The sequence below is a fragment of the Apodemus sylvaticus genome, chromosome 12 (genome assembly GCF_947179515.1).
Source record: "Apodemus sylvaticus chromosome 12, mApoSyl1.1, whole genome shotgun sequence".
Lineage (NCBI taxonomy): Eukaryota > Metazoa > Chordata > Mammalia > Rodentia > Muridae > Apodemus > Apodemus sylvaticus.
In genome coordinates this window covers 18,584,010-18,656,098 of record NC_067483.1, presented here as the reverse complement: position 1 = coordinate 18,656,098, position 72,089 = coordinate 18,584,010, and the positions used below count along the sequence as shown (strand labels likewise).

Sequence of the window (72,089 nt, the reverse complement as noted above, 5' to 3'; positions counted from 1 at the left end):
AATGAGAATAAAATAGAGTCATGTGTGTAAAGCCAAGGAGAGCACTGAGGCCAATTGAAGGAATTTTAACAATAATCTGATCAAACCTTACCATTTGTATTTTGGAAGTGAAAGACTCCCGAATCCTGGGAAATATTCACTCAAGTCTTGGGATAGGACGACGCCCAAAACAATTCACGAGAGACCATTCTTGATGCAAATACATGAGGTTTAATTCGCCAGTGCACTGGGCCGCTCCTGTGTCCTGAGCATGGACAGAGGAGTTCGATCCTGAGCAGCTGCCGCTGGGGGTTTTTAAAGGAACAAGCCAGAAAGAAAAAGGGGAAGCGATGCTCAGGCTGTGATCTATGTCATAAGGAATGGGGAGATCAGCAGCTATTCATGGCTCAGCGCGGAAGGTTACAGGTTATCTTGGACAAACACAGTTACTTTGAGCAGGATGGGTCTTTGAAGCAAGGGGGGTGCTCACCCTTGCAGCTGGAGGAAGTGTGAAGAGGAAGATGGGAGTGCTATCTTAAGGTTGACAGTTTTCTAAGTTGCACTGTGTCTAGGCTAATTGTTAGTGGTCTCTCAGAAGCTGCCACCAGATCTGAGAGTACAGGTCTGATAGACAGCTTCAGAGCAAGTTAGCCTTTGGGTACCTACTCTGCAGGTCTGCACTGTACAGCAATCAGCACAGAATTCCCACGTCTGGACTTTCTCACAATGGTTTGAATAGAAACTAGCAGCGAAGCCAACTGCTTGTGCACAACCACTCTCTAAGCCCGTGTGAGTGTGAAATAGAGGAGCTCAAGAACTTTCTCTCTGCTTGTCCATCCTCTGGTGTCCCTTCACATATAATTGCTAAGAGCAGTCACATGAAACATAAATCTTCATTTCTCTATAGCCCATCTGCTCCCACCACTCACCTGCACATAAAAGATGCTTGTTCTGATTGAATCTCAGTTTTGAATGAGCAGGCAAGAACTGCTCCCATCAAGGCGCCTTCACAGGGGCTACAAGCCTCCACGACAGGACTCCTCCCGAGGCAATAATACATCCCCTTCCATTAGTGAGAAACAGAAGAAAAACCTGTCAGAGCTGCTTCCCAGGGACAGGGGCCCCTCAGGCAGGCAGATGTGCTGTGTATAAAGAGAAGTTTTCAAAAGCTTTCCTCATTCTGTGCCTGGGGCAGAGCAAACAGGGCTGGGACCATCAAAGCCAGCTGCTGGCCTCCGGGGCTGGCTACTGGATTGACTTCATTTTCTTGTTCCTACCCCAGCCCCCCTACGCTTGGCTCAGTTTTGTTTTGTTTTGTTTTTTCATTTTAGCATGTTTGTAAAGTTAATCTTCAAATCTTGTTCCCATAATGTGTAAAAGCGAAGCAGAAAAAAATAATTGTCTAATCAGAATTGACTGAAAAATGAATGAAACCCCCAAGGAAGGGCTAGCCGTGCTGAATCCTTTGTCTTAAATGTTCCCTCTTGATTTTAAGCCAACCCTCAATTCTGTAGGTACTAGATGAAAATAAATATTCAGTTCTCCTTTCTTCCTTTACACAGAAGTGGTGGTCATTAAGTTGATGTAGAAAAGAAGACGTAAGTTTAGACCAACACTGTTTCCCACAATTTTCACATTCAGTATTACACAGATTGCACATATGAAAAATTAGTAAGTGGATTTCTCTTAGGTATTTTGGAAAGGATTTATATCAACACAATATTGACACTACTGAATTGTTTTATTATTTTGAATGTGTTTTTAAGTCCATCATTTGTGTATTTTAAGAACATCAATTAGACATAATTCTTAGTGAATATTTAAGAAAGGAATAACCCATGTTTGGAGGATAATAGAGGGATAATAACTCAACTTAGAAGAAAACCTCGGATGCCTCTATTAAGTCTATCAGAAAGCAACAGAGGATCCAGTGCAGGTGAGCCTTCTTTTCATCTGCTTTTCATAGATTTACCTCATAGTTGATCTAGAGAGAGAGAAATAGTGTAGAATAAATCTTTGCACTAGCCACAAGCTCACTAACGAAGCCCAACTTCTAAGGAAAGATAAATGCTTCTTACCCTACCACTTAGACCTAGAGGTGATCCCAATAAAAGATGAGGTCTTCTAGAGTGTTGCTATGCCTGAGATCATGGTAAGTACCTAAATGTCCATCAATATTTTGATCTCAGGGGCTGGAAAGATGGCTCAGCAGTTAAGAGCACTGGCTGCTCTTCCAGAGGTTCTGAGTTCAATTCCAAGCAACCATGGTAGCTCACAACTATCTGTAATAGAATATGCTTCCCTCTTCCGATGTACATGAAAACAGAGTACTTGTGTACATTAAATAAATAAATAAATCTTTTAAAAAATTCTGATCTCATATTTTCTCTATATCAGTTATGATTAGTTAATCAGTTATGATTTTCTATAATGGTTTGCATCTATTGCAAAGAAATGCTTTCTGATAAAAGCTGAAAAATACATTATCTGTAGTTGTAAATTTAAATATTTAGAAGACAATTAGGAATTAGGCTGGTTTAGTAAAGTGATGGTAAAAGTTCTCATTTAAGATCCATAACCTCACTAACCCAGAGAAGTTTGTTAGGTTTTCAGTATCAGGGGTGATTTCCCCACTATTGAGTCAAATTAGACAACTATAAGTTACTGTCAACTCATTAGTGCCACTGTTCTACCTGTAGGGATAGCTAGATGCTAGGTATTTTTGCAGTTCATAGGTGTCACAGTTGGATAGGGCCATTTGATGTGGTCCTTTCTTTGAAATACATATATTACCTTCTGGCACCATGAAAGCTAGTTTTTAGGAAGGATGCTTTCACAAAGGGTCATGGGCTTTTCAGAGACAAAGGATTCATCTACAGCACAACTCCTATAGTTAAGATACAGGAAACATGATGAAAGATTATAGGTGACAGAAGACCAAGAAGTCTACTCTATGATCATTTCTCCTAGAAAGGACAGGAAGAGCTCATGATTCTTCAACAGTATGAATGCTTAAATAGTACCTTAACAGGAACAGTAACATTAATCGATAGGCTAATGTGGAAGGGAAAAATCTCATGGGACTCTGCCCCTCAACAAAAATCTATAAGCAAGTTGCATCTACTTAAAGAAAGCATCTATCTACCCTGGAGATGAGTCCCTTAATTTAGTATCCAAGTTCTAATATGTAATATAGATGTAAATTCTATATGTGATATATAAATATAAAACCAAGTAAAAGAGGTAATAAATTAGAAAGAGATCAAGAAGAGGGAAAACGATGTAATTATATTTTAACAGGAAAAAATTAAAGATTCTGAACTTATCCCTAGCTCTATTTGGGTATGTCATAAGACACTATTCTCTTTGCCTTTCTAAGCCTCCATTTTCTCTTCTGACCAGACTGTTATTCATGCTCTCTGACACTAATGTTAAGTGGTTCAATGACAAGTCATAAAATCTGATCAAAGGATTGGCTTTTGGAGACTTTAATGGTCCATGTGAACCATAAAAGGGAACTTTTCATGTTGCTTTTCACTGGTCACATTTTCATTGTCAGTGGAGACATTTAATACTCGTTTAGGTATTTGTGTATAAAAACAGAAAATGCCTCAGATAGACACAAGTATATAAGGGAGACTACCACCATCATTTATCAGGAGCATGTCAATGGGGTGGGCTACATGTCATTTGAAGAATGATGAACCTCCTCAAGCTGGTCAGCTTCTAGCCAGCTGTTATCCCAATCATAGGGAAAAAGAAGAATGGGGCACAATCTAGTAATTAAAGTGCACACACACACACACACACACACACACACCAGAAGTAGAAAAGGAAGAAATAATGAGAAGCAAAAGAATGAAGCAACATCCCAAACTTAAACTCAAGTCACTTGCTATCTATGACTATCAATAGATCTTGGACATAGGTATGGTGAATTCTTCTTTATACATAGGGACCGGAAATTCAGAAGGCCTCTTTCCATAATTAAGTGGGTAAAGTATAACTTGGAACCCCATTATCTGGCTAAATCCAATTATGCTGTGCTCTTGCACAGTCAGATTTGTAAAGTAATATTGTGTTAGATAGCACATATGCTAACAGTTAAGCTTCATTTTACACTGTGATTCACTAAAATGTTACACAATTAAACTAACCCAAAATGCTCAAGGTTTTATAATCTACTTAATGATAGTATTTTATGTCTTTTATTATATAATAGACTTTTTCATAATTGCAGGTGGTAAAAGTTGTTTCATGCCAAAGTGGAAACAATGATCCCCACTTTATTAGTACTGAGGACTCAGAGTAGCAAAACTGAAGCAGTTTATTTTTCAACTCTGCAAAGCTGGGCATTACTGTAGAGAAGAAACAAAAGTGCATAATGCATGGGTTTGCTACAAACCAGTGGTTGTTGTATTGCCTTTCCCTGCTCTGTTTAGTTCTCATTGATGAGTTTCTTCAGAAAGTTCAACCTTCCCTGTGTGTAGAATTACCCCAGATTGGCCATCATATAGGCTTGGTGTGTGATGCCTTATTTAGTATATATCTTGTAATTTGAGATTAGTCTCAGTGGGCTCAGACCCTAGACTACCTGTAACTTTGTAGCTCTATGATATACTGAGGAGTCCTAGATAGCCCAGTACTGACTGCTAGTTATGAAAGACAGAGACCTACTTCTCCTATTTATCTGTGATTCTCTGATGAGCTATAAACACATCTGATACTAAAAAATAATGACAATTATTTATTTATATATTAACATGTTTCATAGTTGGAAGGAAATCTTACTAATTTATACTATATTATTTTAAGCATTCCTTTTCTTTGTTTTGAGGATTGAAGGGCAGTTCTCTATATCCATTTCTTCTATTTTTCCCTACAATATCATAAGTATTCTAGGAGAAACTAAACTTACACTCATTTCTAGTTATCAATGTTAATATGGATATCTAGACCAACTTGTCAGAGTAGAGATGTGTGAAGGGAGGGGTGTGTGTGTGTGTGTGTGTGTGTGTGTATGTATGTATGAGTTGGGGATCATATAATTGACTGCTTTTTCTGAGCATATGGGAACAAAATCAGAATCTCAAACCTACAGAGTTCTCTCTGGAAACATATGAACCTAGAACTGTTGGGAGCTACCAGGTAAGATCTCTAAAGACTACCTAAGAAGTCAGAGACAAGAGACACGGACACACCGAGCTCTGTAGAATCAGTTTCAACTTACTGTGGTGAGTGACGAAGATGAAAGTGGCCCACAGTCATGACAATCCAATTGAGCAAAGACTTTGATAGCGGCACTCATTGAGAAGTTATACTCACAGGGAGAATGTGGCTCTGCCACCACAAAATACTGCAGTGAAAATCTCATGAGGGAATGAAAAAGATGGCTTCACAGTTAAGAATGCATGCTGAAATATCCTTCTCAGCACCCATGTAGGGCATCTCACAGACAACCTGTTACTCCAATTACAGAGGACTGTATGCTCTCCTATGGCCATTTAAAGACTCTGTACTCATACTCATATTTCACATATATACATATACACATACAGAGAGACAGACAGACAGAGACAGAAAAACAAGACAGACAAGGAGGGGCTGAGTGGTAAGAGCATTAATCACACTGGTTATTTAATAAGATAATTTAATTTTTTAAATAAACACCACCCAGGAAGAAAATGTCAAGAAGAACCTTATTCTGGTGATTTTTTCCACTGATATATTTTGAACAGTACAAAAAAAATGTATCAACTTTTTCACCACAAAAATTAATTGTTCAGAACCTCAGTTCCTTCTTCATGAGTATCTTGCGTTTCTCATCAGAAAATAAGCACTTTCTTTGAGCTGTTTCACATCCAAGTGGCCAATTGCACATCAGCTCTGTGTAAGGGAAGGAAAGGGAAGGCCTGTGCAATGTTAGGGGATCCTAATGTGTTTTGATTATAAGCTTACTGCTCAGTATGTGTTGCTGGTAATTTCAGGTATTACTGTAATTAAATAAAGCCTTCACTGGGCATGGGGTTCATTTCTCCAGCTGAATAATGGAAAAATAGCATTTACTCCTCAGGGACATGCTCAAACATTGTCACCATACTCCAACATAGATCTGGGCTTCCAGTTCCAGGAAGTTCCAAAATATTAATACATTTTGTTGTATTAACAACACACAACTATCACTTGAGCCTTCCAAGCTGTCATAACCAGACAGGAATACATTTGACTGTAAGCCAATGATTATGCCCAGAGCTAAGTTTCCCTAAGTTGAAAGCAGTCTTACCAGACTGAAGGAATGAGCTGTCATGCTGTCATTGACAGCTGACAACAGTACTTGCTAGAAGTACAGTCCTATGCGCATTGATGGAGGAAGGATCAGCAGCTTCCAAACTCACAACTCATCTTTGGAACTGCATATGTATTACAAGGGAATACATGCAATGTGTGTGTGTGTGTGTGTGTGTGTATGCGTAGTATATATGTGTGCACATGCATGTGTGTGTGTGTAATGTCTGTGCGGTGTGCATGTAGTATGTATCATGTATGTCTTAGATATTCCTGTTTTACGTTTGTATGTAGTGGATTGCATGGGAGAGCCGACACTTATGTCTGGAAGCCATAATAGAATTTTAGGTGTCCTGCTGTGTCATTCTCTGCCTTATTCCCTTGAGATAGGATCTTTGGAATGATCCTGAAGCTAGGCAATACAGCAAGTCCCAGAAATTCTCCTGTCTCTACACAGGTTTTTAAACATGAGTTCTAAGGACTCAAATTCAGACCACAATGCTTGTGAAGCAAACACATGTCCCCATCTCCTCATAGTCCATGATCACTCTGTCCAAGACTCCACACTGAGCAGCCCTAACTCTTGCATCTGCTACTGCTTTATCCTTCGCCACCAATAGCAGTTCTCTCTTTCAGGACATCAATGACATCTAGCATGTGCATAAAAGAGTACTTAACCCATTTTCTGCCCTGTGGTATTTGTGGAAGTAACAGATATCCTTATCTCTCTAAGATATTAATAACATTAGGAAATTATCTCTGTCTGCCATTCCAGACTTGCTCTTTACTGTAAAGTAGACATTTAGGATTCCACAGCCCTCCCTAGCTTTTGATGAAAGACTGGCCCTACTGTGAACTACTCTGAGGCTGAATAAGCAATGTGGACAAATAATCTTGGTCAGAAGAATGGTTAAGGCCCTGGATCCTAAAATAGCAGTAGGAGGCCCACCTCCACAGGTGTGGGGGACCTTTGTGCTCCCAAGAGTAAACTCTTGGATATGATACAGTGTTATAAAGCATTACCAACAATTCCTGGTGCCACGTTTAGGGAGTGAATTGGGAATGAGACAGGAAAACAGGCAATAACCACTGGCAGGAGCTATCAGATCAGCAGAGATCAGGGAGCTGCATTGTACTGGAAAGAAAACAATGTTAACAGAAGATACTGCAGGGCTGGGCATAAACAGAGGAATTAAGGAAGAAACAGTTTCAGCATTAAACCAGCACAAAGGGGGGCTGCCAGCTCTCTCACATCTGAAGTGGGGCCCCCAGGGCTTCTGATGCCTGGGTTGGCACTTAAAGGAGACCTTGTGCGGCCTTCAAGGGCCACGTGGAGCCGCAGTGCATGAGGAAGAAAGCCCTCACTGCTATGTGGACAGGAAAACATGAATTGCTTTGTTTGTTTTGTGTGCAGTTCGGAACTTTTTAGGTTGTTTTTAGGGAAACTGTCAATTTTAAGAGAAGCTGTGAGGGAAGCAGAATCTGCTTGCCAGATGGAAGAACTGGGTGGACTCTTGGCCTGCCAGCCGGTTGTTGGCGGAGGAAGGGAGGGAGGCAGAAAAGAAGAAGGTAAGTGTGGGACAGTTCTGATGGAGGACCACGTGAGCCAGTACACAAGCAAACAAAGAGAGAGAGAAAGTGAGAGAGAGAGAGAGAGAGAGAGAGAGAGACAGAGAGACAGAGAGACAGAGACAGTCAGAGACAGAGAGACAGAGACAGAGATAGAGACACAAAGGCAGAGAGAGAGAGAGGAGACAGAAAGAGACAGATAGACAGACAGACACACACATACACACACAAAATGAGACCTGAAATTTTACTTCAGCCAAAAGCTGGAGAAACTGAGATTCCCAGATTTTGATCTTGTAATTTACAGCAGTCAGTCAGTCTTAAGACTGCAGATTTAAGGAGACCACAAAGTTCTTATGTAAGAAATAGGAGTGAAACCAATAAGCAGCAAGAACCATCATTGCTTAATCACTATGTGTTCTACCTTTTGATCTTTAATGTTTAGAGTCCGTTTTGCCCCACCTACACCCTGCATTGAGGAGTGAACCCAGTTTTCTCTATGTGGAAGGCAGACTATGTACCACTGAGATTCATCTCCAACTATAGTTTTACTTCTCCCCCCTTCTCCCTCTTGCTCCAGATCCCCTCACTCCAGCCCCTGCTCACTCTGGCCCATAGGTTTTTTTATTTGTATCTCATGGATGGTTGCAATCCACCATATGGTTGCTGGGATTTGAACTCATGACCTCTGGAAAAGCAGTCAGCTCTCTCAACCACTGAGCCATCTCACCAGCCCCCATATTTTTGCTTCTTATTTCTGGACAAGGTCCCACTAATTTAACAGGGTGACCTTGAGCTTCTATCCTACCGCCATAGCTGCCTTTCCAGGACCTCTATGATATTGTTACAAAGATACTCTAGAGCCTCATCAGGGCTCTAGAACTCAAGGGTTTCTCTGGAGGTATAATCTCTTATGTGAAAATCAAGAGTGTTCTGCCTCTGCTTTCTACAATACAAAGGCAATGCAAGCAGACAACATATATACAGTTTTACAAGGATGATGTTAGAATTTTCCACGATACAGATATTAAAATGAATAAATACAAGCAGAAGTCACCTATACTATTTTGCACAGCACAACTGCCATATATAGTAAATGTATACTTCAAAGGAACTAGTAGAATGAATTTTTCTAAATGGTTTTGGCACAAAGAAGTGATAAATGCTCAAGAAGATAGATACATTTCACCTGTGTTGATGATATCCAGAATTTGTATGATTGATGTGGCAAAAAGCAAAAGAGACAGGCAGAAATTACAGAAGAAAAAAAGTATAAAATGCAAAAACATTAAAAGCTTTCTTTCAAGATCATCAGTGCCAACTGACTTGAAAGATTTGAAATCCTGTCAGATAGGACTGGCTTTTCCCTGAGTAGGGCACTGAGGGTTTTCACGTATGTGTTTGTTGTGGTGAGGCATGCTTACCAGAAAAGCTTGTTGGCTCACAGGCTTCAGCAAACATGTTTGGTTATCTTGGTCAGTGCAGTGCCTGTATAAGAGCCTGTGCTGAATTCTTAGCGAACAGCATTTCTACACAGGAGGAAAAAAACTCTCATCCTCAAAATGTCCAATATGTATGGAATATGCAAAGCAAATACAATGGATATTTTAGCTGTTCCCCAAACTAAAAGCAAAATATGCTAGAATAATCTAAATCTTGTAATAAACAATTAGATAAGATACAATAACAGCTCCAAACCAAAGAAAATGAACTCATTTTAAAATTGGTCCTTAGCAGGTATAATGAAGAAGATAAATTTGAACAATTAGAAACTAATGAAGATTTTGTAAAAATTGCTATTTAAAATGAATAAATGAGAAGATATTTGGGAAGTGTGATCATATATTTAAAATAGGTCTAAATGACAAATGCCATAGGCAATTAAGGAAATTAGTCTAGAAACTCAATTATCTTGGCATTGTTTTTTAAACTGTTATACCAGACTGTGTATCTGCAACATGGCACACATATTCAGAAGAGGATTAGAAAGAATGAGTTCAGATATCACCAGCTGGTAATTTTTCCACTAATCATACTAATCATTAAAATTATAAGGTTAGACATTCAGTGCATGACCAAACGTGACAATAAAACCACAAAAATTATGAATGCATTTTTTAAAATATTGTTGCTTCAAAATCAGATGTAAAAACTTATGACAGTTGATTTTTTTTCAGTGACTATAGAATTGTGTGTGTGTGTGTGTGTGTGTGTGTGTGTGTGTGTGTAAGTGTGTGTGTATTTATATTAAAAATGTGGATGCTCAAACAAGTTTTACACCGATCACTTTTAACCTACTTCTTTAGAAGCTAAACTGTATAAACTGAATTTAATTTTTGGCAAAGAAAGACTGGTAATTATCTTCATATAAAATGAGTTTCTGATGAAAGATCACAGTAATGGACCAGAAGAGTAATTTCCATTTGTCCATGCCCTCTTATTGGTATCAAGACCAAGCTTGCAACCCTTTATTATGTCTCTCAACAGTGAGAGTAATTTTAGGATTTAAGCTTTCATTGCACTGGGAATTGCTAGTATTAGGGTTGGTACAAAAAAAGCCAATCTAAAACCCCAAAGCCAAACAAAAACATAGTTTTAAATGGGAAAATTGGAGACAAGTGTTTGGAAGGAAACAAAACCATTAATGAAGATAAATGAGTGGATAAAAGGCAGTGATCAGTAGAAGGATTTCCCAAGCCAAAGCAATCCTAATAAATTATTCACTAGAGAGATACCCAGGGTCCGTGGAGAGGTGCCCTGTCTTTACCCTGGTGCTAGACTGGTCTGCATACACACAGGATTGGCCATAGGAAAGTCAGATTGGACTAAAACTACCCTTACGTTGTTTTAGCTAGATAGTGGCCTATGTCACGTTCTTGGGAAGAAAAACTAAACGTGGGTCATGAAGAGATCATGACAGTTCTGCTCTGTGTAACATTAAACAACATTTTTCAGAGTGCACTCTCATAGTCAAGATAGCTGTTAGCTTTCATCTCAATGAAAAAACTGCTTCCTCTACCAAAACAAGCAAAATCAAAAGGTATGGATGCTGGCTTGTGCCTATCTTAGACATTTTGTATCATTGCATGTACAAACTTCATTGTAAAACCGATGTGATTGTAAATATTATATTTTTTGAGCAATGCCAGATTAACAAATTCTGGCATGTTATATACATTAATAATTCGCATCATGGTGGTTATGTTATGTTTATATACAGACATACAAACACACACAACACACACACACACAAAGAGAGAGAGAGAGAGAGAGAGAGAGAGAGAGAGAGAGAGAGAGAGAGAGAAAGAGAGATCATGTGAGAAATATTTATTGCCCTGTACTACTACAGTAGATAATAAAACATTTCTCTGCACAAAAAATATTTTTAATTTTGGAAGGGTCAGTTGTTATGGAAGAAGATAGAATAGCTCTAATAAAAAATAAAACAAAATCAGAAGACATACTTATCTTAGTCTACATCAGGGAAGCTTCCTGGGGGTAGCAGAATCAGAATCTAAGATAAGAACAGAATCATGGATAGAACTTAGAAAGGTGAGAGCAGAAGCCCATGGGGAGAACAACCTGAACAGAACAGTTATGAAACTCCAGAAGAGACATTTGGTGTGGTTTTCTGCAGTGCTGTATATTTTGGATCGGGTAATGTGAACTGTGTGATTCACGTGTATATTGTGTGATAGTGAAGGGGGTTGGGGTAACCAGAGATAATGGCATCATTTTTTTTTTTTTTGAGTTTTGATTTGTTCTGAGAAATGGTCTCATTGTATAGCCTTGGCTGTCCTGGAGCTCATAGTCCTCACATTTATAGAGATCTGGCTGCCTGTGCCTACTACTGAAACTGGCATTAAAGGTGTGTGCCCCACTCCCAGCATGTGAAAGACTGACTGGCCAGTAAGTTCCCTGGATTCTCCTCTGTCTGCTTCAAAGCCATGGGGTTAAAAGTATACCTTTCCACACTCAATCAGCATTTTTCAAATGTAGGTACTAAGGATCTGAATTAAAGTTTCATTGCTCGTGCAGCAAGTGCTTTAACCACTGAGCTCTTTCCTCAACCCATAGAAACCAAAGCTCAAATGCTCTTATAATAAACAACAGTATCTGGCCTTTCTCCAAGGAGAAAAAACAGCTATTAATGTGAATGTCTGACCAGGGTCAAACATGGCTAAGTGTCTTTAGTCACAAAAATCACTGCTCATTTGTCTCTACTATCTACAGGTTCAAACAGCAGAGATTCTAGATCCTTAGAACTTCCAACCATCGCAACAAAGTAAGGAAGAAAGAAGCAATACTATCAAGATATTCCAAATAAGATGTCAAAAGGTAGAGCTACTTGTTATGGAAAGGTGACTGTGCTTAAAAGAGAAATTCTAGATTGTATGCTTGCAGACTATGGGGGGCGGGCGGGACAAGGGCAGGGAGGCGTATATGCTGTTGGTCCCAAACTAACTCAATAATAATCAGTAATCATAAGTATATTTTGAGAAGGTAAAGAAAAAAATTAGCAGGTATATGACACAGACCTGTGATCTCAGCTACTGAAGAAGGAGGAGACAGAATCCTCACAAATGTAAGGGCTGTCTGGGCTGCAGAGTGAATTCAAGCATGGCCTGAGCGATTTGGCATGGTCCTGTCAGCAAAATTTAAAATAATTTACCCAGTGTGATCAAGACCCTAAATTTAGTTCCAAGTGTAGTTTCACTGGTTATTTTTGCTTAAACCACTGATTTGTTTTTCTTTCCCATGAATAGAATCAACCAGTGCTTGGCCTCACAACGCTATAGCAACTCACCAAAGGAGGTGGATAAACCGAAATAAATAAGTATCTTAGTCAGCTGTTTTGCTGGTGTTCTACGGCTCAGTTCCGGAAACTGCAGATCAGGACCCCTATGAAGTCACATAACTAAGTGTGGAGGTCAAAAAAGTAAATCTGACAACATTAAAATATTTCTGAACACCCGATGGCCAAAAGTTAACTCTTTTAAAATCAAAACAAGTTGAAGGCACTTCTGGCAGGGCTTGCTCAATTGGATTGTACAACGTGATTACAGCCTTGGCTCTGAACAGGAAGCATGCACACTGTGCCCTGTGGGTGTTGTTACACCAGAAAACACCCACAAACACTGCATTTAACACCTTGGATCTGAAGTAAGGCTGTTGTGAAATGTGATGTTTACTGCTACTTACAGTGTCTTCTGTTCATGTAGAAGAATAATCTTCTAACTGTAGAAAACAAAAACAATATTGTCCACCACCATTTTTCAGCATCTCAATATGAGATTAGTATGTATTTGAATTGGGTTGTGTTTAGAAAGTTTGATTTTACAACCTGCTTGTTTGAGAAGAGGTGAGTTAACGTGATTGCATAGAGGTGAGGACCGCAGTCCTCCACCTCCCAGGCCTAAATGTGAACTAAGAGAAGATAACAATGCCCTCACTACATACGTGCAGCTTTTGCCTTCCCACCCATTTCTGCTCAGTGATTAATGTTATGTTAACAGTCAACAAAATATATTATACAACATTTATTTCTCCCTCTTTCTCCAGTATATAAAGAGGAAAGATAGGATAGAGAGAATTTTATAAGAATTATCTCTAAAGTGTGGTTTCTGAAACTTTTTCTACTTGTCACCGTAGAAATCTTAGTGTGACTCCAGATATATAGGTCTATAAAAATAATGATATAAATAGACCATTTCACTGATAATAAAGAAAGAGTATTTTAAAAGCAATTCTTGATACATATATGATTTTACCACTTGCTCGTGATGAAAGTTAACTACATAATAAATAAATGGGTGTACTTTTCAATTTTTCATAGTTAAATTTTAACTGAATGTTTAATACTAGAAGATATAGAACACCATCAATGCTTTTCAGAATTTATCAGTATTTTTACTTTAAAATTGGTCACACTGAAATTTTGTGTATTTTGTGTGCTAGTTAATTTCATATCAACTTAACACAAACTAAAGTCATCAGAGAAGAGGGGGCCTCAGCCTAGAAAATGCCTCCACAACAAGACTCTAGAGAGTTTCCTTAATTATTGATTGATGTAGGAGGACCCAGCCTATTGTGGGTGGTACCACCAAGAGTGGGCTGGCGCTCCTGGCTTCTACATAAAGCAGGCTGATCAAGCAAGCCATGGAGAGCAAGCCAGGAGGCAGCACCCATCCATTGCCTCCGCTTCAGTTCTTGCCTCCAGGTTCCTGCCCTGTTTGAGCTCCTAGCCTGACTTTCATCAATGGTGGACATTGATGTGGAAGCATAAGCCAAATAAACCTATTCCTCCCCAAGTTATTTTTAGACATGACGTTTCATTGCAGCAATGGTGACTCTAAGATATTTTACATAATACGTAGTACAGAGTGGAAGGAGTATATGCATTGTATTTCAGAAATGGCTGGGAAATCTCTTCTAACATTAAGCCAAAAGGTATTTGATTCTCTTTAAAAATTAAATTCTTGCCAAAAATCTTGAGCAGTAACATTTAAAATTGTTATGCTGTGTGTGTAATTCATGTGTACATATGAGTAGGCTAGAGATGCATGTTGGGTGTCTGTCCTCTGTTGATATCAACTTTGTTTTTGGGGACAGGCTCTCTGACTTAACTAAGAGCTCACTTATGAGCTAGTCAGGTCTGAGTCTGTTACCAATCCACTGGAGGCGGGGGGCGGCGCAGAGCTGAGGTACACTGGCAGGCCAGGCTCCTAGGAAGGGGAATGATAAATTGAGTCCTTAAGTATTGGTAAAAGACCTGACTTAGAGATAAGAAATAAAAAATTCAGTTTGCAATAGAATCTCTAATGATTCAATGGGATTGAAATCAGGAGGGTTTCTGTGACCCTGATTACTTTTTTATTATTATTTTCTTGGCAGCTTTATTTGGTATATCAGCATATTTTGCAATTATCACCCTGCAGTCCCTTCAGTCACATCTTTTGCTTGAGTGAGCAGTAAATAACAAGGAAAACCAGGGACAATTAACTATTATTGTAGTGCTATGACTAATGAAAATTGGTACATTGCACTTTGGGGAAAGCTTACTTATTAACATGCCTGTGGGGGGTAGGTTAATATTGCTACTTTAACTTTGCATAGGAGAAACCAGAGCAGAATAACTTAGCCAAGGTTATCCAGTGATCTGTGGCAGTCAGAATTACACAACAGAGTTCCTCCTAGCCATGGCTCCAAGCCACCTCATGAAGAACAAGGGCCTCATCAGCATCCCTCAGTTGTATCTCAGACTCTAAACATAGAATCCATCTTGGCATAAGGCAGCCAATTTGCTGGCTAACATAAAACATATGTATTAACAAATAGAGCTTAATTTTCCCAAAGCTTATAAAAAGTGTTAGCTGAGAGTTTATATGTTTTTATTATATTAATCCCTTTCCATCTTTCCCCTGATTCTCAAAGTTTTTCAAACTCTTTTTTTCAAGAATTGTGAACTAATAAAAGCTTTAATATTCAAAGAAGAAATCACCAACGATGAGGTGACAATGCAGCGGAAGGTTGATGGAGGTAGGAACTCAGCAACCACCAAATCCCATTGTCTCCTCTTCCTTATTTTCATTAGTTTGATCAATAGGCTTGGGACTTGCTCAGTAGTTGAGTTTCTGTACTGTTAAATTTGGAACATACACTGAAGCATATCCTTATGTAACAGGAAAGAACATTTTACAATAGTGACTGGTTAGCTACTGGAAAATTCTGAGTAATCTTGTTGCTCAACTAGATTTTTGTGATTGATGGTAGCAACAATCTGGAAGACAAGAAAGGAGACCTTGCAGCAAAAGGTTCAAAATGAGCCTGGTGTGATGGTGCACACCTAGAATCCCAGCCACTGGGAAGCTGGGGAAGGTCAGTCTCCACACAGAGAGGTCCTTCCTGTCTCAAACACAAAACAAAAAGAGCTCAGAAAGGATTTCCTTTTTCTGAGAGAGATATTAAAGACTTGAACTAGGTCACTGACCATGAGGATAACAAGCTAAAAACAGATAAAAGAGAGTTAGAGTTACAGGGGAAAACAACAGCCAGGGATGCTAGAGTGAATGGATGTAGGAATCATGAGACAGGACAGTAAGTACACTGGCCAGGCTTCTGCTTAGAGAACTGGGTGGAAAAAGGCAACATTTGGTGAGACTGGATTCATAGGAAGCAAGCCAGACAGGAGCTGCACATGATGCAAATGATTTGGGCTGGAAAGTCTCCTTATGCTGGAGGGTATTGAGTTTGAAATTCAGGAAGCATCCAGAAGATGATTGCGCTGGGTGGTCTTCTACGCAAGTCTAGATTCAGGTCAACTCTGTTCCAGCCTAAAGATGTCAAATCAATGCTGTTCAGCTTTGCATCCAGCTGCTGTTTTATTCTAAGTGAAGGTTAAAGTCCTCACTTTGACTCACTTTGTCATAGCTTGTTTGAGCCATGAAATAGCTGTACACTTGGTGAGGACTAGGAAGATGGTCGGTCAAACATCCGGCTCTGACTAGTAAGCTCAGCGTCACTTACAGAAGCACATTGATAGGGAGTGCATCTCACAGATGTTCCTCTTGTCCTTCTTTTGTTTCCACTGCCTTTCCTAATCTTTCACATTTTTCTTATCTCTTATCAGAATCACTAAGATAAAAGATAGCTGTAAAACATTAAACAAAAGCAAAAAACAAATGATCATAATGATTGTTAGACTGAAGAATACCACATATTCATGCTGTAAATATTCAATATGTATTAATTTTCATACCCACTTTAAAAGATCTAAGTACTTTTAATATCTTCTGAAGAATGAAGCTGTCTCTGTAATAATAATCACATTACAAGTTGTAAGAAATCAATTCTAAACATACCGATTCATTTTGCATTGATTTAACCTTGACAATATTCTCCAGGATAAGTGTAGTCCTTTTGTTTCCACGCAGTGTGTCAAGAGATTTAGATGCAGCAACTGAGCCTTTTTATTTTTAATTTAAGGAAAAATGTTTGGGAAAAGTTGTTTTTTGAAATAAACCCAAAGTTGATCACTGTTAAGTTTATAAAGAAAAAAGCAAATAACAGGAATATTGGTTGAACTTTAACAGATCCGTTCTCAGTTATTTCAGAAAACATGTCTTTAAACTGAAAAAGTTGTCACTTGTCTACACTGTACAACTTGACTTAGTAAATTACATTTGGACTAAGAGTGACACCATGTGGTATAATGTTGAAAATGTCTTAAATCTAGGTTTGAAAAAAAAAGAAAGCATTGCAATGCATGGGGTTGTGGCAACACGGTATATCATCTGCCTTTAAAATAAGAAATAATATGTAAAGTACAATTTCAATTAATCCATTAATAGTTTTTTTCTCCAGCACAGATCAGATCAAAATAATATGTTCTATGTGTACAACCATGATCAATATGTAAATAAAAACAGTAAATACAAGTAATTTTGTGTTTCTGGAAAGAGGCTGCATGAATCCAGCATACTACAGAGGCATTGACTTCTGTCTTAGTTAGGGTTGCTATGAAGAGACACCGTGATTAAGGCAACTCTTATACAGGATAATATTTAGTGTGGGGCTCACTTAGAAGTTCAGAGGTTCAGTCCATTATCATTAAGGCAGGAACATGGCAGCTTCCAGGCAGGCATGGTGTAGGCAGGTTAAGTGTTCTAAATCTTGTTCCAAAGACAAACAGAAGACTGTCTTCAGGCAGCTAGGAGGAGGGTCTCAGCCCACTCCACAGTGAAACACTTCTTCCAAGAAGACCACCTCCTTATACTGCTGCATCCTTGGTAAAACATATTCAAACCGGCATAGTGGCTATAAATCCCAAACGATTAAGACAGGGAGATCTCTGATTTCAAGGTCATCTGGAACAGAGCAAGTCCCAGATCCAGGCGATGTGATACACACCTTTAATCTGGGCCACCCCTTCTGCTGGAGACCTATGTAAGGACATTGGAAGAAGGAAGATTCCCTCTTCTTCACCTGCTTGCCTTGTGGGACTGAGCTGCTCTAGAACCTTGGACTTCCATCCACAGCTACTGCTGACCATTGTTGGGGAGTTGAAATACAGACTGTTAAGTCATCAACAAATTCCCTTACTATATAGAGACTACCCATATGTTCTGTGACTCTAGAGAACTCTGACTAATACAGAAGTTGGTACCAGGAGTGGTTCTAGAGGAACAGAAAGTATAAAGATGAATCTTTTAAAAATCTGGAGTTGGTGTGATAATTCACCAGCTCATTCAGTTACTGAAACCTCTCCAGATTCTCTCTCTCCTGAGACCTCAGAGAATATTGAAGACCCATGGTTGAAACAATGTTTCAAGCTTAAAGAAGCTAATGCCTTTGATTATCCTGATGCATTATGTGATTCCGTATACAACACTTTCTACAAGTTGGGGTAAAAAAATCTAAAAATGATTTTGCTGGCTGGTTGTTCTTAATATCTTGGGGGAAATGATGGAGGAAAAGGAAGTAGGTGTGTGATAAAATCAAAAGGCTCCAGATTCAAGTAAACAATATAAAAGTTAAAAAAAAAAAACATATTCAAACCATTACATTCCAATCCCTGGCCCCGTAGACATTTATTACTTGCCAGTCATGATCATATCAATCTTTCAGAAAGATCTACCATCTGAGGTCCAATTGTTTTGTTTTAATTTGGTACATAAAATTAATAACCTACCTAAAAAATATCTGTAAAACACTTATTCAGTATTATTACACATACATAGTTTAAATGAAATGCTCCCAGCTGAGATGACAATGTTTCCTCCACAAGTCATATCCCATCTAAAATCCCATCACCAGACATGAGAAACCTTCTTCTGCATTGTTGGTTAGGCATGTCCAAGAGACTCCTAAATCATTATAGGCATTATCATTATCCTTGGTTATGTTAATAATATACATATTGCTGAAGACACAATTTACTTCACATACAGGGAACAGAAATCCATGAGCTGAAAGTGACCTAAAAAAGTCTCCGTTCAAAGGACTGGCTTTTGTGGCAGCAGAAGACAAATTCAAGGTTCCAAAGGAAGAAAGGAATCAACCAATAATCCTACCTATCTATCATGTATGTGAATGACAATAATGACCAGCATGGCACAATAACCCTAAAATTATTTCCTAACAGGGAAATTGTACCTGTTACTAGAAACCTAGCCAACTGTCCAGAGCTAATGAAGTGATGGATCTTAGAGAAGAACCTACAACTGCCAATCTACTAAACTACTGTAATTCCTAACCACATCTCTCCATATGCTCACAGATAAGTGAAGTCCTCAGCCCTCATTAAGGAAACTACTCTTTGCAATTAACTGAGACCATTACAGAAAACCACAAAATGCAGGTTTCTGAGGCCAGTCCCAATTACTGCACCTAAAATTCAACTCCTGAACATGAATGTCAGGTTTTTACTATGAAGATAGTAAGAACCAGAGAATCAGAGATTCTAGTAGGAAGCTATTGCCCATATCAGAAGCTACTCCATAATGTCTCACCAACAAGACTGCCTAAATGTGAGTTTAGCAAAGATGACACTAATTAACATGTTAATGTAAATGGGGATGGGGGTGGCTCCTGAGGCCTCAACCCAAGACAAAGTACTTTAGGCAACTAAAGAATTACAAGGGTAAGAAAATAGTCTTACCAAGGGAAGAGCACACTAATTTTTTTACTCAATACTAAGTTGTTGTCCCTTAAAACTTATTCATATATGAAACATTATATACACAAAGTAGGCTGTGTTTATGTATTCAGGAATTTATATAAATATATTTGGGTGTGTTCTTTAGTATATTTGGCTCTCGGGAACTCACATTGTAGATCTTTTCCTACTTGACAACATGCAAGCCCTTTTTCCTGTGCTTTCTTTAAATTTATATATGGGATTAGAAAGTAAATTCTCAAGTGAAACAAAGAAGTTGAATATTGATGATGAATATTAATTCAGAATATGAAATCCAAAAGAAAATTGAAAATGTTCTCTTTAGAGAACTTTTAATTCAGATTCAATATTGCAAAGCAGTTATAATTCTAGAAAATGGGTGAAATAATTACATGCGAATTTAGTGACTCTCAAGTACAAAATTCTGAAGATCATTGTGTTGTGCCAGGGAAATGTTAGTGATCTCCAAAATCACACATAAGAAGTAATCTGATGGGGCATGGACTATGCAGCCAGTCCCATAACACCCAGAGAAAGCTCCAATTCCATGTGCTCTAACATGCCCAGGATCACAGGATTAGAGGTGAGGAGAACATAACATTTGATGCAACACCACTGGGTATAACTGCGACCAGCAGGATCCAGGGAAAGAAGAACCCCACCTGACCAGTGGCACCGGTACCTTATAGTCTGGGCTGGTTTACCTTGGGTGTGACCTCCAAAGCCAGTCCCACAACACCCAGAAGAAGCTCCACTCCTAGGCACTCTAAGATGCCCAGGATCCCATTTGTGCATGCTTGAATCAAAATATCAATAGTTAGACAGGTGCCCAAGGAAAAACCACACATATTTAAACTGCACAGATTAAAATTGATAGTATGCTTGTGTATGTATGTGAAGCAATTCTTTACATATTACAATAAAGCGTGTTACTGGTATACCACACAATCCCACAAGGCACACAGTTATAGAAAGAATCACTCCTACCTTAAAGAGATGCTTGTTAAACAAAAAGGAAGAGTAAAAAAAAAAAAACCAAGGACAGACAGAATAATGCTTTGTTAACTCTATATTTTTCTTAAAATGTTGATGAAATAGGAACAAGCATCTGACAGACACCTGGTTATCAAAGAAGCTGAGGAACTAAGGCAGCCAATATACTATCAGGATGTGTTGACATTAGAATGGAAACCTGGAATCACTTTTTTAAGATGGGGATGTGATTATGCTTGTGTTATCTACAGAGAATGAAAAAAAATATGGCTACCAATAAAACATAAAAATTAGATCTGACCAAGGAAAACCTCTTATCAAATGAGACATGAGTGTCTCCATAAAGCAAATAGCCCAGGTGATTCAGTCTCACAGACTGTCTCGGTTACTGATTTCCCCAAAATATGCATACAAATCAACTTCAAAGGGGCTAGCCCAAATGATCAATCACACAGAGACTGTATACCACTGAGACTGGAAAACACTGAGACTGGAAAACAAAGGCTACAGCTAGTGTTTGCTGATGATTCTCTGGCTTTTTGTTTTCCAGATGAACCATTATTTCCCTTGAGCCCCAAATAGAAATTCTTCACCCAATTCATCAGGAAGAAATTATAAGAAGACCATCATCCCGGTTCCTTAAGTTGGGGGGTAGATAGGGTCTGTAGTGCCTTTTGTTACGATTGTGATCATCTAGGGTGGTAGACTGACACTGGTTATGATCAGGGATTGATAAAAAATTAAAATTTTGTTTGAATTATTGTGTATTGATAGAAATTTAAAGTTTTTTAACTATTGTATATTGTTAAAATTTTAAGGTTTTTTGTTTAATTATTGGATGTTAATGGAAATTTAAGGTTATTTGTTAGATTATTGCTTGACTATATTGTATAGACGCTGTTTATTTAAATGTAATGTAAAGTTCTAGTTTTATGGTTCATATAATTTCAATTTTATGTAGCTTGTTAGTGTTAGAGGAAAGGACAATTCTCAAACAGAAGGGGGAATATAAAGTGGAAATTTATGGTTTCTTTGGAAACTCAAGTTAGGTCATATAATGTATTGCTAGGGCAGAGAGATAAATGAATGTTTTGCTGAAGCAGACAAGGAAGAGAGGATATTTTTCTCAAGCAGACATATGAGAGGATGTGTTATTTCTAAAAAGAATATAAATATGACCCACAGACAGTGAGAGGAGGATCTGGCCTTGGTTCAATTTGCTCTGCCTCACTAGTGTTTGCTGATGATTCTCTGGCATTGGTTAGACTTGCCCAGTGTTGCAAATCCTTGCTTGTTGCAACTCTGTAGAGAGTAACTTTCCAAAGAACTTCTCATGATACTCTGGTGGCTTCCTGCCATTGCTGATTCGTGAGTGGTGTTTGCTGAGTGGACTGGACTATAAGGCAACTGCTGATGCAAGTTGGTATGTTTGCTAGAAGACTGAACTGCTGACAACGAAGACTGGAATTGCCTCCCAAAAACTATTTCTAAACAGGTCCACATCCCCTTTACCCTATCAATATTTCTTCTCCACTACTTCTGGTGGATGATGGGCTAGAGGGGAGGGTGAAGCATTTAAGAACCCTCATTAAAGTAGATTTTGAAATATCCAAGCCAACACTTGTATTGCAAGGAAGACTGAGCAGAGTGCTGTAAGAGTATCAACCGAACTGAGTACAAATGCACACAATAGAAACAAATTCTCTTTTACTATGTAATCCAGGACTGAGACATGGGACTAAAAGTTCAAGTCAGTTATCCTAGGATCCCTGACTACTCATTCTCTTCTCAGAGAAACAGTATGTTCGATCCCCAAAGGAGTACCAAGGACACAAGGATGAGCTATTTGTTCAAGGAAAGACAATTTTCCTAAATCAGCCTTTCTTAGTCAGGTTTCTATTGCTGAAATGAAACACCATGACCAAAGCAACTTGGGGAGCAGAAGGTATATTTGGCTTATACTTTAACATCATAGTCTATCACAGAAGAAAGCCAAGACAGAAACTCAAACAGGACAAGAACCTAAGGTCAGAAGATGATGAAGATGACACAGAGGGTGCTGCTTACTAGTTTATTCATCTTGGCTTGCTCAGGCTTCTTTTTTATTGAATCCAGAAAAATTAGCCCAGGAAAGATACCACCCACAGTAGGCTGGGCCCTCCCCCATTGATCACTAATTAAGGAAATGCCCTATAGGATTATTATAGAGGCACTGTCTCAACTGAAACTCCTTCCTCTCTGATAACTCTAGCTTATGTCAAGTTGACATAAAACTAGCCAGCACACAGGCACTTCTTTGAAGAAAAGTACTAACATAGTAAATAAGATAAAAGTTTCAATAATTGCTTTGAACTTTGAGGTACCTAGGATATATTTTGAATCAAGTGTTTTAGCCATAAAGCTTTACAGCATTCCTTTCTAGCCCATAGCCCCTGAGACATTTCAGAAAGCCTTGTCACGGAGTCAGGAGTTGATTCCCCAAGACAGAGGAAGAAACAAAAATCCTGGGTCAACTTTGACATTCCAATCATATTTATTTGTTGTCATTATTCTCTGGTTCCTATTGAGTTTAACTTTCCAATAAAATTAACACATGTACACACACACACACACACACACACACACACTCAGGCAGTTTCTCAGAGCTCTCATGCCTAGCTTACTTTATAAGAACAAGCAAGACACCAAGAAAGGATAACATATTACTTAAGGAGAGCTTTCATTGGACTGAATGGGTTGAAACTGTCAAAAGGGTTAAATCTTGATCCATGATGTCTGTAGGGGCTGGCTACAAGCCCTGACCTTCAGCCTGGAAATGCTTGGGTACTAGCAGTGATAGAAATCTCAGAAAGGTTGAAAGCATCCTTGCTTGCTAGGACAACTTCTGAGGCTTCCTGCTGGAGTACCAGTTCCCACAGGCGATGGTTCTAGAAGGAAAAAAAAATAATGTGTTACCCTGAGCAGATAGACAAGAGCTGAAAAAGTATCTTTCTTTATACATCCACCTAGATGGTGAGAATACATGTGCTACCCTGAGATTTTGGACATAGGAGTAAAATATCCCCAGACTGTTCTTTTAGTAGAAAAAGCATGGAAAGAAATATTAAAGCAATATTGTACACTATCATAATCGATACCAATTATCAGTGGTTTCTTTGATCCTATGATTCTATTAACCAAGAAATTCAGAGTAATGTCTGAGATAACTAGTTCATGTAATATTTGGCCTGGGAAAAGATTTTTCCCTTTGCATATTGGCATAGGTAGGTCAGGAAATGTCACTGACATGAAGAGAGTGCAGGTGTGAGAACAAGCTAGTTAGAGAAGGATGCAAACTTGACAATGCGTCTACACCACTGGACTCAGACAACTGAAATCCCTTGTCTTTACATTTTGTTCAACGGAGAACTTCTCATGGTTGTAAAATGTTTCAGTGGTCAGGAGTATAATGACTTCAAATATATAATTCTTCTGTATTGGACTCTACACTGTTAAGACTATTGATGTATGTTAGCATATATGCCATCATATATGAGGCTCCCACTAAATTTTAAATGAAGGTCTAATACTGTGGTGGTTTGAATATGCTTGGTCAATGGGATGTGGCACTATTAGGAGGTGTAGCTTTGTGGGTATGACGTTGTTGGAAGAAGTGTGTCGTTGTGTAGGTGGGCTTTGATTAAGGTCTCCCATGCTCAGGCTCTACCCAGTGTGGAAGAGATCCGCCTCCTGACTGCCTGCAGAATGTCGTCTCCTCCCATCTGCCTTTGGATCAAGATGAAGAACTCTCCACTCTTCCAGCACCATGTCTGCCTACATGCTGCCATGCTTCCTGACAAGATGATAATGGACTGAACCTTTGAAACTGTAAGCCAGCCCTATTATATGTCCTTTATAAGAGTTGCTTTCATCCTGCTGTCTCTTCACAGCAATATAACACTAAGATAAATACCGTTCATTCAGTACTCCTAGCTCAGGTCTACCACACAACAATAATTATCCTAATAGACAAAATCTGAAAATAGTTAACAAAGTCCTCTAGTAAATGAGAACATTTGCAAAGGTATCAGGCAAGTCTTGCAAACTGAGTTTTAGATTCTATAAAATAAAATTAGCATCTGGATTGTTCCTCCAAAATCACCTACTACATAAATATGCAACCCTCTAATTTTACAGAAAACTCTCTATTAATAATTTATCTTTATTTGCACTATTGAAATTTCCATGTCTCTTTACCTCATGTTAACACAAAGACTATGGATTTCATCTGAAAGGTAATAAAGTTAGTTTATTCTGAAGTCGTTAAATGACCATGGCCTGGGAATATATATCCTCAATTCCATGATCTAATATAAAGGCAGTTTCATGAAGCTGTATACTTTTAAAAAGCAAAGAATATTATAAACCATAGCAAGTTTAAAATGAATGGTGCCTAGATCAGAGAGGCAGCCAGAGCAAACTGAGGGAAGTCTTTGTACTGACCCATGATGCTATCTGATGACATTTTTAGGTTTGGGGTTAGTGGAAGCTAGTGGTCTCCTAAGTTAATACATTACAAAGGTTTCCCTTAGTCATAAGTTATTAGTTCTGACCAGAGGTGGGCAAGGAATGCCTATTACAGAGGGCTAGAACAATAGAAAGATAAGACAATTAAGTTTCAGGCTGTAACATTCTAATCATGGATATATTATATTATTGAACTTATGTGTATATATATATATATATATATATATATATATATAAATATATATATATATAAATAATGAAACCCTAGTCAGACAAAAAGTCTTTGCAGCCACAATTTCTTTTCAGGAGTTTTGTTCACATTTATTACTATTGCTACTTGTCGCTTCTGTACACCTAAGGGAAAAGAGATCAACCTTACCTCATCTTCTTCATGATAGCAAAGTTAGCAGAGTCCCTGGGTTTTATACAACAATCCCGGTTCCAATCTTTCACCTCTAAAAACACCCTTGTATTGTGTTATAACTAAGGATCATCAGAGGGAGAATATAGCAGGTGCCCACACAGCTAGATAGATTTCTCTACCTGTCCTCCGCAAAGCCCTGTCACACAGCCGAAAAGTGAAAAGTGAAACCATTCCTGAATGAAGGAGCACCAGTGCTGGGCCTCTCCACCCTCCACTTGTTTCTCAGGAAAGGATAAAGTTCCATGTTTCCCAGGCACAGGTCCAGGGGCTTATTCTGGGCACCTGATTCTTAAATCGCTCTCCCTCTGCTGGGCATTCTAATAGGAATGTTCTTTGTAACAGTTCTGCACCAACATGGCAAAATGAGCCACAGAGCCCAGCGGCAGATCTTTTCTCTTCAGATTTGCTCCTCTCTCTGTTTGAATGTCAGTCTTCTAATTAGGAAGCAAAGCAGATCATCGAGAGACCTTGCATGGAACTGAAGACGGCTTGCCCAGCCTCTTTCCCTGACACAAGGCTAGGCCCTGGAGATCTATTAGCAAAAGTCTTCATTCTGATGAGAGGAACTTCAAAGGCCCCAAATGAGGAAAGAGGTGTGGGTGGAAAATGTTGAAATGACAAATAGCAATATTTCTGCTGACAAAAGACAAAGATGAAGCAAATGTTAGAACAGAAAACATGGTTTTATTTTGCAAGCTCTGGCTGGAAGCTATCATCAAAGTCCTTAACGGAAATGAAAAAGGTGTCGATTTAACAGCACACTGGAGCCAACCTGGATTTCTAACGACAAAATTCATCTTTGAAACAACAAAAGCTTATAAAGCAGCAGAAAAATATCAATGCAGAAAGTAACGCATTTGGCCCCAAAATAGTCTAGTGCTGTGCATTTGTTTGAGAATGTCAGAGGCTCAGGCCACTTAGGGATCATCTGGGCAAACCCTTTTGTCTTACAAAGAGGAAACTGGACACAAAGAACCTTCTCTAACTTGCTCAAGGTCATATAACTAGTTACTGACTTAGGAATTGTTAGAAGTCACCTCTGGCCTACATGAAACCGGACTCTGATGGCTTCTATCTGCAAACCCACCCGTGTCCAGCTATCAAGGCAGCTCCACTCAGGACTGGAGTTCAAGTTCACGAGATTCAGTGGCCTGGTGTTTGTCTTCCTTTCTTTGAAACGGGCTATGTGCACTGAACCAGTGACTTGCAGAAGCCCACCTCATTACCAGTGCTCACAACTGTGCAGATAGCTGCCCTCTGCAGTTAGATCTGGCTGATATATGACAGCAGGACAGAGAGCAAAGATTGCAGCGTCCAAAGTGTAGCAAGCAAAATGTATGGAGATCTGGCAAAGACCTAGAAAATCCCAGAAATTGAATGCCACAGAGCTAAATATTATACATAAAAATATAAAGGTAAAATATCTTTTTAAAATTCTACATAGTGTAAACAAGAACCCCTGAGAAGAGTCAGGTCTGCAGAGACTGACTGACTTGAAATTCAGCATTATGGAGACATTGGAATGTGATAGGAACAAGGGCTAATTAACTTGTCTTAGGATAATGTTAGCCTCTGCAAGAGCTATACTTTGCCTTTTTCATGTCAGGACCAATATCCTATGACTAACTGATCAAAGCCTTTTGTAATCTATTAACTTAGCGGACTACTAGTTTCTACCAACTGAAATCCTAAGAATATCATCAGATTGGGTTTATAGAATAACCTCTCCCATCCAGCTGCAACCACCTCTCTAGCAAATGTATTTTAAACTTGCCTTGATTTGTGACTTTTCTTGTTCTGTAAAATTACACAACTTCATGAAACTGCCTCCACATTGGACAATGGAATTGGGAGTAACATGGTCGCAGTCACTCAACATGGCTCTGGAATAAGCGATCTCTTATTTCTTTTAAGATGAGGGCTGAAGATTTTTGCACTGGCAATTGTGTGAGGACCATCAGAATGAGTCAATAAATGAGATGTTCTGAACTTTACTAAAGCTCAAAGAACACATTGTACCTCACACAATAATAGTGGGAGACTTCAACATCTCATTTTTAGCACCATTTGTTGAAAAAGCTATCTTTTTTCCACTGAATGGTTTTAGATCCTTTGTCAAAGATCAAGTGACCAAAGGTGTGTGGGTTCATTTCTGGGCCTTCAATTCTATTCCATTGATCTACTTGCCTGTCACTGTATTAATACCATGCAGTTTGCAACACTATTGTTCTGTAGTACTGCTTGAGGTAGGGATACCAATTCCCCCAGAAGTTCTTATACTATTGAGAATTGTGTTAGCTATCCTGGGTTTTTTGTTATTCCAGATAAATTTGAGAATTGCTCTTTCTAACTCAATGAAGAATTGAGTTGGGGTTTTGATGGAAATTTCACTGAATCTGTATATTGCTTTTGGCAAGATGGCCATTTTTACTATATTAATCCTGCCAATCCATGAGCATGGAAGATTTTTCCATCTTCTGGGGTCTTCTTCGATAACAGTCCATGGAAAATCAGAGAATGGCAAGAACATAATTTAAAACTCTGTAATCCATCATATTGGAAAATCTAAAAGAAATGGACAATTTTCTTGATAGTTACTAGTTACCAAAGTAAAATAAAGATTAGATAAACAATTTGAATAGACCTATATCCACTAGTGGAATAGAAGCCATCATTAAATGTCTCCCAATCAAAAAACAGTCCAGGCTGCACAGGTAATTCTACCAGGCTTTCAAAGAAGAGCTAATGCCAATACTTCTCAAGTAATTCCACAAAAAATAGAAAGAGAAGGGACATTGTCCAATTTATGAGGTCACAGTTACCCTTATAGCCAAACCATATAAAGACTTAACAATGAGAATTATAGACCATTTTCCCTTTTGAACATAGATACAAAAAGTTCAATAACATACTTGCAAACCAAACCCAAGAACATACCAAATAGATCATCTACCATGATCAAGTAAGAATCATGCCAGATATTCAAAGATGGTTCAACATGGGGAAATTATGTAAATGTGATCCATCATACAAATAAAGTGAAAGAAAAAAGCCACATGATCCTTTCACTAGATCCTGAAAATTTCTTTGACAAAATCCAACACTCTGTCACAATAAAAGTACTGAAGAAATTAGGAATATAAGCAAAGTAACGAAATATAATAGAAGTAATTTTACAGCAAGCCTATACCCAATATCAAATGAAATGAAGAGAAACTCAAAGCAATCCTACTAAAATCAGGAACAAGACAAAGTTGTTCACTCTCTTTATTCAAGTATTATTTAACATTGTACTTGAAGTGCTAGCTACAAAAATATGGCCATAGAAGCACATCAAAGGTATACATATTGGAAAGGAAGAAATCAAACTATGTGAATTGTAGCTGATATCACAGTATACTTAAATGACCCTAAAACTTCCACTAGGGAACTCATATAGCTGTTAAATATTTTGAGCAAAGTGCCTGAATACAAGATTAACTAACTAAAACAAAACAAAAAATAAGACCAAGAACAAAACCAACAAACAAAAAAGGTAACACTCCTATACACAAATGAAAAACATAACTGAGAACAAAATCAGGGAAAATATTTTGGGGTAATTCTAACTGGCAAGTGAGACTTGAATGCTAAAAACTTCAAGTCTTCAAAGAGATTGAAGAAGATATCAGAGATTGGAAAGTTCTCCCATACTCATGAAATAGTAGGATTAACTTAGTAAAAATGACCATTCTCCTAAAAACAGTATTCATCAAAATTTGTACATAAGTCTTCATAGACCTTGAAAGGATAATTCTTATCTCCATGTAGAAAAATAAAAAGTCTATGATATATAAAATAATCCTGAACAATTAAATAAGTGTTGGAGGTATCATCATCCCTGATTTCAAGTTGTACTACAGAGTTATAGTAATAACAACTGCATGGGATTGACATAAAAACAGGCATGTTGATCAGGAGAATAGAATGAAAACACAGACATAAATCCATACACCTATAGACACCTGATTTTTTAAAAAGAATCTGAACGCATGCAATGGAAAATAGGAAGCATCTTCAGCAAACGGTGCTGGTGTAACTGGATGTCTGCTTGTAGAAGAATGCAAGTACATTTATATTTATCACCCCTGCACAAAACTCATGTCCAAGTTGATCAAAAGCCTCAACATACACTAGAAATACTGAACCTAATAGAAGGGGAAGTGGAAAGCAGCCTCAAATGCATTATCACAGAAGATAAATTTTTAAATAAAATATTAATAGTATAGACACTAAGATCAACTTAATAATGTGACTTTATGAAACTGAGAAGCTCCTGTAAGGCAAAGAATACTGTCAAATAGACACACTGTCAGACTATGTTTATTGAAGCTTTACTTATAATAGAAACTGGACACAAACTAGATGTCCCTCAACAGCAGAACAGATAAGGAAATTAGGTACATTTATCCAATGAAGTATTACTCAGCTGTTAAAAATGACATGATAATCCTAGAACACAGCTGAATAGTACCACAAGAAAATTCCATGCAAAACTGAACCTGATTGTTCATAGCAAAAATACAGGATTGGTCATAATTAGTAAAAAAAAAAAAAAATGACATAATGAAATTTGCAGGCAAATGGGTGGAACTAGAAAAATATCCTGGGTGAGGTACTCCAGACATTGAAAGACCAATATATTATGAATTCACTTATAAGTGAATATTATCTATTATGTAAATTATAATCAAGCTACAGTAGACCCAGAAAGTGGGAAGAAGAAAGGGATTGAGGAAGTGAATTAAAAGAGCTAAAATTGAAGAGTGGGTGATCTAAAAAGAGCTAAAAATTCATGGGTGGTTTGGAAATCTAGTACAGTGGAAACTTCACATAACATATGAGGGCCATTCTAATGAAATTTTGAAATAATGAGGAAGACTGAACCCAACTGGCTAACTCTTGTCACCAACCAAAACTTCTAATACTGGAACTAGGTTTTATCTAATTGAGTTGTTGGCCAAAAGAGTCCCCTGGAAATCCCCACACAACAGAGACTGTTGATAAGTCCAAAGGTTGTTCTCCACGAAGAGACAGCAAGGTCCCATTGTTGAAGACAACACCCACAGAACTCAGTGAACAAGGAGAAGTGGAGATGGTGCCTACATAGAACCTTCACCTCTAAGTTCTAGTGTTTTCAGTTTGGGAAGGTAGTTGGCAGGCTAATAGAAGGAAAACATAAACACCAGCCCAGCTATAATACTTTTGATCTACAATCTGTCCTGAATGGAAAATATGCTAGTGTAAAGCTGGTACAAAGCTCATGTGAGTAACCAACCCGGGTCTGATTTCACTTACAGCCCACTACGCAAGATGTAACCCATAACTGACACTGCTTGGGCTTGGGTGACTAAGGACCAGAAAGAAAATAGCACAGAGACCAATGGTAAAACCAAGTACTACTGGTAAACTAAAAAAGTAACAATAATATGACTCCTAATAATATTCTGCTATACTCATAGACTGGTACAATCCCACTAAAATCAGGGATTAGACAAGGCTGCCCCCTCTCTCCATATCTATTCAATATAGTAATTTTAAGTTCTAGCTAGAGCAATTAGACAACAAAAGGAGGTCAAAGGGATACAAATTGGAAAGGAAGAAGTCAAACAATCACTGTTAGCAGATAGTATATTTAAGTGACCACAAAACTCCACCAGAGAACTCCTACAGCTGATAAACAACTTCAGCAAAGTGACTGGATATAAATTTAACTCATAAGCATAATATTAGAAGAGCCAGTTTTATTCAGAGTTTAGAATTAAGTACAATAATCAAAATCATATGGAGATGGTGCCAAAATCATATCGTATTATTTGCATCAAGATAGGCAGATCGATGGAACACAACCACATATACATGATAAATTGACTTTTAACATTGACAATAATGCAGTTATGAATTCAAATAATATTTCCAATATAAAAACTCAAAATGGATCCTATACCTAAATTTACAATTGAACACTATTAACACTTTGAAAAAACACATAGCTCGTTCTTAAGCTCTTAGGTTGAATGAAGAATTCTTAGATATGATAACAGATACATTGTGCTTCAACAAAATGATATATAGTACTGCATTAAAATTAATAAACTTTAATTTTTAAAAGTATTTTTGTAAGAAAGAAAACCTAAGGCATGAATTGTAAATAAAGTCTATAATTCACATTCCTGATAATTTGTTCTCATTGTATTTTTCAATATATAAATATATATAATATAAATGAGTACATTTAGAGGATATTTCACTGTAGAATATATATGTAGAGCAAATGATTATACTGGGAAAATGCTGAACGTGACTATTATTTTAGCAAAATGCAAACTGAAACCAATGTGGCACGTGACACTTTATATAAAAGAACACTGATAACCAACCACAATTCAGTTAGTGTATACAGCAATTATATCTTTGTTAGGAATGTTAAATAATACAAACTACTTAGGGGAACAGTTTGCAAACTTTGTCTCCCCTCTCTCTCCATCTATCTGTCAGTCTATCTCTGTCTGTCTAACTATCCCTATCCTTATCCCTGAAACAGAGACTTACTGCATAGCTCCTACAGGCATGGAATTTAATCTGTAAACCAGGTTGGCCTCAGACTCACTGCAATCCTCCTGCCTTACCTCTCCCACTGAGGGCTAGAGTTAACCATAAGAGGCTTGGCAATTTCTTTCTTTTTTTTTTTTTTAATTGGGTAACTGTATTTATCAAGTTGGCCTGGGAACACGTCTGTAAGGGTTTGTTTTTTTTGTTGTTGTTGTTGTTGTTGTTTTCTTTTTTTTTATTCGATATATTTTTTATTTACATTTCAAATGATTTCCCCTTTCCTAGCCCCCCCACTCCCAGAAAGTCCCGTAAGCCCCCTTCTCTCCCCCTATCCTCCCACCCACCCCTTCCCACTTCCCCATTCTGGTTTTGCTGAATACTGCTTCAATTTCTTAAATGTTATACCTGCACCTCCCAAATAACCAAGGCATACCCATCCTACGTAGTCAAAAGAAATGAAAGCATTAGTAAATTAATATGTGAACATGAGTGTTTTTAAAAGCTTTATTTACTGTAATCAAACCTTGACAACATTGCAAATATCCTTAAGATTATGAATGCATAAACAAATGATATTATGCCTATATAATGACATATTATGTAGAAGCAAAAAACTACACTAAAATATATATAACATAATATATATTATACTGTAATAAAGAAGAATCTAAAGGTATTTTCAGCGAATGACAGGAACAACATATAAATGGATACAGGATCCCACAACATTAATTAGGAAACAGAGAAGTGCTTGTCTGAGAGTGGTGTAAGTGACTGGAACTGAACAGAAAGGGAATGGATACAAAGGTTACAAGCCCAGGCCCAGGGAACATCACAGAAGAAGAGGCAGAAAGATCATAAAAGCCAGAAGACCAGGAAATGTGTTGTGAGATTGGACTTTCCAGCTATGAAAGGGGAACTAAACAATGAACTCTCAACAATGTACCTACATAAAAAAGACCTGAAAATTCCAGCCACAGTTTACATCCTGATGTAGTAGAGATAATGTCAAGGGGCCACACCCTTAGATGAAAACCTATAATTAACACTGCTGGAATGGGGAGAATTAGTCATCATCAGGGATGAGCCCCAAAATTGGTTATCTCTTACTTAGTGGTCAGCCACAGAAACAAATTCATGCAGGGATACTGAGAAGACTTAGCAGATGTGTATGTTGATCCATTTAGATGTATATGCAAAAACTATGGTTAAAGACAAGGGGACTTTGATTTTGGAGGATGGACACAGGAGCAGTAGGAAGGAGGGGAAATGAAAAAAAATACATTTTAATTAATTTTTTTAATTCTACAGGAGATATTTCAAAAAGTATCCAGGGAAAATCTACAGGTCTGACAGTCCTGTTCTGCAAGTTAGCTGTGCAGATGGCAGCAGGGGGGAGATGCATGCTTCAGAACTTACTGAACTGTGCACTCAATTATTCCGATTCTATCCAATTATACCTCAGGAAAAGTGTAATTCCAAATTAAAGATGGAAATCAGATCAAAGTTCACAGAGTCATACTTTCTCAGCTCCTGGATTGGGTCATAACCAAACCTGTTTGGAACGCACAGTTCCTGAGCTGAAGGTGGCCTGAGGACGCATTCTGTGCAGCTTGGTGAGATTTAATGAAGAACTACATTGTGCAGGATTCATGGGACTGTCAACTGAGAATAAAGCAGTCAGAAGTCACCATTATCTAGTCTACCTCATTAAACATTAATAGGACCAGCGATTGTTAATGCACTGTAATGAAACCTTAGTGTGACTAAGACAGCTCAAGTTTTGGAGATCATTTTGGATGTCTTGTCAGATATCTAAACATTATACTGACAGTATTATCATTTTAGTAAAATTTATGGAGAAATTAAGAGTATAATTAAAGATATTCAACACAGGAGTCTATAATACATGTTTAATTTCCAAAATTATCTAAGTAGGTTTAGTTGCAGAAAATGCTGCCCCATCCCAAAATTCAACGCACAGCAAGATGTTGCCACTGAATGATAAGCTACAAAAATTATCATCAACCTATGCTGAAATATTATGAATTTATATTTGCATACATATAATAAAGGTAATGCATATTCATATTAGTGGTGATTTCTGAGAGGGGATTTGCAGAAAGCTTAAATTTTCTTTGTATGTTTTCCTATAATTTTCCACTTTCTTCCATAATACAAATGATATTCAGTCAGAAAATATAATTCAGTCTATTTTATTTAATTTGTAATTTTATTTTAGAATTTCATATAAAACTAGTCTTTACATTCCCTCTCATATCCATATTCACTGACTCCTCCTGTGCCTTGTTCACTCCCTCTCATATTCATAACTTCTTTGTTGCACAAACACACACACACACACGCCACACAGACACACGGGGTATAAATACAACCATCTGAGTCTATGTACTGATGTATATGCATTTAGAGCATTGGGGTTGCATTTGAATCACGTCTGAGCATGTGGTTAGAAATATGGTTTGTAAGAATCGTTCCATATGATGTTTTCATTAGAAAGAGTTTAGGGAGACAAGAAGAACACTTGGAGCTTTAGAAAGAATTAGGGGTGGGGGAATAAGGAAACGCTTTGGAGCGCCATCTCTCAGCTCCATCTTGAAGGTTCCCACTGAGTCCTTGAACTTGCACTTGAAACTGTGGAAAGAGTTGCCTGAACCCTGAGTCATACAGGAGAACTCGGGAGTCATGGGGCAGTTACAGCAGTCACTCTCTAGCTCTTTGTGAAGGGGGGGACCTTCCCTGGCATTTCCTGGAAAGTCTGTCAGTGGTGGAGGCACACAGCTTAGAGATGTTAACAGCGTGGAGCAGCACTTCAGGATCTGGGTTGTGAGTAAGGCTGGAGATGAGAATCACCTCAGACACTCTAAACCAACATGGCCTCCTTGTCAGTTCCAAACTGCCAAACGCAGCATAGAGGCAGTCTGCAAAGTTATTTACCAACTACTAAGTATACTCTTTTTATTTTAACATAGAAATCACCTTGGCATATCTGGTAACATGGAATTTTAATTCTGGCATTCAGCAAAGAATGGTGTGTAAATCAATCACATATTCTACTTTTCTTGTCTTTTTTGCTGTTGTTGTTTGAGACAGAATCTGCTGTGTCACTGAGAAAAGCCTTGAATGTGTGGCCCACCTACCCTGCACCTCCCAAATGCTAGGATGCCAGGTAGGCACCACCATGCCTGATTTTATGGGGTGCTTAGGTAGGGTTGAGCCAGACCTTGTACTTGTTATGCAAACACAGCACCACTCCTCAGCCCCGGAAGGCCACTATGGAGAAGAGAACCTGCCACAGAACAAGATGCTGCTGGTTTTGTGGTGCCAGATGAAGAAAAGGAATGGGTGGTCAGCACAGAACCGTGGTTCTACTCGACAGGACCGGGCATTCCTGATCACTGCAGTAGTAGCGGCTGCTTCAGTGCCTTCCTCGTTGACCTCCACAAAGCACTTGTGGGCAACCTTGGACACGGGCACATTCTTCTTAGTTGTCATTCCAGAGAAGTCAGCCTTTGTTTCCTCAAAGGCATCTGTCATTCCCAAATTCTGAAGAACAGTCTCCAGGTCATAACTCTCCTCCAGCTTTAATCTGGGGAAAAAGACTTGGACTTTACTTTCTGTCAGGGTTTCTGGGTTTGTCCAGGCTCTAAACTTCTCATATGTGAGTGCTTTTTCCACCTGGAATGACAAAGGATCAACATTTAGAATTAGGAGGACAGCAGGCTGGTGCCAACTGCACTCCCCTATCCGTTCACCTAGTGAGGAGTGCTCGCATCTAGTGACAGCTACTGGATTGGTTTCTATTCCTAGACTTTTCTAAATTCCTCCTCAGTTGGCTGTGACAGCTCTCATTCTTGAGTTATGACAACAGCTTTCTGATGACATAGAAAAGACAAAGAAAGGAAGAAGCCTCACCATCAATCCTGTGCACTAGCATGCTGACACTGGCTTGTATTAATTTTAAGCACTTGGTAACCCAAAGTCAACTATAGTAGCATTGTCCCCAATTAAGAGCTGCTTTAGCAGAATGCTGTTGGTCACACACCTTCTATTTTGTAACTTTCTCCCTCTCCTCACTTGGCTCATTTTCTGTCATGAGGATGATCAAAGATAATCCCCCCCAACACATGCCTGTACGTTAGACCCTTGTATTCAAAGTGTCATCCATGAATCAATTACACTTGCTTTATCTGATCTTGTTAGAAATACAATACCACAAGCCAATAGCTGCTATATTAGAACCTGCATCTCTTGAAATACTACCCATGTGGCTTATATTTATGTTAACACGTGGGAATCATCACTATAATTCAATGCTATCTTTCTTCCAGGATCTTTGTTCAAAAATTATTAGGCTATTAACCAACACCACCCTCCTAAATAAAAAAAAAAAATGCTGTTCTATTTTTGGAGTTCCCTCAACCTAACTTTATCAAAACTTGTCTACTCTCAGATAAACACTTGGGAGAAATGCATATGCACATTCACTAAAAGGCACACTGGGTGCTTGTCTAGGTTGAAATAACCTTTTGCAGGGAACTCCACAAATGTTAGCGGGAGATGGGCGTAGAGGACCAAGCTCAGTGGGTTTCCACAGACACGCAATGCCCATGACTCACCTCAGCCAGATCAGTGCCCTCATCAGGAAGGAGAACAACCATGCTTAGCTCTTCCTCAGCATAGGGTAGAGCCAGAACCTGCATGTTCACCTCGTCCACGTGCCCCATCTTAAATTTATCATGCTTGAACATCATCTGCACTGTTTTTTTCTCCTAATGAAAATAAAATTAGTTAGTTTCCCAAAACAAAATATAAATTACTAAAACTAAGCTGTATCTAGCTCCTGGAACTCAGAAAAGTATAAAATGATCATTATTTCTATGCATTTAGTCTGTGAAATGTAAAATCTTTATTAGCATATTGAAGTTTTAAGTAGAACAGACTCTTATTGTTCCATGGATGAACTATTACTAGTTTTTAAAAAAAGAACAGTTTAATAATGAAACAGAATTTTAAAACTTGACATTGTTTTTGAAGAAAGTATGATTGTTCTTGAGAAAACTCATAGTGAAGCACTTCCATGGATTTAGTCAGGCATTATTTCTCTAGATTAAGAAGGGTATTCACTGCGAATTGATCCATCCTTGTCTCCTTGTACTAAGCTCAAATCCAAATGGATCAAGGACCTCCACATAAAGCCAGACACTCTGAAGCTAATAGAGAAGAAACTGGGGAAGACCCTTGAGGACATCGGTACAGGGAGAAAGTTTCTGAACAGAACACCAATAGCGTATGCTCTAAGAGCAAGAATTGACAAATGGGACCTCATAAGGTTACAGAGTTTCTGTAAGGCAAAGGACACCATCAAGAGGACAGATCGGCAACCAACAAATTGGGAAAAGATCTTCACCAATCCTACATCAGATAGAGGGCTAATATCCAATATATATAAAGAACTCAAGAAGTTAGACTCCAGAAAACCGAACAACCCTATTAAAAAATGGGGTACAGAGTTAAACAAAGAATTCTCACCTGAAGAACTTCGGATGGCGGAGAAGCATCTTAAAAAATGCTCAACTTCATTAGTCATTAGGGAAATGCAAATCAAAACAACCCTAAGATTTCATCTTACACCAGTCAGAATGGCTAAGATTAAAAATTCAGGAGACAGCAGGTGTTGGAGAGGGTGCGGAGAAAGAGGAACACTCCTCCACTGCTGGTGGGGTTGCAAATTGGTACAACCACTCTGGAAAGCAGTCTGGCGGTTCCTCCGAAAACTGGGCACCTCACTTCCAGAAGATCCTGCTATACCACTCCTGGGCATATACCCAGAGGATTCCCCACCATGTAATAAGGATACATGCTCTACTATGTTCATAGCAGCCCTATTTATAATTGCCAGATGCTGGAAAGAACCCAGGTATCCCTCAACAGAAGAGTGGATACAAAAAATGTGGTATATCTACACAATGGAGTACTATTCAGCCATTAGAAACAATGAATTCATGAAATTCTTAGGCAAATGGATGGAGCTAGAGAACATCATACTAAGTGAGGTAACCCAGACTCAAAAGGTGAATCATGGTATGCACTCACTAATAAGTGGTTATTAACCTAGAAAACTGGAATACCCAAAACATAATCCACACATCAAATGAGATACAAGAAGAAAGCAGGAGTGGTCCCTGGTTCTGGAAAGACTCAGTGAAACAGTATTTGGCAAAACCAGAACGGGGAACTGGGAAGGGGTGGGAGGGAGGACAGGGGAAGAGAAGGGGGCTTACGGGACTTTCGGGGAGTGGGGGGGGGCTAGAAAAGGGGAAATCATTTGAAATGTAAATAAATTATATCGAATAAAAAAAAAAAGAAGGGTATTCACTGCCATTTTGCAATTGGACTGAAAGGAAGACAGACAAAGACAAATATACCTGTATTCTGAAGCATTGCCAAGTTGTCTTATATCTTTGCTTTTCTTGGGAATGAACCTTGACATGAGGTATATAGTCAAGCAGTTTTAAAGCTGTACCAAATACATTTTACTATCATGTATCTGTTTAGCTTGCTATGTATAAATTGACAGAAGTCGAATTCCATTTCATATTAAAGGGAATGCAGAAAATTATATTTAAAATTAGTCTAACATTAGTCTAGATTTCTTCTTTCATCAAAGATTCTATAACCTTGAACTCTATAGCTGATCGGCATATCTATAATTGACATGGCAAAAGATATCTAAGCAACCACAATTATAGCATGACATCAGCATAATGACACAGCTCAAGCAGGGTCTTACTCAACAGAGATCATTCGACTAGATATAGAAGATGATATTGACTAAGAAAGAGAAAATGAAAAACTATCAGCATACACAATGTTCTAGTTTCTCTTCCTACCACTAATTAAAGATACAGAGGAGACATTACATTCATTAGAAATGCTACAAATCAAGATTCTGTAAAAGAAACATCCTTTTCTCATCCATCATATTTTTCAGCTTACTACTTTAAGAAAATAACAATACATTGAAAATACTGTCCTACCTGATTAGTTTTAAAGGGCATGCCTCTCGTGTACTTCCTGTCAAACTGAGCCTTCCACTTCCCTTTGAAATACATGGCATTCACAAGAACCAACTTAGTCAGTGGGCAGACTGTTCCAGGACTCAGAACTTCAGAAATTTTACCTGGATAGAACATAAAAAGATTAAAAAATTAAAAAAAAGAAGAGGAGGAGGAGGAAGAGGAGAAGGAGAAGAAGGATGTAAGAGAAGTCTATACTGATTTGGGTGAAGAGGATAAAATAAGCATCCTCTCATATTCATTTTTCTTGGCATGAACATCATTTGTAGCTAAACAACCTTTCCCCCTCTTTTCTCTATAAGACAGTTTTATAGCATAACATAGCATAGACTGGTCTCAACCTTGACAAACTTGCTATCCAGTAGAATGTACTTTCAAGTACACAATCTCCCTTCTTCAGTCTCATAAGCAATGATGCAGCAATATGTGTCAAGATGCCATGTTTAGACAGAAGTTTTAAACCAGGTAGGACTGCCACTGTGGCTTATCCTTCAGCTTGTGCATGTAGCAGTTCAGGATGAGAACGGTCCCCAAACTTCTGCCAAGTTTACAAAGGGAGCAGTTGAGAACACTAGGAAAACAACCCAATGTCTTTGATTCTAACAATGCCCACTTAGACATAGCACTATAAGATCTCAATTACACTACTATGGACATTTTGCTTGAAATCAATTCTTTATTGGGGGTAAGGTTCTACTGTGCATTTGTGCATGGCAAGGTGTTTAGCTAGTGATACTTTCTTCAGTTTCAACAGCCAAAATTACCTGCAGCCATGTTTAGAAGGCAAAACCAATCCTGGTTAAGAATCACTGCTTAGTACTAATCTCCAAATCACATTTATATAAGCAGAGGCCTCCCAAAGATGAGAAATATAGACCTGTAGCGGGGAAGAAAGAAAGGCTCCAATAAGGAATAAACTGGAGAAAGAAATTATGGAGGTGGCACAGAGGGAACCAAGTTCAGTCGCCCAGGGAAATGGGACAAGATGGTCTGCAAGATACCCTTGAGCTCTAATATGCTGGGAAAACATGCACGTGGTCAGCCTACATGGAGGAAGAAGGTGGAGAGCTAAATAGAAGAACTAATGGTACATGATGGGCCAGGTACAGAGAACCCCTCGAATGACTTACTACTATTTCATCAGTGGAAGAACAAAATCCCACCAGGAAGATGACATATGAACTGGGAGAGGCTCTCCCTTCCTATGCTTGGCCTTTGACTGACTTTTAGGATGGTCAAGGACATTTGCTACTAATTGACACATAGTGGGTGTATCATAAATTATATGTTTTGTCACTTGAAGAAGTAAATGACTTAATTCCTCCACATCTTAGAAATCTTTGTTTCATGTTTATTATTTAGGGTGCCCTCTTTTGCTCTAATTCAAGTCAAGAACAGCCAAACATATTTCAGGAGGCTAGGAAGAAATTGAGTCTGTGAATACTGCATTTGCAACATTAACAAGACATCTAGACTCTGGAGCAAATTTGTAAGAGTTTCATGTTCTGATATAACTGTAACCACCAAGGTCAGTTAAGAGGATGAGGCTGCAAGGCAAAATGATGAGCTGCTCAGATTTCCAGAGAGGCAGTGGGACAACTCCAACTGATTCACCATCTAAACCTTGTCCTGGCCCTTTAGTTTCAGAGCATAGCAGGATTTCCCATGACAGAATTAGCAACAATCCCAAAGAAAGCATTTTACCATGGCCTTTCTAGTACAGTTCAGAGGGAAGCAATCTGAGATTCAATGTTAGGTTCCTTAGAAATTACTATTTATGATCTCATAATCCTGAGGAAAAAGATTTTCTTATTTCCTGAAAGCCCAGAAAACACACCATCACAACACTGAGAACTGATTGGGTCGTAGAAGCAGCAGCATGGAGAGCATGGCTCAGCCTGTCATAGTCCTCCGTCCTCCCAACTCCAAAGTCCACACAAATGAAAACCACCTACCTTCTGTTTTTTCCAACACCCAGTCATTGATGCGTTTCCTGCACCCTTCAGTGTCTTTAACAAAGGACAGCTCTTCTAGCCCAGCCTGATAGAACTTCTGGCAGGATTCTTTGAAGGTCTACAGACACAAACACAAGTTGGACACTATTCATCAAGGTTCTCAAAACTGTGGAAGCAAATATTTTCTCTTAACATTTTCCCTATCATAAATTTTTGTGGAGGTGATTCTGTATTTCAAGATGTATTCAAAAATGTCTGAGCCTTCTACCCTGATCTACCCTGAGATGCCAGGTGAAAACATGTATCTAACTGGGTGGCCTATTGCCTATTAAGAAAGGTGCCCTTACAAAGGATAGGGCTGTGGTTATCCATGCACAAAGCACAGAAATGTCTCTTGCAAACATGCTGGGTTTACTTTATTTGAATTTCTGTTTCCAAACCCAGAAGGTACTGGCACTTTTACTCATTATATTGTAAAAAGATAAAATGTCAATTTAAAAGTAGACAAGGAAGTAAACAGAGTATTTATGTTTGGAACAATGATTGGGCAGTTCTCAACCTGTGGACCTCGACCCCTTTGGAAAACCTCTACTTCCAAAAAATATTTACATTATTGTTTACAACAGTTTCAAGATTACAGTTATAAACTAGTCATGAAAATGATTTTATGGTTGGGCATCTCCATGGCACAAGCAACTGTATTAAAGGATTGCAACATTACGGAAGGTTGGGAACCAAGTGTTAGAAAACAGAGAGCCATAAAAACAAATCTATGTAAGTGACAGAAGATAGAGTGCATCATGGGGATTCATAAAGTACACACATATGAGTGAATGTGTTTGTACATTTCAACCTGTCAGTGTGTTTCTTTGTATCAGCAAAGTAAAAATATGACTTGAACTTAAATTAGGAAATTACTTAACTCCATTCTCTGCCCAATACTTATTCTAAAATATCTTAGGGGCCTAAAATAAGAAAGGTGGGATGTGAGTTTGGGGACATATACTCAAACATGAAGACATTTTTATCTTAGAAAGGCTGTTTGCCAGTGGCTGAATTTGTGGAACAGGAAATGGCCAACGATGGCACAAAAGACCCATTAGAAGCAATCCATACCAATGTGGAAGACACAACCCATAGCCTACTAGAATCCAACAGTGGTAATTCAGAAGACAGAGCAAGCCTTAAGAGACTGTCTTAAGACTCTGCCCCAAAAGTGAGGTAGGAGTGGGGAGGGCCTCTGTGTAACATGGTAGATGATATAGTCACTCAAGGTACTGATGGAAGGGAGAGGATCTCTATTGGCGTGCAAGAAGACAATATAACAACTCTGACTTAGGGAGGGATTTATAAGGAAATGGCCTCCTTAGTCAAAGTTCCTTTCACCAAGATACCACAGTTGCCAATGCCCCATCCCTACTACTGACTACTTGTCCCCTTAACCATCCAAGCTCCCCTTTGGGAACCAATACCAAGGTCTCTCAAACTTTCCACACCAACCCAAAGTCTGTTACAGACCCCCTCTCTGTTTTCTAAGATCTTCTCTAATCATCTGTGTTCCTAAAATATTTTAATTTTAGAACCCACCTGAACACCCCAGAATGACCTATTCTGATGTAAGAAAATCCTCTGAAATTATATTCTCCTCAACACAGCCAGGCACTGCATTCAGATAACAGTTGTGCCGCAATTAGCCTTATAGAACTAATCTAAATTTTCCTAGCACCTCTCAGGGACTTGCAGACTCCAGAGAACTATTTCTGGCCAGCAACAGCCTAAGCTGTCCTGCTTTTTGCCTAGTCCTAAGAATTGGATCTCTTCCCCCTTTCACTGGGATCCTCATTTCTTTGGGATATCTTCTTGTTTCCCTGGTCTTCTCCCAACTTCCCTGGTCGTCAGACATTTCTTTCCAACTACCAGGACCATAAATGAAAAAGTTTCAAATGTACATCAAGATAATATTTTTCTAAACTTCCTAACTTTACCTCAGTCCCTAGTCTATCTGTCCCAACAGATTTCAAATCAACTACAGGGTGCTCCAGTAACTCCAGTATCAGTCTCAGTTGTTTCCTCAGAATCTATTTCCTAGTCCAGCATCACAGACTACACTTCTCCACCCACAGATAGTACTTCAGAACCTAGACATCAGCTGACACAGCCTAGTCTACCCAAACATGACCAATAATAACCCAGCTTCCCTTAGCATCCTAACTACAATGCCCCAGTGTCAGTAGAAAACAGAGAGGGAAAATGACATCCATACACCCAAGATTCTGTGACAATAAAAGAAACAAAAAGAAAAAGAAAAAAGAAAAAAGCAAAAACAAAGAAAAAAGTGGGAATGAAGGGATTCTGACCACCTAACCAACCCTAACTTTAACCCTAACCCTAACCCTAACCCTAACCCTAACCCTAACCCTAACCCTAACCCTTCTTTTCCATTCCCTCCAAATGTTAAAAACCATTATATTACATTCCAAAAGCTAGCTACCTAGGTGTATTCCCTTATTGTGCCACTTCCTCCTCCTTAAGCTGCCTACTAATGTCCAGCTATCTAAATATTATCATCCAGTAATCCAAAGCTCACTTAATGAGCATGCCCAATTAAAATTAAACACCTCACCCTTAAACAGGTTTCCCCGTGTGCCTTTATAAGCTGTCATTTTCCTATGTACCAGGTCTGTCTCTTCTTTATCCTCAGGCAGTCCTTTGTCTGTATCCCTTCTCCATCTTATTCATCCTTTGTCATTCCCCCTTGTCCTCGGTTTCCTGCCTTTGTCCCTTATTCCTGTCCTCTGACCCTCTGGGAACAAATCAATCTCCTTTATGCTGAGAACTTGGTCTTGGGGGTCCTGAACGGACACTTTTCCTAACACATACCGAAAGGAAATCACACGATTCTTCTCCAAAGAGTCGGCAGGCACTTTTTAACAAGTACTGAGTGCCAGTTTTGTTAACTTCAGTGAGAAGTGTCTGGAAACCTTGATGAACATCTCCATCTCCACGTAAACCAAGTACCTAGGGAGAGAATAAATAAATAGCTTGTTTTTAACGTGATCATTATCTTCCCTCCTACTCACAAGCACAGCAAGGGATAAAAACTCTGAAATATTTCTATAGTAAAAGAAGCCTGGTTTGACTGTCTTAACAGAGGTTTTAGCCCAGCACTCACGCCATCTGAAGCTGTGGCTGCCTAGTGCTGTGGAAGACGCTGGCAGCATTTGTGGGCTTTACCCACTAGATGTCAGTAGCACCTCTCTACTGTGAAAAGTAAAACAGTGAGCCCTTAAGACATGTCCCTGGGGAAGCAAAATGCCCCTCTTAAATGACAGACACTGGTCTGCAGGATTCATCCATCCCAGCAAAGCATTATGTGATAACTCAGGAAAGATGGGCAACATAAAAACTAGATAGCAAGAGTGAATCTAATAACTGGAAAATGCAAGAATAGAACAGCAGGTATGAAAAGGGAGAGGCTTCACTTTGTTTGTTTGTTTGTTTGTTTGTTTGTTTGTTTTCCAGACTAGATCACATAGTAAGAGTTATGGTTTCCCTTCTGTCTTCTACCAAGTCTCACTCCTGAGGTTTCTTCCCCAGGAGTTCCGTGAGAAGATCTCAGTTTCGGCTCCTGGATGCACTGCAGGAGCTCATCCACACACTCTCTAGTGATATCTGTATGGACATTAGTTTGATGCTCTCCCATAAGGATGAAGATATTTGCGTCCCCCAAATATCACAATTTTCTCATTTGCAGATAAAGATACAGACAAATATTTGAGATGTGGCAGATTATATGTCCCCTCTAAATGATTCCCTAAGAACTAATTTGGTGTTTATGCTAATTTTCTTCAACTTATGTATAATCATACCTGAAAAACCATCCATTCCGCAAAAGCTTACTTACACAGCTGCATTTCTACTTAAACCATAATACCACAAAAGCTGAAAAGATAACAAAGCAGGATTTATTCTGTTCCTTTGTGTAAGATAGGACTCTAATTTGCCATTTTTTTACAAGATGTAAATCTGCATTTGATGACTTTTATCTAGATAAAGTAATTTAACACTCAGTGTTTCCTGTCAACTGTAGAGGGGATGACTGGTCCCACAGAATTGCCTTCATTCTGTACTGTCTCATGACAGATCACCACAAGATCTCTCCTCCCACCCACCAGCCAAACAGACCTTTACCATCCAGATGATTCAGAAGGAAGCCCTACTCCAGGGAGTTAGAACTAATGTGGTGATTTTCTCCCCCTCTATCCATCTCTGCACTGCCAGCAAGCATACCTGAGACATCTGGGTAGCAGTGTTTCCTTTGGCTCCAAGGTACACCATAGCCAGGGCTGAAGAGACACTCATGGGGCAGAAGAACAGGTTGTGTGACTTGTCTTCTTCACCCAGTATTTTTAATAGGCTGATGGCAAAAGAGCCATTGGCTTCACAGAGGTCATCCATTTGAGAGGGTCTAGACTGAAGACATAGTACAGAGGCACATCAACAAAACTTTCTGTAGTCACATGGTTACCAGGGCCTCCATTAGACTCCATAGGTATATCAGGTGGAGTATGTATACCTTAAAAAACACACAGTTCCAAACCCAAAACCCTGTATATTGTCTTATTATATTACTTTGCATTCAGCACCACACTTGTGTGATTTTAGGCATGGACACAGACCTCCTGTAACGAACTAGCAAAGATGCTTAGAAGACAGAGAGGCCAGAAGGTTCAGAGTGAGAAAGGGAGGTGCAGGCAGAAGTCACAACAATGCCAGGACAACAATGTGGCCATCTCAAGAAGCTGGAAAAGGCAAGGAAGTAAGATTGCCTCCTGATGGTTTGGTAAGAGTGGGTAACAGCCTCTGCAGTATCATGGTGGATTTGAACCTCTAGAACCTTGAAATAATGGATTTATGTCATTTGCAGTCACTAAGTCTGTGGGAGAATTAAAAGATTAATGACCAAAAGTCCTTAGGTAGACTGAGAAACTCTGGACAGGAAAGTTGATTTGATTGACAACTCGTGTGGAAGCTTCTACTAAGGAGACACTGAAAGCAAATCTGTTGGTATCCACCAGGTCCCAAATGTAGGGGACTGACCTGCAGATGGAATCTTCCACCCACAGAGTTTCACCCCTATTTTCATCATATACGATCCCCAAACACCAATACCACACACACACACACACACACACACACACACACACACACACACACACAGTTTTCTTCCACAGAAAGACTTCAGCCCTTGAGCTGTTATCATTAAAGAACCATTTTGCTCCTGGAGATGCCCAACCTTCTTGCCTTCATTTCCATACTGACTCCATCAATCTCTAACAAAAATAATACAGGACCAATATGAAATTGAAATTAAATATGCCCCCTGAAGATATACAAATGTAACCAAATACCGGCCCATTAGCATAGGACTGTCTGAAACAGGCTTACACAGCCTGCAAAATTGTTTAATCCCTCCCTCAAATCTCTCTCTATTATGTAGCCAATAGTTTAATCCTTCCCTCAGTCAGTCCCTCGATTAAGTTGCCAATAGGCTACCCTGATAGTCTTAGGGACAGCTCTCTAACCCCAATAAATGTCACATTGAGGTCAGTAAAGGCATTGCCTCAAGGAGGGAGGGACTGGAAGGCTGAGAAGGGTGTGGATGACTCAGAGCTCCAGGGAGTAATTAGTGACTGAAACTCCCAGATTCCACAGCCTGTCATTCCTAATCATTCCTAATCATCCTGTGTGTGCATGTGTGTGTGTGTGTGTGTGTGTGTGTGTGTGTGTGTGTTTATTTCACATGAAACCAAAAGCCAACAACACGGGCGCAGCAGAAGCATGGGATACCTTTAATCTTTCCCTCAGCTTTACTAAACAATAATAAAGCTAAAACTAATAATAAAGAACAAACAAAACAGACTTCTAGCTTTCTGCCCTCACTTCCTTCCTTCTGAAGACCTCTCTTTAGAAAACTTGTGATTAGGCTATTTGCCCCTTTGAAGTGTATATTTTGTCAAATGCCTCCGGATAGTTTTACCACCCCCACCTCACCCACCGAAAACAAATAAAACTACCCATTGGAAGGTAGCTACCCAGTTGAGCCCTGGTAACCTGGCTCTGGAAACGGAAATGTCCCTATGGAGGTCTGTCCAGGCGACACAGTCCTGTTGTCTCAGCTTGTTGCACGCAGCTTTTGCTACCCTGCCTAAGTTCCGGGAACAGGCTCGCTACCAGTCCCTGCCCAAGGAATACTGAGTCTTCAGATGAAATCCACAGACATTCATGTTGCTCAGTTTCAACTGGCCTTATTGGCTCAGTTGCCGGGCTCCACAGCTAGCATGCCCTCCCCAGTATTCTTATCTCAGCACCCTAAGTCTGTCCTCAACTTTAGTTGCTCGGTTACCTTTAGTTTCAGTTCAACATTCCCAACCTCCTGCCTGTAGAAGCAGCCTGTGGCCACTCTGCCCAAGATGTCACAAGGCTGCTTGACTTTTCTCCCTCCTAAGCATGGTGAACTCTCTCTCTTCTCCTCTTATCTCCCAGCAGGGACCGGAAGCCCCGCCTCTCCTTCTACCCAGCAATTGGCCCATGGCCTCTTAACTGATAGAACAAGAAGCAATTGGGAAACAGGACCTTAGCATCAGCTACTCAGGAAACTGAGTCATGCATAATGACCACAAGTTCAAGGACAATTTGGACTACCAAATAAGTTCAATACCAGCCAAAACAATTTAGAGAGATGTTGTTTCAAAATAGTAAGGAAAAAGAGGGTTTGACTGGCCTAGCCAGTGAGAGAGAGAGAGAGAGAGAGAGAGAGAGAGAGAGAGAGAGAGAGAGAGAGACTGTCTACCCACAGCACACCAGCATTATAAACAAACACAGACTCAAAGAGCAAGAGTCAAATTTAGGCAGGATTTTTGTTTCAAGTGATGAAAAATAATCTTACTGTACAAATGTTGGGATCACTATAGCATTATTGTCATTGTGATTAATCCTTCACTACTGATGATTAATCATTATTATTGTAATAGAGAATCATGATCATTAGTTGTAGTAGTTGTTATTAGTTATTACTATCTTAACAAATTGTGTCTTCAACAATAATTTTACATTTATTTATGTTTAATTCTATTAAAATATATAGAAACCCTTGCAATATTTAAAGCTCATCAAATTAGTCACTACCCTATAGCCATGCAAGCATTATAATGTTATTTTTTTTCATTCATATGTACACATAATTTTAACTATAGACTTTAAACCCTTCAAGAAGAGTATGTCCTAATTTGGAAGATTAACAAACAAACAACCTGGAAAGCATTACAAACCTTACCTAGAGGTGAATGGTCAGGAACGTGTTCATTTCCCTATACAAGCAAATTGTGATTTCAAAATGCCTCCTATGGTAGCTTTGCAATTGTACTTTAGTGGGTCCCGATGACATGAGGGTCACCTGAATCTCTCAGATGCAAGAAAATGTGGGACCTGAGTGGCTCAGATAGGAGGAGGGTTCTGTATTATTAGCTATTTCTTTTGAACTTACCCCAAGGCAGTTTTAAAAAGACATCTATTATAGAGCAAAATGTGAAGTTCTTCCTGATCTCCACATCATGAAACTGCCTCAGGACTTGAAACAAAGTGTGTAGATAGCATAGAAACAGTTTCTGTTGCAGACAAGCCCCAATACAGCAGGATCTAACTTGTTTCCAGGCAACATGTGTCCCCACACCCTCAACTTAAACTTGACATTCCAAAAAAGTAGGATAAAAAAAGTCACAAACCTCCTCAACCAGAAGGTGGTGCCAAAGAAACTTGAAACAAGAAAATAAGACTATAACCAAAACATTACCAAAGTCAGATTTGATCCTACCATAGGACAAAATCTTAGGGTGTGTGCACGTGTGTCATGTGTGTGGGTAGGTGGGTGGGAGTGTTCAGCTTGTCTGAGCAGGCCAAAAGAGCAAACTAAACTAGTGCACGAAACACAACTTTCCATGCAATTCCTCCTAACTGCCACTCTCTGATTTCTTTCATGTCTGTTCTTCCTTCATATCACTGCTTTGTCCTCATTTCTTTTAAACACCCAAATGGTAGCCATTAGCATATCATAGTCTATCAACTGCATATTGACACATGATCATGCACACACAGACACACAGACACACACACACACACAGTGACACACAGAAACACACTCACCTATACGTACCCAAGTTCACATGTACACATTTACCCACTCTTGTAAAGCAAGATCCTACTTACAACAGCATTTACTCAGAGGCAGGAACTACATGACAAAGTGAGTCCCCATTACTTTGGTGTCTCAATCTCAGTTACTCACAGAAGCTTTTGAGAAAGGTGGACTATCAAGCAAAAACGCCTTGATGGGAAATCTAAAGTGAAATTATTTTTGGTAAAATACTAAACAATAGCTTTAGGGTTCACTCTGCAACTAGACTATTCAGCTGATAAAACGAATAAGCATTTGGCTAATTCACATTTTACAAGTGGAGAAATAAGGACAGTGACAATTGAATACTGTCCTGGGATTTGCAGGGACACCAAGCCTCCTGCTCTGCGCGTGCGACACCATGCTTCTGCTGGGAGTATACCACGCTGTTTCCCTCCACACGTGTGCCAGACGAAGGCATTCACAGAGCACTTGTGCTGCACTCTCCTATGGTCGCCGGAGCAGCACCAACAGAATGATCGGTGGAGACCACTGCCTTGGAGGACTGTGAGAGACGCTCTGGAGGAAAGGCACCTTCAGTGCATTCTGTTCCCTGGATCGTTCTTAGACATGCTCTTGTGCCTCCCTTGTTGAATACGTCCATTCAGTTTATAAGACGTGTTTATTCCCGTTGATGTTGGAACACAGCTACAGAACCCAGTCTGATGAAAGGACATACTGGATGCTTTCCTCGGTGTACCCGGAAACCGGATATGGCTCTCTGCCTTGCCTTCCTGCTTCTCCGGAGAAGAGGGCAGGCCGTTGTGTTTAAATCTGTCTGCCAGGAGGAAGTTCTAGGAGAGGGCTTAGAGAGGCTCCAGCAGGCTCGAGCGCGGTTCACATGGTTCGGGCAGACCTTGACCTCCCCAACGCCTCGTGTCCTCTGCCTTGCTAAAATCCTTTAGATTGTATTCTTTTAGCCAGCCACTAAGGTCTAGTCCCTGATTTAGCCACCTGTTCCTCCTGAAGCTGCCCACCAAGGTTCGTATAACAATGTATTGAAGTCCAACAATCAAAAGCCCCCTTTGGCTCACCTGCCTCGTCCAAACATGAGGTTTTCCCTTGTACCTTATAAACTGCCATTTGTCTATGGGCCACATCAGTCTCTTTCCATGAGAGGTGACCCTTTGTCCGTCCAGAGAGACCATCCTTTCCTCTCTCCCTCGTTTCCTTCCCCTTCTCCCTTATCTCTGCCTTTATCCCTTATTCCTTGCCCTTTGTCCCTCTGAGGCAAATAAATCTCCTTTGTGCTGAAAATTTTGTCTTGGGGTGTCTGTCGCCAACTTTGAGGTTCCTTCCAGGGCTGTTCTGTCAATACTTAGTTTGTGCTTGCTGGTGTTTATTTACATTTTTTTCTGTTCGTGTTTTTCTGAACTCGACCAACCTTTCTTGAATCATTTTTTGCTCTGTTACATTCTTGAAAAAGTACACTGAATACTAAAGTACCATGTTGCCTTCCCCCAAAAGCTGACCCTGACCACTTGAGCAGGCATTCTGAAGGTGGTACAAAGGGGAAATTTCAGACTGAGAGATTGGCAGGTACAAAGAAATGCACCAGATCGTGTTCGTCTGGTATTTACGGTGTGCTCTGTGTGGGTCCTGTGAGATACGAAGGAGAGACGAGTCTCTTTTGCTGTATTTGTGAGTGTAAGTACCGACTGGGAGCCAGAAGCCATACATAATGTTCCACCAAGCATGTTATATGTAGCTCTCGGGCTTGAAGAAAAAGAAACAGCTCACTATTGAGTGTGCAAAGGGGCCGGGAAGTCTGTTGATAGGCCGCCATCATGGACCAGTGAGTGCTGATGCAGATGGAACTCTGACTGGAGAAGTACGAATTGTCGGGCAGAGTGACGGCTGCAAATTACGAAAAAGGGCGGAGTCCAGGATCAATGTACACCTCCCTGCTAAATGTATTCTTAGGGTGGGTCAAGAATCCTACCAGGTTCCGGTGAAGAACTGGCTTGGAATGGAGAAGGTCGTGCTTTCCATTTGAGATGTGTGAGACATACCAGGTCATCTGAGGCTCTAAGGTAACAGCCAGTGTAGTTTAGAAAGAAAGTTAGGCAAGAAAGAGATAAGCAGACATTCCAGAGCCACGAGTTAGGGGCCCTGGGGATCTGGACTCCAGAACAACCTAAGCTAACAGATGGCATGGTTTAGATCCTAAGGGTGGTGTAGGTACTCAAAGAGAAACCCACCTTATTCTAGGGGATGTCCAGTATTTGAAGATTGTAAAAGGAAGAGAGAAAAAAAAACACAAATAAAAACCAAAATCATGTCCTCAGGATCAAGGAGTTATTGAGAGAACCCAGAGGATATGTCTGTGTGTTCCACAGATGCACAGCCTAGATTCGGAGGCCATGACGTGAGAGAGAAGGAGCCCTGCGTGAAGCAGTCTGGCTCTGAGGTGCTCTGTAGGGCAGGTGCCTGAAAGATGGACAGAAAGGAACTCAGCTGAAGAACAGCCATTACGAAGGGTGAAGGGTTGTAGGTAAAAACGATGTGTTACAAGTTGATAAGAAGCAGTTAATAAAAAATAAATAAATAAAAAAGAAGCAGTTAATAAACAAATGATAAAAGGAAGTTAAAAAGAGAGCGGTGGCTAGTGGCCTGGAAAGATGCGTGGGAGACAGGACTGAGAATGGAAAAGAACAAGCATTAAGCTGCACGGTGGAGGGGTGGAGGGGACCCAGCACTACAAACAACCGTGAGGCTCCGTGTAAATTCCAGGCAATGTTGCAGCTTGCTCCCCAGGCTTATCTTTGTACCTTGGCTTCTTTCCCTCGCAGTTAGAAAAAGCTCTGGCGCTCCCTTCTGGAAAGCAAAGCCCAGGGCTTGGAATAGCAGCAGTGTCAGGCGCCCAGCCAATCACTAGAAACCAACAGCAGGCTTGCGACTCAGGGCGCACATGCGCTCTGCCAACTAGGCTTAGCCACACCTGACCCCTGCCGCCCAATTGACCCTCCTTACCTTTCTGTCACTAGTCTTCTGCTAGCTCCTGGGCTCTTCAACTTTGGCGAGATCCTGGCCTTTCTCCTTCTTGACTTCTGTCCAGGCTCTTTAGAGACAATATCTGTCTAGGCCCCCGGGGATCTGAGAGGTCTTAGAGCCTCCCCACAGCTTCGACTTGAAGATACCTGCTGCTGTGGCTGCTTCTGCGGCTGTTCCTACTTTGTGGACACAAAGTCTGCCTTGATCCTGGGCAAGGCGCCTGTCCGGTGACTCAGAACATAATGCACAGACTTGAATAGCCTGTGACTCACACTATCCACAGAGCGACCTGGGAGGAGCCAGAGCCTGACCAGACAGCCTCCTGGGTGGGGGTGGAGTAGGGTAGGGGCTGGGGAAGTGGGGAGATGTCAGCTGACAACTGTACCTGGGTTTGATTATGTGAATGCAAGAGCCAGTTTGGCAGTTGGAATTTAACTTCCAAAATTAACCAAAGGCAAACCAGGAACTGCAACTGCCCTCAGGGCAAAAGCAACTGTTTGGCTTGGAGACCTAGCTCTTGGCACAAGTCCTCAAAGTTAATCATGTGATTACATGCTAAATGTTAATCACAAGCAAGTATTGTAAAACACACAAGGTTTTAAAAAGCAAGAAAGCTTCGAAATTAGGAACAAACACGTCTTTACTGCAAAAATTCATGTACATATTTTGGAGACATGAGTGGTTGTGAGTTTGTGTGTGTGTGTGTGTGTGTGTGTGTGTGTGTGTTAGTTTGATATTTTGACAGTGATTTGAAGATCTGGCTATTTTTGATTTATTACTGACTCGGCTGTTGGCTGTATTGAAGAAAAGACATCTCAGGAACTGAGCCGATTAAAATGAAATAGAAGCAATTAGAAGCAATTAAACCTTTACTCTTGGTTTTTAACTTGTATGCAGCTCATTCGCTTGGTATAAAATATACAACATGTTAACACTTTTAAGCACACTGGGCTTCTATTTGGAAGATAATTATGAAGGTTAGAAAGTAAATTTCCAAGTCTCCAAGACTTAGGTGTTCTAGCCATCCAAGCATATGATCATGTGAAGACCGGATAAGTTATTCTCAAGATGGTCTCTACAGTTTCAAAGTACAGGTCATATCTCATTGGCTGAACAAAAAAAAAGGCCTTTATCTGCTAGGGGATCAATTGTACTTTTAAGCAAAAGTATTCTCCAGATATTCTTGGAGGCAGTTCGCAACACAGAAAAATTCAGCATCCTTAGAATGGTAGTCCTTACAAAACAAGAGCTGAACAAGAATAACAACAGTAGACATGCCAGAATAGACCAGAACCATCAAACCACACAAACCACTACAGACAACCAATGAGTGCTGACAGTGGAAGACAGTTTTCTCTGGGGAAGAGCACACCATCTGGTCATTCAGAAACAGATGGTCAGCACTGAAAACAAACATATGAGTAACGTACAGTTTAAGAATACACACACACACACACACACACACACACACATAGGTTCTCCAACATAAAACATGGACACACACTCCACTATGTTCATATCAGCCTTATTTATAATAGCCAGAAGATGGAAAAAACCCAGATGGAAAACATACACACATGATAGTAGTGAAAGGGAAGAAAAGGCTACAAATCCAAAAGAGAACAGCAGAGGGTATATAAGAGCTTTTGGATGGATAAAAGAAAGGTAAGGGGTAAATGATGTAACATCTCAAAAAATAAATATTTTTTTAAATCTGCAAGTATGTGATTACTTCCTTTTAAAAACACTCTTAGGAGCTTTGATGTTTACCAGAATAGGTTAGTAGTTGTTGAGCTACATACACAACACATAATCATCTCTAATCATTGCTATTGAATCGCAGCAATAACACTCAATGTCAGTCTTGCAGTGCCTTTCTGAGAGTACAGAAGTTCTCAGCACTATTCATCAGAGAGCACCGAATCTCCCTCTGTACCCATGCAGACTGCAAGCCAAGATGCAATACAAAAAAACTGTGTTCTCCCTGACTCTCTTTCTCCTTCCTGTTTTTATTTTTCTTTGTTTGTGTGGATCAATGGAATAGAATTGAAGACTCAGAAATGAACCCAAACACCTAGGGTCACTTCATCTTTGACAAAGGAACTAAAACCATCCAGTGGAAAAAGACTATCTCATACTAGTCAGAATGACTAAGATCAAAAACTCAGGTGACAGCAGATGCTGGCAAGGATGTAGAGAAAGAGGAACACTCCTCTATTGTTGGTGGGATTGCATGCTGGTACAACTTCTCTGGAAATCAGTCTGGCTGTTCCTCAGAAAATTGGACATAGTATTACCTGAGGACTCAGCTATACCTCTCCTGGGCACATACCCAAAAGGTTCTCCAACATATAACAAGGACACATGTTCCACTATGTTCATAGCAGCCTTATTTTATAATAGCCAGAAGATGGAAAAAAACCCAGATGTCCTTCAACAGAAGAATGGATACAGAAAATGTGGTATATTTACACAAAGGAGTACTACTCAGCTATTAAAAATAATGAATTCATGAAATTCTTAGGTAAATGGATGGAACTAGAAAATATGATCATGAGTGAGGTAACCCATGGCAAAAGAACACACATGGTATGCATTCACTGATAAGTGGATATTAGCCCAAAAGCTTGGAATACCCAAAATACAATTCACAGACCATATGAAACTTAAGAAGAAGGAAGACCAAAGTGTGGGTGCTTTGGTCCTTCTTACAAAGGGGGACAAAATACTCATGGGAACAAATATAGAAACAAAGTGTAGAGCAGAGACTGAAGGAAAGGACATCTAAAGACTGTCCTACCTAGGGATTCATCCCATATTTAGTCACCAAACCCCAATACTATTGTGAATGCCAAAAAAAAAAATGCTTGCTGAAAGGAGCCTGATATGCCTGTCTCCTGAGAGGCCCTGCAAGAGCCTTACAGATACAGAGGCTGAAACTCACAGTCAACTATTAGACAGGATAGAGAAAGGACTGAATGAGCTGAAGGGGTTTGCAACCCCATAGGAAGAACAATATCAACCAATCAGACCCTCCACAGCTCCCAGGGACTAAACTACCAACCAAGAAGTATACATGAAGGGACCCATGGCTCCAGACCCATATATAGCAAAGAATGGCCTTGTTGGGCATCAATGGGAGGAGAGGTCCTTGGTCCTGTGAAGGTTTCATGTCCCAGTGTAGGCGAATTTGAGGGTGGGGAGGAGGGAGTGGGTGTGTGTGTGTGGGGGGGGAAACACCCTCATAGAAGCAAGAGAGGGGAGATAGCAGGAAAGGGTACAACATTTGAAATATAAATAAAGAAAATATCCAATAAAAAATTTAAAAAACATTTTAATATAGCTCTCTGCATTTTTAGGTTACTGTTTTATGAGCCCTGGCCTGTCAATCTAAATTAAAAACATATTTCTATTGGATCCATCGATAAAAGTAAATTTTAGAAATAAAAATCATACTATCTTGAATATTTTACCATTTATGTGGCTACTATCTATTGACTTTCATTCTATATTTCTTTGTTGGAAAATAATTGAAGGTTGAAAAATATTAAAATAGAATACATAAAAGAATGCTATCAATATCTCACATATAAAATATTATTAAAAATTAACAAGAAAACTGTTTAAAACCTTGAAAAACATGTAGCTGATATTTGTGTATTAAACCGATTCACAGCAACATAAGATAAACACCACAAAAGCTGTTCAGTCCCATTAATAATTAATATTCAGAAGGGGATATAGTAGCTAGTGTTGAGGATAGTAAATGAAAATAAATAATTCATATATACCCTTGGGTATTGCATGGTGAAAAGCAATTACCATGTTTATTAAAATTTCAAAGTTTCATTTCCCACTTCCTCCCTCCTAAAATCCACCTTAAAACTGGCTGAGGTACTGAGAAGAAAGAACTGTAAGAAGTTCATCACAAGAGTCAGGGATCGTGGAGGAAGAGGGAGTGGAAAGATGAAAATCCAGAGGCAGTAAATGACTTCAAGGAAGCAGTGTTTTCCGGACAAAACAGGGTGGTAGAGCATAGGAATTCACAATGATTATGACAGCATGCACAAGACTTACACCAGCACAACCCAAAACTTTAGCCTGAAAGGAGGAGATGCCACATGAAATTCCACACCTAGCTGAGGAACTATTGGCATTTGAAAGCTGCTATGTGATTAAGGGTTAGTTTTCTTTAAATAGGCTGACCCAGCTCCAGGGCAGTCTTATTCCAATAGCAGTCTTGCAATAGAAACTGCATTTGATGTGGAACAATAAATAGAAGAAAATTCAAACTTAGGGGGATAGGGAACGGAAGGTAGAAAGGGTGGATGAGGAGTTGGGAGAGAGGAGTGAGGATGGTCAAAATACTCTGTGGAAATTCTTAAAGAATTAGCAAAAAGAATTGGGGAAGAAGGTAAATCACCACCACCAACAAACACACACACAAAGGAGTGTCGAGGCAATACATTAATACATTCAGCCAAAGGAAAAGGAAATAGTTTCAATGCTTGGAAACCAATTATAATACTTATGTATGTAAAGAAGTATGCAAGTGGCACAGTTCACAAAATAATTAGCATTATTTGCAAATGAAGACTGAAAACACTGATTCTGACCACTTCCTCTTTTTGGGCTCATTCATATGCAACTGTTCTAGCTCTGTGTTCTTCCAGAAGTAGCCATCTAAGCATCACAAAGCTTTGGACAGTATTTGCTACAAGTCCCATTTGGCAAGGAAAGAACTGAACTGGGAGCTTGGCGAGGTCCTTAAATGCCTACCTGAATGGCCACCCCTCTGTGGGAAGTGACAGCTAGTGGTCATCAGCCCCCACTCCCCACCACATGGCTCTCAATGATTCTCCAGTGAAAAACAAATGTGACTTGCAGAGAGGAAGTCATTAGATGTTTCTCCAAAGAATCTGTTGGCAATTCTAAACAAGTGCTGACTTCCCCTTTCGCTCATGCCAGCATTAAGCAAATGGAAATCTTCATGAAAACATTATGTTCAAACACAGAACCTTTTGTGGTATGTTATCTCTTAATATCATCACATTTAACATTGACACCATCAAATTTTTTGGAAGAACCACATCCAAATCTTAGCAGCCACCCCAACTGCCATTTTAGAATTCTCCCAAGAGTTCCCTGCAATTGCTTCCCAAAGGAAACCAACATTCTCTAAGTATTAGTACGAATGGGAGTGACTTTCTCAACCCCAGACTAAATAACTCAAGTAATTAATGCATGTTGGTGGTGGGAGTTTACCGGTAGATGTGGCTTTCAACTGTAACTGTCATATTTTCTTAAATATTGTATTTGGTAAATTGACACAATCTAAAGTCATAGCTCAATTAGACTGGCCTGCAGGCAAGCCTGTGGGGTATTCTCTTAAGTAATGATTGATGGGGAGAGGGGGTTGGCCAGATACATATTTGATACCATCCCTAGGTTGTGGGCCTGGTTTGTATAAGAACACAGTCTGAGAAAACCATGAAGACCAAGCCAGTAAGAAACTAGCTTATGCCATAAGTACTCCGTACCTTCTGGTTTAGTTCCTGCTTCAGTGTTCTTGTCCTGCTCCTGTCCTGATATTCCTCAGTAATGGAATGTAAGTTGAGAGTTTTAAGCTGAAATAAACCCTTTCCTCCTTGGCCATGGTGTTTTGGTCACAGCAATAGAAACCCTAAATAAGACACAAGATAATCTTATTATCAAAACTGAGTTTCTCTCTCCCCCGCTGGGATCTCACTTTGGGACCAGCTGTGAGCTATAGGATGCAGAAGAAGTGACACTTGCATAGACATAGTTCTTACAAAAATGAAGAGCATCACTTTCAATGTCACATAATTCAACAACCAAAGTATAGAAAGCTCAAGCTATCCCAGGAAAGGCCATATCAAAGGATCCTAGTGGAATCAAAAGGTTCTTTGTTCCTTGTAGTAGGGTTGAAACCCCTCCTATGAGTCATCCAGGTTTTCTTGGATCTCAAGTCCAAGCTTCTAGCTACACCACCCACATGATGAGCTTCTAGCCTCCAAGGGTGACCAAGAAGTAGCTCTGTCTTGGCTCTATCTTGCCCACTCCCCATTCTAAGCCCTGTGGCACTAGCAAATATACAAGGGCAAGTCCCTTGGGGAATATAAAGGATTGTGTTAATAAATTCATAGCAGCTTTCATTGTTTAGAAATCCCTTTAGATATCTGGGAGATCTGGGCAGTGACATTTTTCCTTCATCCCCTTGAGGAGCATTGCCAATACAGAGAAGATACTCAGGAGTGAAGAAATGTTTTTATTTGCCTTCAGCCAGCTTTTGTAAAGCCCTTAAAGGAAAAGTATGATTTACTTCTGACTGAATGGCAAACATGAAGCTGTCGGGAGCCATCTTTGACTGTTTCTGTGGAAGCCTGCCTGTCAAGGTAGATCAGGGTCCCCTTGCAGATTTCCCAGCTTGCTGACATGTTCCATAAGAGGAGCTATACTTGAAGCTTAAGGCGAGGGGCTGAATGCTCTATTAATCTTGGTGAAAGGAACAGGGAGGCCTCCAGATAGGAACAGACATCCCGTGTACATTGTACAACCTGTTTACAGTACATGCCCATGATAATGTAACGTATATAAAGGCTATGAGAAATACATTTGGGCCTGGCATGGTTTAAACCCGGAGCCTCTCTGAGTCATCTCTGAGTCTTCTTTTCTGTCTTACCTACCACCATCCTCACTCCCTGCTCAGGGAACTGTTCAATTTCACACCATCAGGACTGATGAATGAAACCACACATTTTCAGAAAAATATTGTGCAAATATAAGTTTATATTCTCATTGAAGTTTTGTTCTGCTTTTTAATAGCCATGGTTTTTTTTAATTTGTTGGGTAAATGAGTATATGTGAAATCTTTTTGTTTCATTGTTAAAACCTGTAATTTATATATCATGTTTTTAATACTACAACTGGAAAAAATAACACATTTAGGAAAGAGTTCCTTTTTAAACAAAGGGAACAGAAGGACCCATATCTAAATTCTTGTTTGTGTACACAATCTGTGAAGATTATCCACATGGTTGTTTATTTCTTCAAAGTGGAATTAGAATAAAATATTAGTTTTTCTTATTCCGTTGTATTGCTTGCTATTGACATAAAATCATGCTCATTACTTTATAATTTGGAAACTATCCAGTATGTTAAACTAAATCACAAATTAAACAAAAGAATAGAAGTTTTTATGATCTTGAAAATATAAATAAAACAAAATAAACCAAAACACAGAAGGACATGCAAAAGATTTACAGTTTACTTTAGATCTTCAATTCTCCCTCAAGAAAACCTAAGCATGCAGTTATGTACAAACGACAGAATGTATTCTTGAGAACCTTCTCCTTCCCACATGTCCAGAGTTCCTCTTTGTCCAAGACTGTAACAGCCTAAGACATTTGTTCTGGGGGTTTGCTAGCTAGTGAGGTTTTCTTGCTGTACTGCTTTGTATTCTTGGCTGGTCGAACACACACACCCGCCTAGGAGCTAACTAGGATCTGTGAATGAAAAGCACACACATACACCAGTTAATTTTAAAAATGCCTTGGCTACTTCAAAGGCGTGGCACTCCTAAACCTCCCCTGCTACCCCAGGCCCAGTTGAGGAGGTGGCCAGTGACCACTTACTAGAGTGTCACATGGTTGTGTGGCTTTATCTCCTGATGTTCCAGCATCCCTTCTTCTTCCCCAGTCCTGGCAGCTCTCTCTGAGTCCTACCCACACAACTCTAAGTGCACCACCTCATTGGGGACATCTAAGTCATAGTCATCTAAGAATGACTTAAATATTACCTGAAAATATAGGAAGCACAAAACATACCTTCTAAAACTTAACCAATTTTTAGAGAGAGCTGACTACCTGAACATTCCCTTATTCCTCAAAACACTGGAGCCTCCCTTGAGGAAATGCCTCCATGAGATCCAACTGGAAGGCATTTTCTCAATTAGTGATCAAGCGTGGGAGGGCCCATTGTGGGTGGCACCATCCCTGGGCTGGTAGTTCTTGGTTCTATAGGAAAGAAAACTGAACAAACCAAGAGAAGCAATCTGGTAGGTAACATCCCTCCATGCCCTCTGCATCAGCTCCTGCTTCCTGACCTGCTTGAGTTCCAGTCCTGATTTCCTTCAGTGATGAACTGCAACGTGTAACTATAAGCAGAATAAATTCATTCCTCCCCAACTTGTTTCTTGGTTATGATATTTATGCAGGAATAGAAACCTTCACTAAGACACTTGGGTTTAAATTAGCTCTGTCCTAGGCTGACCTTCAACTCAGGAATCTGGCTAGCTTTGTAAGCACAAACAATAAATTTATCTGGGTGGGATCTTGCCTTGTGATCACTACTCCTCAGATCTCTTTATTTCCTTCCTTAATATCTCTCTGACCAGCTGGCTCATAGTGCAACTGTCTTTATTCTTTTAGGCCTGTGATACTTCTTATATATTTCATATTGCATCCTAATATTTTGCATAGTTGAAAGATCATATTTGTACATTTTTCATCTGATATTTCAGAGTTGTTTCCCACAACCTTAAGGTGTGACCACAGTGTTTATCATTTTTGCTAAGGATATAGAAACACTCTTGCTCCCAGACTCAGGCTATTTCTGATTGTCATGGAGTCGTTAACCTTGGTAAAAAGGAAGTTCCCTGATAACCTTAGCAGGGAAAATATTTCCTAAAGGAAGAACGTAAAGTAAATTATGTAGCATTATACAAACAAGCTTCATGCCTAGCAATTAATAGTGCTTGTGGGGGTCCACACCCTACTGGTTCTGAAATCATGTCAAACCATCCCTTCCACATGGCCATATAGGATTCTGCAGTTAGATTTTTCATTGCTGTGAAGAGACACTATGACCACAACATCTCTTATAAAGGACAACATTTAATTGGGGCTTGCTTACAGGTTCAGAGTTTATCCATTTTCATCATGGCAGGCAGCATGGTAGCATTCAGGCAGATGTGGCACTGGAGGAGATGAGAGTTCTACATCTTTATCAGAAAGAAGCTGGAAGACTGACACTTCTATACTGAGAAGAGGTTCAAAGCCCACCCCCACAATGATATACAAGGCTACACTTACTCCAACAAAGCCACACCTCCTAATACGGCCACTTCCCATGTGCTAAACATATTTAAACCACCACATTCTACTTCCTGTCTCTATATAGGCTTGTTCAAACACATGAGTCTATGGGGGTCGTACCTAGTCATAGCATAATGCAAAATACATTTAATCCAACTTCAAAAGACACCATAGTCCATCACACTATCAATAAAGTTTAAAAGTTCAATGTCTCTTCTGAGATTTATTGGGGGTTGGTTTTAATGCTTTGATTTAAGCAGGAATCTGCATGTCCAAATGCTGAAGGTCCTTGTCCCCTATTGGTTTTTGATCAATCAATGAAGATGTCAGTAGCCAATGACTGAACAAAGGGCGAGAGGGTAGGACCTTTAGAATTGCAGACTAGGAACAATCAGGGCAAAAAGAGACAGAAAATCACCATGACTCAGGGGAGAGAGATGGATCAGATTTAGAGTTGTAGAGGAAAGATCATCTGAAATAAGGTTGGAAAGGGAAAGCCCCCTTTCCAGGAAGCCCCCGGAAGGGCATCCCAGAAGCATCTTGGGCAGCATAGACTAATGGGCCTCATAGAACATAACAGGAAAGCAAAGATAAAGGTAGATTTAGAAGGTGTTGAGCCAGAAGTACCGGAAGGAAAGATGTGCTAGCTGTGGGATGATTAGAACTGCCCAGCCTTTGAATAACTAAAGAATTTCAAAAATAAGCTAATGTCTGTATGTCTTTCATTTACAGATACAACGAGCTCTGCGGCAGGTGGCTTAAGTGTGACCTACCAGAAACCTAAAGTGGAGTAGGTAAAAACTCATGTACAGAAATTAATGCAGTCTGTTAATTATAATTCCCTATAAAATCAAAATAAAAAGCAGATCACATACTTTTAACATCAAAGGATATATGTAAGGATATATTCAAAAATGTCATAGTGAGGAAATATTGGATCAAAACAAGGCCAAAATTCAACTATACACACTCCCAACTCTGGATTACCAAGTCTGGTCTCTAACTCCTTTAAACTTTGTTGACAGGGACACAATTCTTTCTCTTGGGCAGATTCCACTCCTTGTTAGCAGCTTTCCTTAGCAGGTATTCCATGGCTCTGGCAACTCTAACATCTTGGGGTCTCCAGGGCAATGTCAACTTCACAAGTTTTTGAGGAATTATTCCAATGACTGGGATCCACACATGATGTGTGATCTTCTAGCCTCTTCCACAAAGCTTTGGTCACAACTCCAGCTCTGCCATCTCCACCATTCCAGGGTCTGGTTGTTTCAATGCCATTGCTGCTATTATTCTTGGTGATTATCCCATGGTATCAGCATCTCCAATACTCCTCAGTTATCTGCTGCATATCTATTCATCAATAGCCTCTTGTAGGCTCCCTTCAAGTGCCAAACCTCAGCTTGTTTATATGACTCCTCAGTTCTGGGATGTCAACTGCAACTGAGGCTCCAACTTTACCATGGGCCTTTCTTGGCCTCTCACAGTGCCAAGACTCAGCTTCTCTCCATGAGCCAATACCACCTGGGAGATTCTTGTACAATACCAAGTCCAGTTACAGCATGAGGTACAACCTTGGCTATCTCTGGAACACAGCTTCATTGTGTTCTTAAAAATCACTTCCCAGAAGATTTCACTTCAGTGATGCTGGTCTCTTCTTAATCACTCCTAATTTATTTGCTCCAGCTAACCAGAATCAATTGTCCCAGTAGTCCGTTCTATTCTTGACTCTAAGCCAAGAGCTCCATGGCTGAAACTGTCTAGTTTTCCTGCTTGCTGGGAACATGCTTGTTTTATTACACTATCACCAGCCTTTTATTTTACAATTCTTTCATTGTTTGTGAACTTTCTTTGTAGGTTGACCTTGAACTCAGAGATCTACATGGCTGGGATTAAAGGTCTATACTCCCATGGCTGGACCTAAACTTTTCATGGCCACCATTCCTCAAGATCCTGATTAAAAGCTTCTGCTCTTCATTTCTGGATTGTAGGGTAGCAAGATTAAAAGACCAAATGAAAATAATAATGAACTAATAATGACTAACTTGATATACCTGTTCCTTGTTCAGCTGCCAACCTATAAACAGTAAGCTTAGCTGACTGGAATCTTGCTCTGATGTCACCACTCCATTAGCCTCTTTGAAAATAGGATTTAGGTCCTTTCCACTTCCAAGTGCCCCTTTAATACTTGAACCATTTATTTTGTATTTTTTCTTTCTCAACTTGCTTCTTTTCATCCAAATGTTCTTCATAAAACTAAACTTTAGTAACCACACAACAGAATTTTTACCAGGCTGTTTTAAGACTTCCTTTGTCAAAGCAATAAATCATGTGGCTTCAGATAGACTCTTCAGACAAGGGCAAAAAGGAGTTGCACTCTTCATGAAAATATGAAAAAAAAAAGTCTCAATGACTCATACTAAAATTCTACTCCACTGAAACCACTTGAGCAATTTCTGCACAGTTCAAATCACCCTCAGCACCAATATCTTCTGTATTCCTCCTACAATGGTCCATTAAACCCCAGTACTTCTTTCAATGAGGCCACACTGACTCAAGCAAAGTCATCCTCCTAATAGGTCCACTTCTCATGGGCTAAGCATAGCAAACCACCACAAGGCCTTAATTCTATGGTTAGTGTCTATTTAAGGTAAAGGGACATACAGACAAGAATCATATAAAGATTCAGAAAATGCAATGCCCTGTCTATGATGAAAGAAATGCCATGGATGTCAGATATCACCAGAAGCTAGGGTCATCTCTCAAAAGTCTCAGAAAGGAGCCAATCTTGTTAACTTGTGATATCTAGCTTCCTGTACTGTGAGAAAGAAATCTATTTTGAAGTCCATTCATTTAGTGCTTTTGTTATGGCTACCTTGAAACAACTAGAAAATGTTGACTGTATATACAGTTGTGTGTTAGTTTCTGTGGTAAACACATGGAAGAAATTATGGGAAGACAAGACAGATATATTTGGAATGGAAGGATTTCAGAGGTTGCAGAGCATTGTGGTAGGAAGAGTAAGGTAAAGTACAGCAGTTAGCATTATGTAGGCAGAAAGGAGAGGGGAAGGGAAAGAGGGAGAAACAGAGGAAGAAGATATTTTGATGTCCTGAATGTCTAAAAACATATTTATTGCAGCACACTTATTACTGTACATTTGGTTGGGTCTATAATCTACCCTTTCAATGTATTATACATGCAGCCTTGAAACACTGATTTATTATGTTTCAACCTTCAGTTTTATCTCTTTAATCTGATGACATTCAGTTTCAAGTTCCATCCATATTCACCCCCCTGCCACTCTTTGGAAGCTCAAGAGATTTTATCATCATCCTTAATATCCTTCAGTGTCACAAAGAATATACCCTTCTATGAGTCCGATTCACTAACTTTCTGAGACCTTGTTGAGTCCTTTTAGTTCAACTGTTCAATACGTCCTCTGATACTTATTTGATAAGCTAATTTCCTAAAGTTCATTCTGTTTTTCTTTGTGTACTTTGTGTTTTCTACACTTGGGTTGATGTTTTTCTGTCTGGGAATTTCCAACTCTCTTCACACTATGTTTCTTTCATTAGTTATTTTACTGGAAGCTTAGAAGGAAGAAACTTCTCACTTCTGTGATGTTTGGAAGCTTCTCCACCCAAGTTCCACCTCATCCCTACTCCAGCAATCATACTCAGATCAGAAACCTTGATCTCCTGTCTATCAAATCCTGTATGGAGGAAAACAAGCAGGCTAACCCATTTGAGTGGCTGGTAAAGGAAAGGTAGCAAAGAATGGTGGCAGTATTTGCAGTCTTGCTTTTCTTTCCCCTCTATTGAACAATAAATTTTTTAAACTCTCTCTCCCTCCTTCTCTCCCTCTCTCTCTTTATATATATATATATATATATATATATATATATATATATATATATATATATATATATATATATACTTTCTATAGGACTAAGTTTTTAGTATGGCTTTTCCAAAAAACCTCCCACCCTTTGAACACATCCAGTTGAACCCTTCATAATCTATTTCCCCCTGTATCTCTTTATAACACTATATTCTATATGCTCTTCTTTGGATGATCCCTTTCTCCCATGTCACTTTACCAGTTACCTCTCTCTGTGGGTTTTTGTAACAAAACAGACATTTTTGGAGCTTAAAAGGTAAGATCCACATATAAGAGAAAATATGCAACAATCTCCTTTCATTTCATATTTACTTTATACAATCATATGTTCCATTGTTGGGTGTAAATATACACATTTGTTGTCCCTCATATATAAGGTACTTCATTATCATTTATGGTTTCCTTTTTTATATTTATTTATGTATTTATTAATTATATGTAAGCATATTGTAGCTGTTTTCAGACATACCAGAATAGGGCATCAGGTCTCGTTATGGATGGTTGTGAGCTACCATGTGGTTACTGGGATTTGAACTCAGGACCTTCAGAAGAGCAGTCAGTGCTCGTAACTACTGAGCCATCTCACCAACCCCATTTATGGTTTTCTTAGCTACTATTATTGCTGTGAAGGGATACCATAACCATGACAGCTTATAAAAGAAAGCATTTAATTGGGTTCTTGCTTACATTTTCAGAGAATTATTCTGTGATCATAATGGCAAGAAGCATGACAACAGTCAAGTGGTCATGGCTCTGGTACAGTAGATGAGAGCTCACATCTTGTCCAAAAGTACGTGGCAGAGAGAGAGGGAGGCTGGTCCTGGCTTGAGCTTTTTCAACCTCAAAGCCCAACTGCAGTTATTTACTCCACAGAGGGGTAGGGGGACACTGTACTTTTACCTCAGGTTAGTTGGGTTCTAAGTCATACCATGAGTGAAAATTTGTTGCGGGAAATCTCCAACCTGAATAAGCCCATGTAAAAAACACACAACCCAATTATATTTATAAACTGTATGCTCAGATTGGGCAGATCTAATGCACTAAACTATTTTCCAGCTATGAGATCTCTTGCTACTTGCAGCTTCTCCAGGCCATGTGCTTCTGCTCCACCTTCCTTCCACCTCATTTTCCTTCCACCTCTTCTTCCTCCATCCTTCTTCCTCTGTCCTTCCCTTATTCTTCTTCCACTCTATAAGAACTCCAGCACCACCTTTCCCTTCCATTGCCCAATCACAGTCTCTAGCCTTTATTTTGAGCAGTTATAATAGGGAGAAGGTTCACATGAAATCACCTAAGTATGTATCCACTCCTTGTCAGGGAAACTCCTCTTGAGGGAGCAGAATTAACATCAGAATGCAAACCACCAGAGCAACCAACAACATTTATCCTTTTTTTGTCCAATCAAAAGGCTCTTTCTCTAAGATATAAATCGAGTATAACCATTACAATTATGCAAATTATAAAGTATAAGATACACTTAAGACCCAGTCCATGATATTTGTCAATTTAGATAAAACTCTCTACCATCTAGCCTAACTTAAAGAGCTTACAGTTCTATGCCTGAACTACGTTCTGACTTTAGCTTGTTTTACTATCTGTAAACTATCCTCCCAAATCTATATCATCTCTCTCAAAGTTAAACAATTTGAGTTTGACTATGAGACTATAACTAATGTTCAACCTAATCAGAAATCTGACAACAACTTATATATTCCCTGAAATCACAACTTAAGCAATTTGAAAGGCAACTGACTAGCTGGACAGTCTTTCATTTCTCAAAACATTGGAGCATCATCCAATGCTCCAATCATCTCAAAACATTGGAACTCTTCAGCCTTCTGGTCCAGCATCATCTAACAGACCTTTGTAAGGTAGAAGTCTGAAGGACTGCTGACCCTGTCTTGGCAGAGCTATCATTCGACGATTCTGCATATGTGTCCTTTTCCTAAACAGTATTTTTGTTGATGTATTAAGCCAATTGCTGCCCAGTGGCTTTCTTGCCACACAGCTGGAGCAACTCTACTGATATTCAATTTCTTCTTTGAACCAGGAAGGGAGTGCTGTCAGGAAAAGACATGTCTCTAGTGGAATTATCTTTAATAATTAAATAGCCTTAAATATCGTATTCTGTGAATTTCTGATGCATTTGAAGACTATCTATGTATGTAAAGTATATCTTAACAGTTAAACTTGGGCTATTCTAACCATTTCTATTTAAGTAAATTAAAAATACTTCATTATAATTAGATCAGAATCTAATATAACCATGAGTTTACTCTCTGCCCCTTAACTTGTGTTATTTAGTTATCCCAAACAGTTTGTATTGGCAGTTATTAGAAGGACTGGGTCTAAGCCTTGTATTCTTAGATCAGTTGCATGGGCACAATGCCTATCAAGAGTCACAATATTGATTTCAAATTTTATATCAATATAAGGAATTCATGCCAGTGAAAACATTACATCTGCATTTATATATAAATTCTGTACCAATGTAAATTTTCAATTTCAATTTTCATTAATTATAAAGAGTTCTACTAGTGCAAGATATGACTATAAAATGTTTTAAGAGTAAATTTAATAATCAATCCCTATTTGTCTATTCCTCTAATTTCTACCATATTACTATATTTCCCTTTTCTCTTCTAACCCCTTTCTTTTACCAAAAAAGGAAGGATAGAGAAGAGGGAAGGAAAGGTAGAAATCCCTAAGTCTATTTGTAAGTTATCCCTTGAAATGACAACATATCTATAATTCAAAAAATAATCAGAACCATCCACCCCAACCTAAGGGAATGGGTTAACAATATTTTACTTGCTTTTAGTGAACTGGGGTAAAGGATTCCCTTCTGGGGGGCGCAAAGGGAAATAGGAAAATTGGTTTTGACACAGGAGGGATAACTGGTATCATTTGCTTTCCAGTCTCTATTTGCTGAGAAAGTTCATGGTTTAGCTGACATCCTGACTATAAGTCTGAAAGTCTAGATGGGCAAGCTAACTGTTCTGGAAATGTCCTGGAAGCAAGTCTTTAGAGGAAACAGCTTTGATGTAGTTGAGGTGGAATCAAATGAGTAGCTGGGTCCCAGAATCGCAGCATCCCAGAGTGTGAATCTTGTTGAAGTTGTCTTTTGCCTCTTTCATTCTATAAAGACATTCATAGAGAACATGCAGGGTGCCCAGATCAGTTAGGGAAGATCAATAAAGAAAAATGCCTTTTTTAGAGATTAGTTTGATCACATAATCAAACTACAATATAAATTTCCATTCATGCCATCTTAAAGGATGATATGTAATAAAAGTGATGAGAATTTTGTACCCAATAAGTGGTTTCGGCTGTATATAAACATTTAAGTCTCCACTGGTTCCAGAGCTGTCTCTGTGTACAGAAACATATACGTCACTACATATATATCACCTGTCTTGTGGATCTTGTTCGTCTCTTTCTTCTTGTCCATATCTAAAGACTTCAGGGGGTCTCCCTTTGTCATGTTAAAGGATTTTTATCAGCTTGCAAGGAACCCATAGTTTTTCTTTTCTTGTGGTAATATAGGCATAATGCCTCCCCCAGCATAATGTATTTCCAGTTTTCCATTCTGGTATCAGAACATTCTTAAAATAAACAGGCTAGTTTAGTTCAGCAGTTGTTTTCCACAATCCAATGTCTTTCATCAGCTACAAATTTTTGTTCATTGGTATTTTAAAAATGAAGCGTTAATAAAACACTATGCAATCTGCATCTGCATCTGGGGAGGGGATCATTGTTGTCCCCTTTTGCCTAGTAACCATTTCTTTTAAAGTTCAATTACATATCTCCAAAATTGCTTGTCCTGTAGGATTATGTGATATGCCTGTAACATGTTTTATATTATAATATGTTAAAAACTGATTCAACTCATTAAAGACATATGCCAGACTATTGTCTGTTTTAATTTGTATGGGTATTCCCATAATGGCCAAACTTCTTGCAAATGTGTAATTATAGAATCAGCCTTTTCTAAGGCAGTTGCCCATTGTAATCATGAATATGTGTCTATAGCATGATATACATATTTCAGTTTACCAATTTCTGTAAAATGAAAGACATTGATTAGCCAAATATTTGGGTACCTTTAAGGTTACTTCCTGTAGATTTGGCTATATAATGAGCAAGTACAATATTACCTCACAATTTCCTTGACCTGTTGCTAAGTGATAGAGAATTCTCTCTTTAACCTTTGCTGTTAATATGATGTTTTTATGGAATTGTGAAGCTTCTAGTACACTTCCTGTCAATAGCTGGTCAATTTCATTATTACCTTGTGCCAGAGGGCCTGGCAGATTTGTATGGGATCTTATGTGTGTTGTATATAGTGGACGACTCTTATTTCTGATCACATATTGTAGCTGGCTAAATGCTAACATCAATTCAGAATCATTCTGAATAAGTTCAGTAGTCTCATTGTGTAAAACAGCATTTCTACATATTGAGAGTCACTTACTATATTAAAGATTCTTAAAATCTGACAACACCATGAATATTGTATATAATTCAGATTTGAGAACCAATTTATAGGGACTCTCAGCTACCTTACATACATCTTCTGATTTATATCCTGCCTTTCCTGATTTATTAGCATCAGTGTAAAATGTAGGGGGCTCCAGAAATTGGAATTCTTTTTATTATACAAGGGAGAATCCAATTAATTCTTTTTATGAGCTGAAGTCACTTGCTTTTGAGGAATTTATTGTTAATCTCACCCAAGAAATTACTGCATTCTCTTTGCCAATGTTCATCCTGTGCCCATAATGAGGCAACCTCTGCATTAGTTAGAAGGGACCCCAATGTCAGCTGGATCCATTCCAGCTAATTGCCAAGGTCTCCTTTTTACATTTAATATCATTTCAGAAACCTTTTCTATGTAGGTTTTTAATTTCTTACTCTGTTTATGTGTGAAAATATCTATTCTAAGACATAATCTTCCTTCTGCATGAGAATTCCTGTAGTTGAATAAGCAGAAGGTAAGATAACTAAAATGCAGGGTATCTTTGGATCAATACTATCTAGATAGGTATGCTGCAATTTCCTTTCTACCGGAGCTAATTCCTTCTCAGCCTTGACTGATGATGTCTTCATAATTTTCTCGGGTGATTTAAACCTTTATTGCTTTGTAAGGTTTGAAATAAATTGCTTAGCTCTTAAGTAGCCCATCCAATTGCAAGCCATAGCCAGTTAATACCTCCCAGTAATTTCTGACAATCATTAGGAATCCTTAATTGGCTTCTTCTTACCTGCACCTTTTTTAGCCTAACTTTTTGCAGACTTATTCGATATCCTAAATAATGAATAGAATCTCCTCTTTGTAATTTTTCAGGGGTGATTTGCAATCTCCAGCAAGGTAAGGTATTGGTTTTTTTTTTTTTTAACTTCATCAAGCATTCTTTCCAGGATATTTATATCTGAACCAACCAATAGGATACCATTCCATATAATGATAACTAATAGATTGAGGAAATTGTTTTTGAATCATCTCCAATGGCTGTTGTACAATATATTGACACAATGTCTGTTTAACATTCCTTGTTATAGGACTTTCCAATGATATCTTTTTATTGAGCAGCTTCTATTGAAGGTAGCTACTGAGAAAGCAAACCTTTCCTTATCATGTTCATGTAGAGGAATTGTGAAAAAATAATCTTGTAGATCAATCACTATGATAGAACATTTCTTGGGCAACAAGGAAGGCAATGATATTTAGGTTACAAGGAACCAATTGGCTGAATAATCTTATTAATTGATGTGACATCTTTCAACATCCTCCATTTGCCAGACTTTTTTTTTCAATGACAAACACCGGAGAATTCCAAGTGCTGGTGGACACTTCTATAGGCTGAGCCTCCAGCTGCTCCTGGACTAGCTGTTCTAGCACCTATAGGTTTTCTTTTGTCATAGACCTTTGATCAATCCAAATTGGTCGGTAAGTCAACCACCTTAGTGGTAAGGCTGTTGGTGTCTTATTGTGTCTTATTAGCAGTAGCTCCTTGAGGTAAAGCTAAATTGTCAGTCCCTGCTGTGTCTTGCTTATGGACAGCCTGGGTAGTCTGTAACTTTCTTTGATAGCATTTAACTAATTTAATCTTTTATTAGGAGTCTGACCAGTTTTGTGGCCAGCTTCTAAAGCTGAAGGGCTATTAATTTGTTTTCCACTGTTGTAACAAATCTCTTCCCCATAATTTAATGGCTATATCAGCAATGTAAGGCCTTAATTTTCCTAACTGACCTTCCAGTCCTGTAAATTTAAGCCATCCGATGCTTTGCTTTATTTGGGATAAAGGCCCAACTCCTTGAAATTGGATGTCTCCTTCTTGAAGTTTCCAACTTATAGGCCAAGATTTTGGAGAGATTATAGTGACTTCTGCTCCAGTGTCAACCACTCCTTCAATCCCAATATTTGATCCTCCATAGAGGTTTGCTTAAATATTTGTTATTTGCTCTCCACTTTTAGGATTTTTGGATTGCCTGTAGAATTTGCCTCAGTCTTGTTACCTGGCCGCCCAACATCTGTTTTTAGAGCAGTGGTGTTTAATTGTCCTGAGGAAGAGAACACTCCCTGCCTGGCATTGAGGCTTGCAAGTGGCCCCCCTGGGATTTCTTTGGTAAGGTGTTGCCCCATTTGTCTATTGTTACTCTACATTCCCTAGCCAAATGTCAGCCTTTGCCACATCTTTTACATATTCCAGAAGGCATAGGCTCTCTTTTGGGATTAATTTGGTTTTCCCTTCAGTTTATTCTGA

At 39.2% G+C, this 72,089-nt stretch overlaps 1 protein-coding gene across 1 annotated transcript; it reads right to left on the bottom strand.

Annotated features, from left to right (window-relative positions):
- Positions 1 to 32,660: 32,660 nt before the first annotated feature.
- Positions 32,661 to 52,581, bottom strand: LOC127697664 (serpin B8). Its single transcript, XM_052200948.1, has 7 exons — positions 52,286 to 52,581; positions 45,370 to 45,552; positions 43,960 to 44,097; positions 41,080 to 41,197; positions 39,086 to 39,228; positions 36,665 to 36,817; positions 32,661 to 35,723 (listed from the first exon to the last, which is right to left on the bottom strand). The coding sequence occupies exons 2-7, from the start codon at positions 45,535 to 45,537 to the stop codon at positions 35,319 to 35,321; spliced, it is 1,125 nt and encodes a 374-aa protein (XP_052056908.1). The 5' UTR covers positions 45,538 to 45,552; positions 52,286 to 52,581; the 3' UTR covers positions 32,661 to 35,318.
- Positions 52,582 to 72,089: the final 19,508 nt, after the last annotated feature.

Coding starts and splice junctions, on each gene's coding strand:
- LOC127697664 (XM_052200948.1), bottom strand. CDS start 45,537: ATGGATGACCTCTGTGAAGCCAATGGCTCTTTTGCCATCAGCCTATTA. Junction 41,198..43,959: donor AATCGTGTGATTTCCTTTCG/GTATGTGTTAGG, acceptor TTGTGTCTGTAG/ACCTTCAAAGAATCCTGCCA. Junction 36,818..39,085: donor TGCCCTTTAAAACTAATCAG/GTAGGACAGTAT, acceptor TATTTTCATTAG/GAGAAAAAAACAGTGCAGAT.